At 47.7% G+C, this 72,089-nt stretch overlaps 1 protein-coding gene across 1 annotated transcript; it reads right to left on the reverse strand.

Annotated features, from left to right (window-relative positions):
• Positions 1-3,609: 3,609 nt before the first annotated feature.
• LOC109744239 (putative ataxin-3 homolog) lies at positions 3,610-9,632 on the reverse strand. Its single transcript, XM_020303328.4, has 2 exons — positions 9,188-9,632; positions 3,610-4,618 (listed from the first exon to the last, which is right to left on the reverse strand). Exons 1-2 carry the CDS (start codon positions 9,452-9,454, stop codon positions 3,878-3,880), a joined length of 1,008 nt encoding a protein of 335 aa, XP_020158917.1. The 5' UTR covers positions 9,455-9,632; the 3' UTR covers positions 3,610-3,877.
• Between the last annotated feature and the right edge of the window lie 62,457 nt (positions 9,633-72,089).

Consider the following 72,089-nt stretch of genomic DNA (forward strand, 5'->3'; position numbering starts at 1 on the left):
GACCCAATCCATAATTGGATCACATATCGGACGGCAACCCGGACGCGACAAGCGGCGACGGCGAGTCCCCTGTGGCTGTGGGGTACCCCTCCGGCGGGCACGCCAAAAGCCCCCGGGCGATCGGTCTCGAGTGAGAACCGGCCGAACGGCCGGGCTATGATGGCCGCCGGTAGACGTCGCTCTCGGCCCGTCTCGGGTCTCAGGTTTAGGCTCGACCGGTACACATGCGCCATCTCGTCCTCCCAACAGGAGCTGACACGGCGGCAACAGATCAAATTTTATAGTCAGTTTGGCACTGGATTTCTCCGTCAGTGTGGCACTGGCACACTTGGGTGAACGAGCACTACCGTTTTTCTCTCTCCTTTCTCCCAGTGGAAGAGGACCGTATTCTTCTACGTCCCACGACACGCGATAAAGGATGATGTACCAATTATTCATGGGACCATCTCGTGCCGATGATCCGGCTATATGAGGATAGAGGTTCCTATCTATCTTGTGCACGAGAAATGCCACGCGCGATATATACGGGGGCAGGGCATGTCGACCTGCGACAGTGATCCGGTGAAGAAGATGCTCAAGAGGTCTAGTCATTACAAGCAAATGAAGGCTTGGTTACCTTGAGATAAGGCTAGTAAGACCAGCCGTACAATTTTATTCTCCATTCAATCCACAAGCAGAAGAGGAGGCACCATCGCATCGCATCGCACCGTAGAATTAGTCGACCTACGCGCATGAACGGGGCGGATGCGCGCCATCGCGGCGACGGAACGGGGAAAAGGAGCGCGTATCCTGTGACTCCTCTTTCACGTCAACGTTGTGTATTTTTCTTTTTTGGGAATCGTCAACGTTGCTCTCGATCGAGTCCATTTGGTGCGACAGGGACGGAACCTGGCCGTGCGTCCATCCGGCCATGACCGTGGGTAGAAAGTAGTATAAACCACGTGGAGGTTATCGTGCCATCCTCTGCCGACTTGTCAAAACTCCACTCGATGCTGAATATGTCGTGTTTTCCCCAGGTCATACGTAGGTACGCACCGCTGAACTGGACTCTGCTCTCCAGCGTGCAGAGCGAGGGCTGCACGCCGTGGCAGGCAGAGCACCCGGCACGGCAGCACCCCGTCATCCCGTGACGGAGCAAACGATTCGCACGCGCCGGTGTCCCTTCCTTCCTTCCTTCCCTGCCCGGCACTCCAGAGCCCACCTAGCCGACTGAGCTAGCTCCTGACCGGCCAAGGAAAGCATCTGGTCGCGACTCGCGAGCAGCACGCCTGGCTGGCTCCCGTGACCCGCCTGAGTTAAGTACGTACGGGTTCGAGGCCACATCACGCCACACGGGTCCGTCGTTCCCGACTACGCACGCCGACGCCCAAGCTGCTCATGTGCCCGAGCCCGACAGGTTGGGAGGTCGTCACGCCGCGGCCAAAAAGCAGCCTGTGATGTGCCCTGCGCGGCAGGGCTAGTAGCTGGCTCGTCACGACGGCGTTCTTAAGCTCTCACCAGCGCTGTTTGGGGCACGTACGTACTTCGCACTTTCGCAGGACATGATGCAGTGCGGGCGCTGTGATTGTTGTTTCGCGGTTCGTGCGCATCTCCAGATCTTCAACGAGTACTCCTCAAAATTACTGCACGTCACGATTGCCTCGTCATCTTCGCCGTCGTCTTCTTGGTCCATAGAGTCTCTTTCCCCTGTGGGCAAAACGAACCTGTGCCTGATGTACACCTCCCCGTTCACCATCCAAGCCATACCTGTTTCTGCAGGACACACAAGATAATATATATTCCACTAAATCTTGTTAGTGCGTACATGTAATAACACGACGATACGATCGTCTATGATTCCTTTTAGAAACTTTGATCCACCAGCGCGATGGGGATCAGCATTTCCTCCATGCCCTACAAAAAAAAGTGAGCCTTCATACTATAAACATTTTTTTTGAAACGGAGGCAAAAAATTTGCCTCATCGATTAATTAGGAAGAAGAGAATTGCTCAGTTAATTAACGAAAAACCGGGCAAAAACCAATACATATAGACCACATGCGGACTACTCGCTAATAAACAAACTCCATGACTCTACGGTCAACCCGACAAACATACATAACATGTAACAACTACAGACCCTCAAAGAAACTCTCAACGAAGTCAAGGTTGAATACATCAGGCGCCACAAAATCCTCGAAGATGAGCCAGACGGCGATGGAGGACGGTAGGACTGAGCATCCTCCATTAAGCAACTGCTGACGCCTTACCAATTGCGCCACTCTTCTTGCCTATGGCCCTGAGAGCCTTCTTCACCTTCTTTATTTTGCACGTAGAACCCTCCACTGCTAGGAGGCAAGCAATCGCCTTGCCAGACCCAGGACAAGCTGCATCCAAGGAGGCGAGCAAGCGGCCAAACTTTTTCACAAAGACCACCTCGTCAATACGTGCCAACATAGCATCACGGTCAAAGATGGGCGGCTGGATGGGTTTCGACGCCTTAGAATTAGGTGCCAAAGCACCTACCTCATCATCCTCGGCACCCGCAGACGCCACGTGGCCAACGGCCTCAGGTGAGAGAGGAATAGCAGCATCCAAACCTCCACGGTCCACAAAGTCGAGCGGCTGAATGGGCTCCAACGACGATGGTGAAGTCGCAGTCGGCATCACCAAATACCCTACAAGTGACTCCATCTCCTTAGGAAGCACCATTGAAATAGGCGAAGTAGGCTCCCCACAAATCTTCTGCAGCTCAAGCATAATCTGCAGCACCGAAGCCACAACCTCGGCAACAACTTCACTCTCAGAAGCAACCGACACGACATGCAACGACAACCGACACGATGTATCACGAGGGGAGAGATCTCCATATATGCATGCTTCCTCGTCGGCAAAACCAACCTGGATCTCGGGCAACAGGGACACATCAGGCACAACCCCGATCTGAAGCTCAAGCAGCGAGGACACATCCGACACCACCTCTAGTTTGACGAGAGCGGCCTCCGCCCTCCCCAAAACACTTCCCACTCGCACAAGGCAGTCACGAAGCTCAGTGCGAAGCAGCTCGGTCTCCTCCGCCAACCCGACTTGCTCAGTCGATATAGACTGAAACTGCACATCTGTGATGGAGATGTCACCGGTGGATGTAGGTGATAGAGTAGGACACTGGAGCAGCGAAGCTTGGTGAACAAGCTTCTTAACACGGCAAAAGCGGGCGATGTGGCCGGATCGAAGACAATCTGTGCATCGAATTGGATCCCTACAAGAGTATGCCCGATGACCTCGACAGAGGCGCCGAAAACACCTATCTCTCAGCCACGCCGGAGAAGGACGTCGCACATTGAGAGCAGGGTGACGAAAAGCAGCGGGAGCCGAGCAGCGCCCTCTCGAGACGAGCTGCCAGCCCCCCAACGCATTCCCGCATGGAGCCACAGGAACTGTCGACGCTGCCACCTGATCGAAACATCCTCGCCAATCTCCCCAGCACGGAAGCACCGGAGGCAACAGCGCCATGTGGAGCTGAAGTAGTAGGCACTGCCTCGAGAGAAGCTAATCTGTAAACATGAATTCAAAGAGAAGCTAATCTGTAAAAAAGGAAGTATATCAAAATCAAAACGAAGCAAAACCTCCATTTGTCTCTATGCAGTTTTCATTTCATATATAAAAAAGAAGTCTCTATGCAGTTTTCACAACAACCATCAACAGAAGACAAAGTTCAAAATCCAGGCAGGTTCAGACTCAGGAGTATACGGCACTCCGAAACTACAAGTTCAGAACAACATTGCCCCCCGCGAGGGGCGGTTTAAACGAATCACTGGGGTCCCTTTTTCACTTTCTGTCTGTATAGTCCAACACAGTTCCAGCCCGAATGGAACGACCGACCTAATCATATTTCATCACTATCTTCTCTCCGAAGGGGGAGACCTCTCCCTCGGGTAGCTGCCTGGGGCGGACCCCTCTATGGTATCGCTGCCCGGCTCGCTTGCTTCAGCTTCATTAGCTCCTTGCTCCACCACATAGCTATCTTCCCCCACTGCCACAGAGGTAGTTACATTAGCTCCTTGCTCCACCACATAGCTAGGCTGGGGCCTGGATTCTTGTTGAGGAGCACTCTGGCTGCCAAATGGACCCCCAGCGTCCATCAGGCTGGCAGCTATAGCGGCGTTCAGGTCAGCTTCTTCCTGCTGTGCTGCGATGATGTCCATTTCACTCATGCCTGCTGACTGACCACCGAGCTGAGAGACTGCTCCCTGTTGAGTGGGTGCTGGCACCTGGTTACAAGAGGCTGTTATCTTCCGGGCATCTTCAGGAGTCAGCCACTGCCCGAAACCATTGGAGCCTTCTGTCGCCATGGGACACTCTTTAGGGAAATTGCCCCTAACAGCAAAAATGCTCCAGCCTGCCCCCTTCAGGGTGTCAATGAAAGCTGAGAGGTAGAACTTTGACAGATGCTCAGGAGCAGGGTAGAGACTGTTGAAGTTATACCACTCCTCATTCACCTTCCTGATGCAGAACCAGTGGTCCTGAAGGTGGCAAATGAAAGCAATTTCTAGCTCTGGGTCAAATAGGGATGACCCAGCTGCTGGGGAGTCAAGGGGAAGAACTTGGAGGTCCCAGACTTCCAGTGCCTTCTGCAGAACCTGTAACATGAAATTATCCAGGTGAGAATATGAACTTTGGAGTGCATTGCAACAAATAATAACAAATTTAAAATTCACAATGCATAGAACTTGTAGTAATAAAAAAAGGAATTTCCTATTTACTACCCCAAGCATCAAAACCTACAGCACAACTGTAGCCAGTGAAGCAGATGAACTCTACATACACATGGAAATAAATACTAGATGATTTTGACTATGTAATAATCTTCCTAAATAGACGCTGCTATGGGGAATCCAGATTCAGCACAAAGGTACATGAACAAATGCTCCTCTAAAAGGAAAACTTATTCAAATGAAACCTGATCCTAAAGCCACACAGAAAACCAATATGAAGTCGGACGCCTAACTAAGGTTACCAGAAAATGTTAAAATACAATCTCCTGCAAGAAGTATGTAAACCTATCATCTATAGTAAACTATCAATGGCATACTGGCATATGATGTTCTTAAGACTCAATCAGTACACTGTAAATGCAAGATAACACGCAAACTTACCTATCAGAGAAAATTACAAATAATTGATCACTAGTATGGGAAGAAACTAATTATGTTGAAAACTAATGTATAATGGTAAAATTTTGAAATGAGTATATAATTATTGCTAAATTTTAACTGTACTACTGAGAATGCAAATACCACATGTATGCAAGTGAAAAAAGCGCAAAACGGAGCACATGACCATGCACTGGTCAGCCTTTTGTGCCACTCTGACCCTTCATAGAAAAACGGAGGACTTGTGTAAAATAAATATTTTGTTAGCCAGATGAGGAAAAAGAAGATAATAGGAATTTAGCAAGCAAATTGAACCGTATGGTTAATGTTAGAGCTGTACACTTCAAACCAATGGCAACTTCATAGACATGCATGGAAGATAAATAATGCTGAAAAAATAACAATATCATATGTCAAGTCCCTAAATCCCTTAGTGTTATTACGTACTGTAGAAAAAAGATTACTTAAATAAGGAGTGGTAAAATACTCATATTATTTGTACTTGCATTTTGGATCAAATCATATTCCAGAACAGATACAAAGACTTAAAAATACATATGCACAGTAGCATTCTCTTCCTTCCATGCTTTTATTTTTAATTGTTTGCATTACATGGTGTGGTTCCTAGTAATGGGCACTGAGAATCAAAACACTCAGCTGGTTGTGTTATTGACTAGAAAATGCCTTCTCTAATTGGTATGCTAACAAAAGCAGATCCATATCACACAAGCAAAATGATGTAACTACCAGGCCTGACCAACAAACTAGACCACTGCCAGTTAATTGACTTGGCAAATTGTTAGTATTTTTATTTTGTGTCATCACATATTTGCTGTTGTATATTTACCTGAATTATAAAATAATGTGGATATTGCTAGAATTAGAGATATAACAGAATACAAATGCAAACACATCTCATGTTCTCATTTCCACATATATAGTGATTGCACATTTTAATAATATATAACCGTTTACCTAAGAACTCATATGATCATAAATTAACCTTGCAGGATTGATTCAGGACTTCGAGTCAAAGAACTGACCGTCATAAGGTCAAACCATTTGCCAAGTTTAATACTCCCTCCGTTCCTAAATATAAGTCTTTCTAGAGATTGCACCAAGTGACTACATATGGAGCAAAATGAATGAATCTACACTCTAAAATATGTCTACATACATCCGTATGTTGTATTCCATTTGAAATGTCTAAAAAGACTTATATTTAGGAACGGAGGGAGTACTAGCTAACATAATTGATTTCAGAACTATTCAGGGATAAGGTGAAACCTAGACAGCTATAGGCTTGAATTTGCTCTTATCATGTGGAATAATTATTGAAAAAAAGATCTGCTTTAAGTTATTCTTAACATAAGAAATTCAGTACAACAAAACTTAAATAACAAGGCGTACGGAAAATACAATGGGCAACTGTAGATCAGAGCAAAATTAGTAACTAGGAGTCCACTTGAATTTGTTCTGAAAGCAAGCAAATCAGGACACAAGAAAACTCAAATAACAAAACCGACTAAAAGAATATGGAAAGCACATAAATATGAACACGTGTAATCGCCACATAATTAATTAATAACTACAGATCCGCTTGAAGTTATTCTTAACACAAGCAATTGAGGACATGACAAAACTCCAATAAAAAAAATCGACCAAGAGCATGGAGTACAGAAGGTACATAAATGTGGACAAGTGTAAGCGCAGCAGAATTACTTAATAACTACAAATCCACTTGAATTTATTCTGAACACAAGCAATTCAGGACACGACAAAACTCAAATAACAAAACCGACCAAGGCACGGTGTACGGAAAGTACGTACATGTGGACAAGTGTGATCTCAACAGCATTAATCAATAACTATAAATCCGTTTGAATTGATTCTTAACGCAAGCAATTCAGGACACGACAAAAATCGAATAACAAAACTGATAAAGCTACGCATACGGAAAGTATGTAAATGTGGACACGTGCAAAAAAAGCAGAATTAATTAATAACTAATCCACTTGAGTTTATTCTTAACACAAGCAATTCAGGACACAACAAAAGTCAAATAACATAACCGATTAAGGCATGGCGTACGGAAAGTACATACATGTGGACTGATCTCAACAGCACTAACCAATAACTACAAATCCGTTCGAATCGATTCTTAGCGCAAGCAATTCTGGGCACGACAAAACTCAAATAACAAAACCTATAAAGCTAGGCGTACAGAAAGTATGCAAATGTGGACACGTACAAGAACAGCAGAATTAATTAATAACTACAAATCCACTTGAATTTATTCTTAACACAAGCAATTCAGGACACGACAAAACTCAAATAACAAAACCGACTAAGGCACGGAGTATGGAAAGTACATAGATGTGATCACGTGTGATCTCAACAGCATTAATCAATAACTATAAATCCACTTGAGTTTATTCTTAACACAACAATTCAGGACACGACAAAACTCAAATAACAAAACCGACTAAGGCAAGGCCTGTGGAAAGTACATACATGTGGACTGGTCTCAACAGCATTAATCAATAACTACAAATCTGTTTGAATTGATTCTTAACGCAAAGCAATTCAGGACACGACAAAACTCGAATAACAGAACTGATAAAGCTAGGCGTACAGAAAGTATGCAAATGTGGACACGTGCAAGAACAGCAGAATTAATTAATAACTACAAATCCACTTGAATTTATTCTTAACACAAGCAATTCAGGACAAGGCAAAACTCAAATAACAAAACCGACTAAGGCACGGAGTATGGAAAGTACATAGATGTGATCAAGTGTGATCTCAACAGCATTAATCAATAACGACAAATCCTTTTGAATTGATTCTTAACACAGGCAATTCAGGATACGACAAAACTCAAATAACGAAAATGATAAAGCTAGGCGTACGGAAAGTATGTACATGTGGACACGTGCAAAAACAGCAGAATTAAATAATAACTACAAATCCGCTTGAATTATTCTTGGCGCAAGAAATTCAGGAGACGACAGAAGTCAAATAACAAAACCGACTAAAACCGTCATGTACGGAAGGTACATAAAAGTGGACAAGTGTAATCACAGCAGAATTAATAACTACAGATGTATCATGCAGACCCATGCATTTGCGTAAGCCAAGTACGTAGCCTAGAGAAGTACATACAAATTATCACGAGAACTCTTGCCATTTCCAATACAACTACTTCAGAACCAACTATAGACAGCCTTTTCAAGTAATGCAAAAAGAGCAAGCCTATAGGAAATATCTTGCTTAACACATTGTACTCCAAGCCTAACAAAGTAACTTTGCTAAGTAGCCGATGGCAATGCCAATGGCTACAGATCCATATTGTTCCCACATATGCCTTGGCTTTGGCAAGGATGATATGGCTTCACCTACGTTCATGGATCAATGATCCAACTGTGGTGCCTCCATGTGTGCCAATAAGAACACAATGGATTATGCATTTCCTAGGACACCAACTATTACATATGAATAAACATCACTTCACCGCAGGTAGGATTATGCATTTCCTACAACTCCAACCATCACATATGAATAAACATCACTTCACCGCAGGTAGGATTATGCATTTCCTAGGACTCCAACTATCACATATGAATAAACATCACTTCACCGCAGGTAGGATTATGCATTTCCTAGGACTCCAACTATCACATATGAATAAACATCACTTCACCGCAGGTAGGATTATGCATTTCCTAGGACTACAACGATAACATATGAATAAACATCATTTCACCGTAGGTAGGCTTATGCATTTCAAGACGGCCATCAAAAGAACAATACACATGTCATTAGATTCATTCAAAACAACAGGGCAACAAACAGAATTAACCTAAGGCAAAAGACAGCCCTGTTCTACTGGAGAAAGGAGCCACATCAAGCATCGATCTCAAGGAACCCCCTAAAATTGTATGGCAGGACAGCCGCAGGTCTCGAGCCATGTCGAACATAGGGCGACAGACATAATAATTATTAACCTAGGGCAAAATACCTAGGGAAATAAAGAGGGCCGGGAAAGCAATCTACCTGGATGCTGAAGTCGCCGCCGAGGGAGACGTTGTGGGAGCCCTCGCCCTCGGCGAGGAAGTCCCCCGCGGCGACGGTGGCGGCGCCCTGCAGCATGACCTGGCGCTCGCGCTGGTCGAGGTCGGCGGCGAGCGCGGCGAGGTCGAACTCGGAGAAGAAGGGCCCCTGCAGGGCGGTGTTGACGCAGTGCACGGCGCACAGCTTCCCCTCCTGCACCTCGTGGTACAGCAGGCCCCCGTTGCTCGCGCCGGCGCCGGCGGCGTCCATCTCTCCCCTCCCTGGCTACCTCGCTCGCGGACGGGCGCAGAACCTCTCGGGCGACTCCTCCCTGTCTCCGTGCCGGCCGCGCGCTGCCTCTGCGCTCGCCCCGACAGATTCGAGCGATTCTTGTAAGGGAGGGAGGAGGAAGGGGTAACCGAAACCGATGGGGGAAAGGAAAAGGGGTGGGGGGTCGGGGTGCGGGGGGAGAGAGAGTTTGAGTGCTGTTTGGTGTGGGCCCAGTGGCTGACGCGGAGGCCAGAGGCAGCAAAAGGCGTTCGTTGGTCGCCCACGTGGACCGCGCGGTCCTCCCGGGGGGCCGCAGCCCGGCCGCCACGCGGAATTTCGACGAAAGTTTTCGCGTCACTCGGCTTCGGCTGTCACTCTGCTGCTGCGTCCAGGCTGTCTTGCCGTAAAACGTGCACCGCCCTGCTGCGTTACTCTGTTTCAGTTACCACTGCTCCGGTTTCGATTTTGAAAATTTCGAATTGGTTCTTTCTTAGTCGCTAAGTATTCGTAATTCAAGGGCGTTTCATAGGCAGGACCACCACGGGTAGCATTTGCGAATCATGCGTATCCCCTTTGACTAGGGTTTCATGTTATCTCCGGCGGCGTCTACGTCGGTGCTTAGTAAACTTCCCATTCCGGCATCCGTCCTGCCACTGAGGATCTCGAGCTAGCGAAGGGGTGGTCTAGTAGCACTGCCCCGGCCTTGGATCGACGACGATTGGTTTGGTAGGGTGGGTTTCGGCTTCTCTGCCTAGAGATTGGCCTGCTAGGGTTTTAGCATGGCATGGCAAACATGGCTCCTTGTTCGGCACGGCTGGCAGGAGGACGTCGAGGGATTAATGGCAAGATTGGGGTTTTGAGAAGAAGATCTAGACAATGAAGTTATTGAGGAGGAAACACCTCATACAGAGGAAGAAACTAGATGAATAGATATCGCTCGAGTTCACATAGAGTATGCGTTTCACAGGAATATACGGCCGGGTTGGGACCATGCCCGTGAGGTCAAGATTGAACGATCGAGGACAATCCTTTTGTGATGCAATTCTCGTCCACCTGTCGCTCCCGCGGGCGGCACGGGAGGAACCCTAGCCACCGAGCCTCCCAACCATCCCTCCCACCCTTCCTCCCTTGTCGCTGTCGTCAGGCGCTGAAGGGCAAAGCCCCGTTGGCGCGACGGCGGTGCCTCTTCGTCCTCTCCCCTCGGCTGGTGCGTCGCAGGTCAGTTGCATCAAGTGGAGGCGCTGGCTGTCGTGGGGGCGCAGTGGTGCGGCAGTGGGTAAGCTAGGCGGCGAGGTGGTCGTTCTCGGGCGGCGCAGCAACATCATAGAGCCCGATCGAAATGCGGCGGCTGCCTGTAGGGCTGCAATGGGCGGCCAGATCCGGCGGGATTCCTGCAAGGGTTTGACATACGGTGCGAGGCGTGAGCTGAGGCCCTCTGGGGGTGGCGGCGTGGTTGCTGCGACTTGGGCAGTGGTGGCCTACGTCCAGTGGTGCGGCGACGAGGGTGCGGGCTGGTGGTTGGCCTGGTGGTGCTGTCGTGGCTGTTCGGCCTCTATTGGTGGTGCAGGGGCGTGGGGGTGGCTCTCCTCCGCCTGGATTACAATTCTAGCATGAATAATAAACCTTTATCATGAATAAAGAAATATAATAATAACCAATTTATTATTGCCTTTAGGGTATATTTCCAACAGTCTCCCACTTGCACTAGAGTCAATAATCTAGTTTACATAGTTATGAATCTAATAACCATGGAGTCTTCGTGATGATCATGTTTTGCTCGTGGAAGAGGTTTAGTCAACGGGTCTGCCACATTCAGATTCGTATGTACTTTGCAAAGTTCTATTTCTCCATCCTTAACATGATTACGAATGGAGTTGAAACGACGCTTGATGTGCTTGGTTCTCTTGTACCTGGGCTCCTTGGAAATGGAAATAGCTCCACTATTGTCACAAAAAATAGTCATTGGATCCGATGCACTAGGTATTACACCCAGATCGGATATGAACTCTTTCATCCAAGACTCCTTCTTGCGCTGCTTTCAAAGCAGCTATATACTCCGCTTTACATGTAGATCCCGCCACGATGCTCTATTTGGAACTACACCAACTGATAGCTCCACCATTTGATACAAATACGTGTATCCAGTTTGAGACTTAGAGTCATCCGGAAATGTGCCGAAGCTTGCATTGACGTAACCCTTTATGACGAGCTCTTCGTCACCTCCATAAACGAGAAACATGTCCTTAGTCCTTTTCAGGTACTTCAGGATATTCTCGACCGCTGTCTAGTGATCTACTCCTGGATCACTTTGGTACCTCCCTGCCAGACTTATGGCAAGACACACATCAGGTCTGATACACAACATGGCATACATTATAGAGCCTATGGCTGAGGCATAGGGAATGAATTCCATCCTTTCTCTTTCTTCTGCCATGGTCGGGCTTTGAGCCTTACTCAACTTCACACCTTGCAATACAGGCAAGAACCCTTTCTTTGACTGATCCATTTTGAACTTCTTCAAAACTTTGTCAAGGTATGTGCTTTGTGAAAGTCCTATTAAGCGTCTTGATATATCTCTATAGATTTTGATGCCCAATATGTAAGCATCTTCACCGAGGTCTTTCATTGAAAAACTCTTGTTCAAATATCCTTTTATGCTTTCCAGAGGCAACAAAAGGCATCCGTTGGCTTCCCACGTGGACTGCGCGGTCCTCCCGGGGGGCCGCGGCCCGGCCACCACATGGAATTTCAACGAAAGTTTTCGCGTCACTCAGCTCCGGCTGTCACTCTGCTGCTGTGTCCAGGCTGTCTTGCTGTAAAACGTGCACCGCCTGCTGCGTCACTCCGCTTCAGTTATCGCTGCGATGTATCAGGACTATTTCACTGTGACATACACTGCTCCGGTTTCCATTTTGAAAACTTCGATTTGGTTCTTTTCTTAGTCGCTAAGTATTCGTAATTCAAGGGCGTTTCATAGGCAGGACCACCACGGGTAGCATTTGCGAATCATGTGTATCCCCTCTGACTAGGGTTTTATGTTCTCTCTGGCGTCTACATCGGTGTTTAGAATACTTCCTGTTCCCGCATCCATCTTGCCACCGAAGATGTTGAGCTGACTAAGGGGTGGTCACCTGACCCTACCTTGGATCGACGACAATTGGTTTGGTAGGGTGGGTTTCGGCTTCTCTGACTAGAGATTTAGAGATTGGTCTACTAGGGTTTTAGCAAGGCATCACAACATGGCTCCTCGTTCGGCATGGCTGGGCAGGAGGACACCGAAGGTTTAATGGCAAGATTGGGGATTTGTAAAGAAAACCTAGACGATGTAGTTATTGGGGAGGAAACACCCCCTACAGAGGAAGAAACTACACTAGTACGCGTTACTGCTATACAAACAGTTTTTAACCCCTTTCCGCGACGGCATTTGGAAACATCGCCTAGTGAGCGACGGCGATAGGGGGTCCTTCCCACGCGACCCAGAAACCGTCGGGGATAGGGACCCTACAATACTCCTACTCGTTTCTGCTCGCATTGCCATAGCAGTTGGTATTCTGTGGTGCTACGTTTAAGATGCGCGGCCCATCACAAACGGTTCACAATTATAGAACGTGTATGATGCGCGGCCCATCACAAACGGTTCACTATTAAGAAGATTAGCTAATCGTCGTACGAGTGTCGGACATGATTACAAAATGTCGGACCGTCGTAACATCGTCGTACACGACAACAATTGCACACGCTATTCTGTGGTGCAACGTTTACGATGCATACTTCATCAGAAACAATTTATGGTTGCGAATCGTGTACGATAAGGCAACTAACACAAACATTTAGTTTGCCCGCACCGTTTGTGATATTGTGTGACATCGCACATGCTTTGCAAACGGCAACTGTGCACATGCTTGCACACGTTTCCTCTCTGTGAACCATCTCGGATTATGGTGTATATCGCAAACGTTTGTGTTTTACCACCCGTGTGTGCCGTAACAACCTGGAGAGCGTAATTTCACCATGATTTAATTGCTGGCATTTCAAATTGTACCGGATTTGAATGTATGCTACAACTTTATTCATATCCATCATGTTCAAACAACCAATGCATTATTCCATTCATAGGTACATATGTTCAAGAATTACATAAGAACCAAATAAAGAATGAGGAACCACAGTTGTATACTTGTACTATTAAAGACGGTAAAGAAAGAGGCAAAATACATTCTGGTTGCTGAACAAGGTGAAGCGGAATGCCCATATTGTGCCCTCCTCCATGCAGAAGGCACGCACGCTAGTCCAACCCTTTGTGATGGCCGACCGCCCCTCCTTCACTGTCTTCATGAAAACATCTAGATAATCATCGTGTTCTGGTAGAAATACTTTAACCTTTGCATGCCCACCAATCATGTAGTTTGAGAGGTAATCTTGAGTAAACTGCTTTGGCAACCACTTGAAAGGAAAAAGACTCAGACATTGTCATCTAACACAACTCATTATGGGCATTAAAAAGAAGGTTGCAGAGTTCTTACTTACCATCCTGCAGTTCGTTGTTGTCTTGGATAAAGTGTAAATAAATAGTTTAATTGCCATCTTTGGACCCATTTTACTAACAATCTTTATCAGCTTCCTCACTTGATGATGGTTCATCGATATCTCATTGCCCCATACGCAAAAAGGGTCGAAGCGCGGATCTTTACCAATGACATATGTACCCAAAAGCACCAAGTTAATATTAGAAGCTAAACAACAATTGCACAATGATGTAGTACATCACTCTTTTATAATACTCCCCCCGTTCCTAAATATTTGTCTTTCTAGCGATTTCAACAAGTGACTACATACGGAACAAAATGAGTGAATCCGTACTCTAAAATATGTCTATATAAATCTCTAAAAAGAAAAATATTTAGGAACGGAGGGAGTATCTTATAACATCCAATATACTCACATATTAGATGAATTAACATCTTATATTATGGGCCGGAAGGAGTTTAGTTCATTCTCACAAATTATCGGCTGATTAACTGCTGCTGTATCCATGGGTTACAGTTAGTTTGAGCTAGTTCGGGCTCAAATAGCCCTAAAGTATATCTAAACATGAGGGCTAGTTTGAGCTAGTTGCATCTATAACCCACCCAAAAAAACCATCCAACCCAAGAGGTGCTAATTGGAGCTAGTTCTCCTAGTGCATTTATTGTCAATCTAACCCTGCCATCCAACCAACTCTTTGGATGGAGTTAGTTTAGGGTTAGTAATGAGCTAGAAACTAACTTTAACCTCTAGCTAAGTTGAGTATCCAAACAGGGCTGTGTTGTTGCTGTTGCTGCTGCTGCTCTTCTACGCATATCTAGACATCATTGGAACATTAATGTAACACTCTTCCATGTTGCTATGTAGCCTAGGATTGCATCTTTAGACATCAAGTACAGTGCATGTTGCTATGTAGCCTCAGATATATTACATATGGCCCTAGTTAACCTAACGAAAAATGGTTTGCAGATATATTCAGTTAAAAGTCCGATTCACCGATTAGTCCCTTATCAGCCGCTGGCCTATATGGTACCAGCTACCGATATCCTGAACAGTGAACAGATATGCCATGGGATAAAACTAACCTCAATGGAAAACATCAGTCGTTCCCAAAATTGTCCTGTTTAGGTACATCGAGAAGCATGTTAAGCACAACAGGCTAAACATCAACCAAAATTATACATGGCAGACAAAATAATCTCCAAAAGATAGCTTCAGTGTGCAGGTTTAAGCATGCTAGTAAAGCAAAACAAGTGGAAAGGCGTGTTAACTGCAATAGGCCTAACATTTAACAACAAGCAAACATAGTCATTCAAACTGGTATTGTGTCGGTCTAAGTACACTGGTTATTGTTAAATAAAAATGGAAATGCGTGTTAACTACAAGATGCAGCAACCAAATGTAGTCATTCATAGTGGTATTGTTGAAACTGGTACTGATGAAATTGAACTGCACAGTTCATAATTGCACATATAGAACATCACGTTGTGAATAATTGGAATTAACAAGGCATACTACGAACAACCAAAGATAGCATTTGAAACTGGACATATGCTAACTACAAACAACCGAACAATCAAAAACCTTTAAAAGAGGCATATGCTAGCTATAATAGGCTTAACAGCAAGCAAATATATGCATTCCTATTGGTATGTTTAAAACTAGATTGATGAAATGTACTGCACAGTAAATAATTGCACATATAGAGCATCACATTGTGAACAACTGAAATAAACAAGGCATACTGCAAACAACCAGATATAGCAATTAAAACTAGACATATTCTCACTACACTACAAAGGGACTCGACAAAACAAATCATGGGTTTCCCCCTGTGAAGAGGCACGACAAAACAAATCATGGGGTTCCTCACTTGTCACAGACGGGCTCGTTCCCGTGGGAAGAGCACGGACCCTGGATGTGCTCCATGTTGTCGCAGATGGGCTCCTTCCCCTTGGAAGAGCACGGCTGTAGGGTGCCCTCCCTGATGTCGCAGACGGGCGCTTTCCCCTTGGAAGAGCAGATGGGCTCTTTCCCCTTGGAAGAGCCGGAGAGGGTGCCCTCCTCGTGGTCGCCGTCGATGAGGTCTAACTTGGAAGATGTGGATCCCAAGCCAGCGTCGCAGAACGTGTCCTTCAAAAATGACAAAAGGGGCTCGATGGCGATGTAGAATGGCAAATTGTTGACAGCGAGTGTGATAGCCTAGCTTATTAGGGATGATAGACTACTCATATCAATAAGGAATTCCTTCTTTTCCGGGAGCCCATTCGGACAGAACTCCAAAGTTAAGCGTGCTCAGCTTGGAGTAGTTTCAGGATGGGTGACCGACCGGGAAGTTGCTCCCGGGTGCGCATGAGTGAGGACAAAGTGCGCAGAAAAGACTAGTATTGATCTGTGGGGCCAGTCTAGATCCTGCTAGGAGTAACGACCACCGGCGGGTGTGTCCGGGGCGTTACAAGTTGGTATCAGAGCCGAACCTCGTGGTTACATGGATGTTTGCGGACAAGTGCGCGGTCATGTTGTGCATGACGTTTGTGACCCGTCGTGGCACACGACATGGCACATGTGTCGGACTGGAAGCACGGACGTATGTGCCAAGAGGGAACGTTCCTGTGGCCCGACGAGGACGTCGGTTCCTCTGAGTGGGGGTGTATGTGATAGCCTGGCTTATTAGGGATGATAGACTACTCATATCAATAAGGAATTCCTTCTTTTCCAGGAGCCCATTCGGACATAACTCCAAAGTTAAGCGTGCTCAGCTTGGAGTAGTTTCAGGATGGGTGACCGACCGGGAAGTTGCTTCCGGGTGCGCACGAGTGAGGACAAAGTGCGGAGAAAAGATTAGTATTGATCTATGGGGCCAGTCTAGATCCCGCCAGGAGTAACGACCACCGGCGGGTGTGTCCGGGGCGTTACAGCGAGCCAGAGGAGATCAGCGGCGGGGCCATGGATGAGATCGACGGCGGTTGAACCCGAGGGGTTGGGGGTGGGCCACTTAACCTGTGACATAGCCCGCCTCAGGCCGTCGCTGTCGATGACCTCGATGCCGTAGCCGGCGGCCGAGACATGCCCGCATACTCTAGCCCGCTGCTTGAGTGCCTGCCGCCAATAATGGTCGTCAGCTTCCTCGGCGACGTCGGGCGAAGAGACCGCGATACACCTCTTTTGGGCCAGTCGCTCCTCGAGCTCCACGGGAAGCGTAGCTGGGCTTAGGCTGCGACGCTCTGGAGTGGGGGATGGGGATCTGTGGGAAAGGGGGCGTTTGGCAGGCGTCATCTAAGAAACTCAGGGCGGCCTGGGTATGGAGATCGGTGGGTAAGCTGCACGGGCAAACCGGCAGATGTTGACAATGGAGGCCTTGCGGCGGCTGCGGCGGCGGGGACCTTGCTAGCGTTCCTAGCGAGGGAGGGGTGTGTGTGTGCGCGCGCGCGCACGCCCGAGGAGGTTTTGGTGTGTGTGTGTGTGTGTGGAGGGGGGGTGCTTGAGGAAATGACGCGGGTACTGAAAATTTTACTACACGGGAGTCAAACGCGGGAGTGAAATGCCGGGTCTATTGAAATTTCTGATGATAGTGCATCACACACGGCCCGGAGATAACAATCGTGTGTTATGAAACAGAAAAGCTCTCGAGGCGGGCAGATATTTTCTAGGGATGCAGGCGGGATTGGGAACAAGAAACATCGCACACGGTCCAGAGATAACAACTGTGTGTTGTGAAACAGAAAAACCCTCGAGGCGGGCAGATATTTTCTAGGGATGCAAGCGGGATTGGGAACAAGAAATATCGCACACGGTCCGGAGATAACAACCGTGTGTTATGAAACAGAAAAACCCTCGAGGCGGGCAGATATTTTTGAGAGGGGGAGCCTCGTGGAGCCCAATGTACCGTGCGGATGTGTGCGTGACAGGGGCACCGGCGTGGCACACGGTTAGTTTGAGTGAACCGTGTTTGTTGTGTCATCCGACTTGTCTAATGTTCATAAATTTGGCAAAAAATGATGCGGGAGAGGGTCAGAACACGAACACACTTGCATGTGGACCAAATTTATGTATGAAAAGGGTGGTTCGATTTTCAAATACCAGATGCAACTTCGATGTGGCACCTATCTCGCAAAGCTCACGGTATTGCTTGCCCCCACCCCCCTCGTGTAGGCATGAAGGGAATCCTAAGCTATGAATGCATGCCCCTCCCCCCAACCGAGCTTCACCTAGCAAAGTGCGAAGTAACTAGCAGCCCCCCTCCTCCCTCGTGTCGGCACGAAGGGAATCCTAAGCTATGAATGCATGCCCCCCAACTGAGGTTCACCTAGCAAAGTGCGAACTAGCTAGCAGCCCCCTCCCTCGTGTCGGCACGAAGGGAATCCTAAGCAACGAATGCATGCCCCCCAACCGAGGTTCAACCTAGCAAAGCGCGAAGTAGCTAGGAGCCCCCCTCCCTCGTGTCGGCACGAAGGGAATCCTAAGCTATGAATGCATTGCCCCCCCAACCGAGGTTCACCTAGCAAAGTGCGAAGTAGCTAGCATCCCCCCTCCCTCGTGTCGGCATGAAGGGAATCCTAAGCTATGAATGCATGCCCCCCAACCGAGGTTCACCTAGAAAAGTGCGAAGTAGCTAGCAGCCCCCCTCCCTCGTGTCGGCACGAAGGGAATCCCAAGCTATGAATGCATGCCCCCCAACCGAGGTTCACCTAGCAAAGTGCAAAGTAGCTAGCAGCCCCCCTCGTGTCGCCACGAAGGGAATCCTAAGCTATGAATGCATGCCCCCAACCGAGGTTCACCTAGAAAAGTGCGAAGTAGCAACCCCCCCCCCCCACACACTTTCAGTCGGCGAGCCAGAGAGGCATATCTCACCAAGATGGATCGTAAAACGAACCAAGAATAATCCACCTTGGTCGTACAACCTCTCTCTTGTTGTTGGTCAAAGTGATGGCCGTCCATGCGACCCCGGAGATGGGCTAGCTCGCCAATAATTAATCACGCAAGTAGCTAGTCCCCGAAGATAACCACTGCATGTGTGTGGCCCAAACATATGTATGGAGAGGTGTGTTTGAGTAACAATGGAACAACTTTGATGTGGCACCGTGATTTCGAACTAGAAATCCCCACACTAAGTGAGGGTTAGCTTGACGATGCATATGTATGTTACACCACACTTCAAGCCAACGACGGGTTCATGCATGCATGCGTGCATAGTATATGCGCTCAAACCTAAGTCCTGAATCTCACCATGACCTATACTACGATAACACGAACCAAATGAAGAATCCGCCATGGTAACCTATCTTGTTGTTGGTCAAGGTGATCATGGATGTCCACGCGGGCCCATGAATATATAGGCTTGTCGCCGATAACCACGCGAGGGAGTGTACCGTTCGAAGGCAACCACTACATGCATATGTATGGAGGTGATGCGTGCATGCATGTTTGAATACCATTTCACAACATTGATGTGGCGCGTGCGTCAAAAATCGTACACTAGCTCCCCACACAGAGCGAGATCGGTTCATGACGTGTCATTGTATTAGCCACTTCGACTCGATGGGAGGTATTCATGCGTACACATGCATGTGTGTGTGCTCAAACTGTATCATGCATGTCATCCCAGAGCATGACCTATATATATACAGTATTACAAGCAAAAATAATAATCCCCTCCTAAGTCAAATTAACCTCTCTTGTTGTCAGGCAAAAAGTAGTGATGGAGCAAGCGGGCCCACAGATGGAAAGCATCGATATCGCTGATAATCGCTTAAGTGGGTGTTAGAGGACAACCACCACCGCTTTGCATGTGGTCCAAACATATATATATGTTGAATACCCAAAATGCACAACAACTTTGATGTGCCACATGCCTCAAAAACCGTAAACCATGCACCCACACAGAGCGAGGTTCATGAAGCGTACTAAATATGATGGTCCCGTTCCCCCCTCTTTACTGCATACTATATGCTCCTGCCGTAATATGTACAACCCAAAAGAATCCTCATCGATGGTGAAATTAATTAACCTCTCACGATGTAGGTCAAAGTGATGCATGCATGTATCGACGATGGCCTCGTGGGCCCACATATGGAAGCGTCACATGTGAGTGTCCTAGCTAGGATAACCACCGCGTGCATGCATGTGGCCCAAAAAGGTGTTGTGTGATGTTTTAATAGCCAATATCACAATTTTGATGTGGCACGTGCCTCGGAAACCAAAAAGTCCCGACACTGAGTGAGGTGTACTTGTTCACGGACGCGTACATATAGTATATATGCTAGTCCCCTCCCACCTCTTCGACGCGTACTATATACCACCATAACACAAACAAAAAAGATTCTACCTTGCTGGTCAAATTAACCTCACTGCCGGCTGTTCATCAAAGTGACGGACGACGACCTTGCGGGCCCACAGAAAGCGTCACACGCGAGTATCGAGTGTCGTGTAGGACAACCATCGAGTGCATGTGGCCAAAACATGTATGTATGAAAGGGCTGTGTAATGTTTTAAATAACGATTTCACAACTCTGATGTGGCACCGGCCTGCCTAACAAAACGGCCAACCCACACGGTGGCTCACAACTCGTAGTGTACTGCGCGCCACCTGCCACCCCCAGACGCACACACCCACACCCACACCGCGAATCCACCGCAACTACGATGCATGTTAAATTAATTATCCTACGGTGAACATATGTTACCAAAGGAGGGATGTTTTAGTTTCGAAAAAATCACAGAGATCATTAAGACGTTTTAGTACATTAATTGATTGATTTTCTACGGGTATAATGTGCAAAAATAAAATTTGAGCTACATGCACACGTGACAGTGCACCTAAATGGATTGCAAAAACACATGTGTCTCACTGGGTTGCATGTTTAATCCCCGTGCAACAAATTTCAAACATTGAGAATCTTGATTTTTAAATTCTAGTACATCCAAAAGTTATTTGAAGTTCATGAAACTGTTGGGGAACGTAGTATTTCAAAAAAATTCCTACGATCACGCAAGATCTATCTAGGAGAAGCATAGGAACGAGCGGGGAGAGTGTGTCCACGTACCCTCGTAGACCCAAAGTGGAAGCGTTAAGTAACGCGATTGATGTAGTCGAACGTCTTCACGATCCAACCGATCAAGTACCGAACGCACGACACCTCCGCGATCTGCACACGTACAGCTCGGTGACATCCCTATAAATCTTGATCCAGCTGAGGCTGAGGGAGAGTTTCATCAGCACGACAGCGTGGTGACGGTGATTGTGAAGTTACAGGCGCAGGGCTTTGCCTAAGCACTGCAACGATATGACCAAGGTGTGTTTTTGTGAGGGGGGCACCGCACACGACTAAGAGAAACTTTGGTGTGCCCCCTCCCACGTATATAAAGGGAGGAGGGAGGAGAAGGATGGCCAGGGGAGGAGGCGCGCCATGGGGGGGCAATCCTACTCCAAGTAGGATTCAGCCTCCCTTTCCTATTCCAACAAGGAGAAGGGGGAAGGAGAGGGAGGAGAGAAGGAAAGGGGGCCGCCCCCTAGTCCAATTCGGTTTGGGCTAGGGGGCGCCATACCTTGGACTGCCTCCTCTCTTCCACCAATAGGCCCATGAGGCCCAATAACCCCCCGGGGGGTTCCGGTAACTCCCCGGTACTCTGGAAAATACCCGATACACCTTGGAACTATTCCGGTTTCCGAATATAGTCTTCCAATATATCAATCTTTATGTCTCGACCATTTCGAGACTCCTCATCATGTCCGTGATCTCATCCGGAACTCCGAACTACCTTCGGTACATCAAAACACATAAACTCATAATATCGATCGTCATCGAACGTTAAGCGTGCGGACCCTATGGGTTCGAGAACTATGTAGACATGACCGAGACTCATCTCCGGTCAATAACTAATAGCGGAACCTAGATGCTCATATTGGCTCCCACATATTCTACGAAGATCTTTATCGGTCAAACCGCATAACAACATACGTTGTTCCCTTTGTCATCGGTATGTTACTTGCCCAAGATTCGATCGTCGGTATCACTATACCTAGTTCAATCTCGTTACCGGCAAGTCTCTTTACTCGTTCCGTAATGCATCATCCTTCAACTAACTCATTAGTCACATTGCTTGGAAGGCTTATAGTGATGTGCATTACCGAGAGGGCCCAGAGATACCTCTCCGACAATCGGAGTGACAACTCATAATCTCGATCTATGCCAACTCAACAACCACCATCGGAGACACCTGTAGAGCATCTTTATAATCACCCAGTTACGTTGTGATGTTTGATAGCACACTAAGTGTTCCTCCGGTATTCGGGAGTTGCATAATCTCATAGTCAGAGGAACATGTATAAGTCGTGATGAAAGCAATAGCAACAAACTAAACGATCATAGTGCTAAGCTAACGGATGGGTCTTGTCCATCACATAATTCTCTAATGATGTGATCCCGTTCATCAAATGACAACACATGTCTATGGCTAGGAAACATAACCATCTTTGATAAACAAGCTAGTCAAGTAGAGGCATACTAGGGACACTCTGTTTGTCTATGTATTCACACATGTACTAAGTTTCCGGTTAATACAATTCTAGCATGCATAATAAACATTTATCATGATATAAGGAAATGTAAATAACAACTTTATTATTGCCTCTAGGGCACATTTCCTTCAGAAACTTATCGTGTTGTCATATGGACACCAATACAAAGTGGCATTGTACTTTTTTTTGTCAAACTTGAGACCAGTTTTGATGTAATCTTTATCTAATTACAAATGGGAGATTATTAATAATTGGGAACCAATATCCCAAACGGATTATTTATTAGAACCATGAGCGTTAGACCAACAATGGATACGTGCCATGCTTCGGTTAAGCAATAAAGCGACAACATTAATCATCCAAATAGAAACAATATACGTGCCGCCGCGCGACCTGTTTGCCGTGTGAGCAGGCGTGAGTTGACGGGATGTATGCGAGCAGTCCGCCGTGCAGGCAGATGGGGAGGCGTGCGTGCAAGTGTGTGAATTGACGGAGGCATGCTCGCTGCGCAGTGCCATCAGGAGGCGTGCGAGTAGCTGTGTGAAACTTTGGTAGGCATGCCAGCAGTTCGGTGCGCAGGCTCACCAGGAGGCGAGCCATCGGTTTGACCGCCGCCCGCCTCTCTCCCACAACTCCCACTACTCCATATTAATGGTGCGCTTGAGCGGCCGCACCCCCCATCCTCGCCACACACACAATCCTCTCTCTCCACTTGCATCCTCGACGCCGCTCTTAGTCCTCAAAGCCGTCAGTATATGAGGATGCCGCCAAAGCACCCCATCGGAGGGAGTGGCGATGCCGGGGCTGCTAAAGCACCGGAGCACGGCGTGGAGATGGAGACAGAGGTTGCCGTCACCGCCGGCGAGTTATCGCTGCACCCTGATGTCGTCGACGGCGTCGAGCTTCCTCAGCCGGAGGCGGAGTTCCACACCGACTCTGGTGACGACCCCGGCGACGACTCTGACGACCACTCCGATGACGACTCCGACGACGACGAATAGCTGGTTAGTCATCTATACCCATTTATGTGTCAAATAGATCATAGGGTTTCTCTGGTTACTCCTGCCTCCCCCTTTTTGCAATAGAAATCCTATGGTTATGTTCTCCCAATCCATGAAATCTGAGTAAGTTTCGTTAGATCCGTGTAGTGTATTGATTGTTTGAATGGTACAAGTGATAAGTGATTACTTGTTTCATCTGTGCAAATGATTTCTGCTAGTAATCCGACTAGGGTTAGTGTTCGTGCTAATAATTCCTAGCCAGGACTTGACAATTGATTTTGAATGACCTACATATGTTTGTGCCATTATTTTCTTCAAGATTGGTCTGTACATAGACGACTGTGCTTAAAAATCGAACCATAATCTCTGGATATGTATAAATAAATAGCCATAAATTCCTAATCCTACTTCACGGCATGTAATCATTGATTTGATGCCAAATTTGTTTTACTATTTGTATAGGTGCTGTCTGACGATGTGGACAGCGAGGATGAAGATTGCCAGAGGAGGTACAAGAGGCAAATCCTGAGGGAGCTTTATGCAGGAAAGCATAACAGGCGTATTAGGACCTGGAACAACGGCTATCGATGCCCATTTTGCAACCACAAGCTTCATGACGCGTATCTAAGTGTTCTGGTGCATGCAAGAGGACGGGCCATTGGCTCCTTCAAGCAGAAGTATTCTCGCAAGGTGGCGCACGGCGCATACGCCGAGTACCTGGAGAAGCTTCAGGATCGTGCCGGCATGTGAGATGAGATGTGGGATGGATCGAACTATGTACGCTTGAGTATGCTTAATGGCGGTTGATCTATGTACTTATGGTTGAACTATGCTTATGTACGTGTACGCTTATTATTTATGTCTGAGTATGTTAAATATTTGGTCAACATTTGGTAAAAGTTACAAAGGGGGACCAATAAACCAGGACGGAGGCAGTACGTCAATCACACACGGTTCCCAAAATTGGAACCGTGTGCAATGACTTTCATTTTTCCTGTTGTGTCAATCACACATGGTTCGCTCTAGCAAACCATCGCCTCCAAAATTCTTTGTGGGATAGAAAACCCTCACCTCCCAATTCAAAAAAGAAAAAGAAACCCTCACCATCCCCACGTCACAAAAACCCTCACCCCGCCCGCCACCCCCTCCGGTCCCCATTCACACCTGCACAAGCTCCTCCGCGTCTATGCCATGGCACCGCCTATCGCGGTGGTAAACACTTAGCTCGACGCCTGCCGCCGCCGCGAGGCTGCCGGCAAAGCCCGCCGCATTTCGCCACTTCCGCTTGCCGCCGCCTATCACCATCGACTTTCTCGACGCTGCTCGCGGTTGACCCAGCTTCGCTCGGTTGGGGAATCTGCCGTACTGAGGGTTCTTTCTCATGGACGACAAGGTAAATAATTTAATGAGATATTATCTCATCTCTTATCCCAGTTCATCTGCCTTCTTTAATCACCTAGCGGAAATCGCCGTGAATTCATTTTTATTCGAGCTGATTCGAGGGTTTTCTTTTATTCATAGAATGTACAGTGCGCCGACACATCAGGACTTTGCGACCTCCGCCAGAGATTCCATCTCACCATACCAGATCACTTGAGGACACGCGCGATATGTTCAATCTCACCCTAAATCGGTTGGCATGGCCTAGTTTCCTGGACATATTCTAAATATTGCTACATTTGGATAAAAGGTTCCACATGCACCATATACGTCAAAGGGGATTTTCCACTCTTCTTTCTATATTAGGCAAATTAATGATGTATTGTTCTTTCGACTACTCTCATATTTCCATGACATCATGTTTACCCTATCTGTTTAATTATAGATTTTTGTCCTTCGATTTCAACTGTTGTATAGTTTTTTCAATTTGGGCCCATATTTGCATGTTACCATATTTTCTTTAACAATCCTACCATTTTTTGCAACGCATCCCTTGCTATGCAACAGATTATGTAGTGCACAATCTTTCCCTTTACATAGATCAAGACTGCAGGATGTCATACTGCACACAAACCATGGATTTACAATCGTTGCTACTGTAAGACTTGATGAACGTGGTGACTCCTATTTTGGCACTGGCTTTTGGAAAGAAATTTCTAAGTTTTATGTACTGAAAGGTGGCACTAAAATTGCACTGCACATAAAAGGGCCTGGTCATGAGATTTATGCTCACTTCCCCGACAAAATCATCTGTCCAGACTTTGTTCGAAGTAAGTTTTCTTTTCAACTATCTGCATGTTGACTTACCCAGCAATGTCAAATGAATTGTGTAGTATTTAAGCAACCAATTGTTATTCCCTTTTCTTACTATATTCCTACCTAATAAATTCTAGTTACCAATACACTTTTCTATTGCCCTGTTTTAACTAAATATTCCCTGTACTCCCATTTCTATCAGAAAGCGCCGCTGACAAGGAGACTCCGGAGGTGGGGAACGGGGCTGCCAACAAGCAGATGTGGGGCAAGCTAGAACTGTAAGCGACTCCAGCAGGCCTAGACTTCATCAGCAGCCTCCCCGATGATATGTTGACAGTCATCATCTCCCTCCTCCCAATCAAATATGGGGCTCAGACAACCGTCCTTTCCCGGAGGTGGCGCCCCTATGGAACTCCAGCCCTCTCGACCTCATCGACACCCACGAGCTCTGCCATGGCTATCGCAAAAGCTTGGATGCGTTCTCCAAGATCCTCGGCAGTCACCTTGGCCCAACCAGAGGCCTTAGAATGCGCAAGTTCCGTTCCAATGGCAAGGACCGAGCCAAGCTTGACGACTGGTTCCGATCCCCCGCCCTAGATCAGCTCGAGGAGCTCACTTTTGATGATGGGCATATGTGGTTGCTACCAACGTCCGCACTCCGCCTCGCGCCCACGTTGCGCGTTGCCAAGTTCAGGAACTGCCACCCCCCTTAATGACGCGCCCGCTCTTATTCTACTACGACTGAAGCACCTCGAGCTCGTCGCCGTCTGCCTCTCAAACGGTGATATGGAGCGCCTGCTCCGTGGCTGTACTGCACTCGAGTACCTTCGTCTTCAGGCGATCAATGGGTTGAGTACCTTCCACATCACCTCCATGACTCTCCGGACTATTTATGTGTGTTGCTGGTGTGGCAGGAAGACATCACAAGATGTGTACCACGGTATGGTCACTGAGGACACACCTGCACTTGAGAGATTGCTTGTAGTTGATTAAGAAGGTCCAACAAGAATCAATGTCATTTCTGCGCCAAAATTGACAGTGGTGGGCTACTCGTCTCACAAATACTCCGAACTTGTTATTGGATCCACACCCATTGAGGTACAACAGCCGCCTTCTAGCTCTCCTTCTACAAATTAACATTATTTCTAATTTTGAAGATGTTTGTTCGTCTGTCATTCAGAAAATGATTCCGACAAGCTTGACCCCAAAACTGCGCACAGTGAAGGTCTTGGTACTAGAATCTATCGGCCCCAACCTGGAGCAAGTTGTCAGTTTCCTGAGATGCTTTCCGTGCCTGGAGAAGCTATATATCGAGGTGATGTTCCTTTCCTATTAAATGTTAACCATAAGGGAGTTCAATTTGTGACACCTTTTTCCAAGTTTACAATGACAATGCACTACGATTTCTGAAGGTTCTTTTGGAGGATTTCAGTACATACATGTTCCCCCCATATTGGTTGCTTGATCCATATGGTTACAATCAATAAGCATTTCTCCTTTGGATTCATATGTACTAGTTTTCTTAGGGAACTTTTCATCCACTCCAACCTCTTGTGAAGAAGGCTACATTTTTCTAGAATGTAATCAAATGCCCATGTTAATCACGTCAGATCGAAGATAGCAAGTTAGTGCATTTTACAAATCCTGCAAACCAAATAGGCCTGTAGCAATGTTCAAAACTACATGTAGGCACTAACACGTTTTCTTCTTTTGTAGTAAGATTAGGCCCAGTGGTGGATAATGTGATACAATATAACAATCACGTCGAATGCCTAGACCTGCATCTCTCAGAAATTACTTTGAACTCCTACGGAGGGACCTTACCGGAGATTATATTCGCCAGGTTCTTTGTTCTCAGGGCAAGGGTGCTGAAGGAAATGAGGTTTGCCCTACATTAATTTCGCAAAAATGAATGGTTTGTTGATCAGCGCCGGCGCCTGCGGCAGAATGGAATCACTACAAAAAAAGACACATCCGTGACATTTTGGGCCGAACGAATTTTTTTGTCATACTTATGACACTTCTATGGCGATAATTGTGACAAAACCCGGTATCATCATAGATGTGGTGGGGTCCTACTTCTATGACAAAAAATCATGACAGAAAATGTGCTTTTCGTCCTGGACGGGCCGGAGACGCAGCTGCATGACATTCTTTGGGCCGTCCATGACGGAAAAAAGCATGGTAGAAGCGAGGGCGAGGAAAATATCGGGGTGTTCCTGGTTAGGGTGGGTGGTCAGGGCCGAGCGATGCACGTTTCTCTCATACACGCACGCGCGTGGGTGCGAGGCGTTGGGCTCTAACTGAACCCGTGCGAGGCGTTGGGCTCTAACTGAACCCGAGCGATTGCACTATAGGCTACGCGTTACTGAACCCGAGCAATCGATCGATGGCTATTAACTGAACCCGATCGAGCGATTCCTTCGCTACTGCTGCTAACTGAAGCCGATCGATGCTGCCTCTGGATGAACAGTGAGCGTTGCTGGGGGGGTTTGGATGAACAGTTCCCGGTGGGGGTGGATGAACAGGACCCCGTGGTGTTGCCTCTGGATGAACAGGACCCCGATCGATCGAGCCGGTTGGGGCTTTATAAACATGACCCCGTGGAGGGCTGGATAAATAGGACCACCCCGTGGAGGGCAGGATGAACAGTAGACGGTGGAGGGCTGGATGAACAGTAGCCCGTGGAGGGGTGGTTGAACAGGAGCCCGTGGAGAGGGCTGGTTGAACAGTAGCCGGTGGAGTAGCGCGCGGTGGAGGCTGGACGAACAGGAGCCCGTGGATGAAAAGTCGCAGGTGGAGGCTAGAGGAGGTCGACGGTGGATGAACTGTAGCCCGTGGAGGCTGGAGGGGGTCGATAGTGGAGATGAACAGTATCCCATGGAGTCTCGTTTTGCGGTATGCCACACCCCTCCCGATGAACAGGACCCCCGTTTTGACCGTAGCGCTCAAACACAAGTCCGTTTCCTTCGTTTTGCGGTACGCCACACCCCTCCGGATCAACAGGACCCCCGTTTCGACCGTAGGATGTCCGTTTCCTCCGTTTTGCGGTATGCCAGACCCCTCCCGATGAACAGGATCCCGTTTCGAACGTGGCCGTTCGAACACAAGGCCGTTTCCTCTGTTCTGCGGTACGCCATGCCTCGTTTCCATTGGCTGTTCCGTCCAAGCCCTCCCGATGAACACAACGACGCATTCCGTTCCGACCCAGTCGGTTGGCTCCCCATGAACACGACGACGATGTTGTTTCTCCGTTCCGACCCAGCCATGTACACGAGCCCTGGCCGTATGTACGCGCGAGTAGGCGTTCGAGACCCCGCCCATATGTACGTATGTGGCCGTATTTACTTTCTTGCACCCTGGCCGCAGTACGTACGTGTACATGCTATGTGCACGCCTCTACTACGACACGTGCACGCCTCTACATCGACCAGCATGTACGTACACGTTTGCGACCAGGATGACAACGCTACATACACTTCGACTAGGTGGGTCCCGACTGTCAGGCACTTCCTTGCGTGCGAAGATGTAGCTGGTGGGTCCCAGCAGTCAGGGGGGCGAATCGTTTTTTTTGCCCGGAAGCACTTCCTTGCGTGCGAAGATGTAGCTGGTGGGTCCCAGCAGTCAGGGGAAACATTTTTTTCACGAAATACGGTGGCCCGTCAGGTGGAGGAATAATTATTTTGCGCGTAATAAGGAGGCACTTCCTTGCTGTGGCCATGGACCCAGCCGTCAGCCTCTCCACGTACAGTACTCTTCCGATGGAAGCCGTTCCTTGACCACGTTGACCACGCCGCGCCGAAAGCACCAGGGCGGTGGACGACGGCGAGGCCTAGGAAGGGGACGACGTGGAGCCGGGGAAGACGCGGCAGTGGAAGCCCGCGCGGAGAGGAGTACGAGGGTTCACAGGTTCGGCTGCGGTGTGAGGCTACCGTCGCCGTAGGGCTTGGCCGGCGGTGGGAATAGTAGGGGGCGGTGAGGCCTTCGCGGCATCACAGCCGACAACGGGAGGCAGGAGCATGCGGCACGACCGACGCTGCTTTGGGTGGCTGGAGCAAGAAGACCAGAGGTTGAAGAAGCACTATGGCCGTTGGATGGACATCGTGCGGTCACTGGAGCTAGAATCGTTCATATTGACTAAGTTGACAAAGCATTCCGTCCCCGTCAACTTAGTAGGCCCACAAGTCAGCCACCCACCAAGGTGGGTCCAACCTAGCAGGGGGAGTATTCATTTTTGTGTGCGTAATAAGGAGGCACTTCCGGTGGGTCTGAGCTGACAGCGGGGGGAACGTTTTTTTCGCGAAATACGGTGGCCCGTCCGGTGGGTCCCAACAGTCAGGGGGGAAACATTTTTTCGCCAAATACGGTGGCCCGTCCGGTGGGTCCCTGCTGTCAGGTGGAGGAATAATTATTTTCCGCGTAATAAGGAGGCACTTCCTTGCGGCTGCCGTGGACCCAGCTGTCAACCTCTCCACGTACAGTACTTTTCTGATGGAAGTCGTTCCTTGACAACGTTGACCACACCGCGCCGAGAGCACCAGGGCGGTGGACGACGGCGAGGCCTAGGAAGCGGACGACGCGGAGCCGGGGAAGACGCGGCGGTGGATGCCCACGCGTAGAGGAGTATGAGGGTTCACTAGTTCGCTGCGGTGTGAGGCTGCCGTCGCCGCAGAATAACAGGGGGTGTGGGTTAGTAGAGGGGTCACTACAAAAAAAGACACATCCGTGACATTTTGGGCAGAACAAATTTTTTTCCTGTCATAGTTATGACACTTCTATGACGATAATTGTGACAAAACCCGGTATCATCATAGATGTGGTGGGGTCCTACTTCCATGACAAAAAGTCATGACAGAAAATGGGCTTTTCATCCTGGGCGGGCCAGAGACGCAGCTGCATGACATTCTTTGGGCCGTCCAAGATGGAAAAAAACCGTGGTAGAAGCGAGGGCGGGGAAAATATCAGGGTGTTCCCGGTTAGGGTGGGTGGTCGGGGCCTAGCGATGCGCGTTTCTCTCGTACACGCACGCGCGTGGGTGCGAGGCGTTGGGCTCTAACTGAACCCGAGCGAGGCGTTGGGCTCTAACTGAACCCGAGCGATTGCACTGCAGGCTACGCGTTACTGAACCAGAGCGATCGATCGATGGCTGTTAACTGAAACCGATCGAGCGATTCCTTCGCTACTGCTGCTAACTCAAGCCGATCCATGCTGCCTCTGGATGAACAGTGAGCATTGCTGGGGGGGTTTGGATGAATAGTTCCCGGTGGGGGTGGATGAACAGGATCCCGTGGTGTTGCCTCTGGATGAACAGGACCCCGATCGATCGAGCCGGTTGGGGCTGGATGAACAGGACCCCGTGGAGGGCTGGATGAACAGGAACATCCCGTGGAGGGCAGGATGAACAGTAGACGATGGAGGGCTAGATGAACAGTCGCCCGTGGAGGGTGGTTGAACAGTCGCCCGTGGAGAGGGCTGGTTGAACAGTAGCCGGTGGAGTAGCGCGCGGTGGAGGCTAGATGAACAAGAGTTCGTGGATGAACAGTCGCAGGTGGAGGCTGGAGGAGGTCGACGGTGGATGAACAGTAGCCCGTGGAGGCTGGAGGGTGTCGATGGTGGAGATGAACAGTATCCCGTGGAGTCCCGTTTTATGGTACGCCACACCCCTCCCGATGAACAGGACCCCCGTTTCGACCGTAGCGCTCCAACACAAGTCCGTTTCCTCCGTTTTGCGGTACGCCACACCCCTCCCGATCAACAGGACCCCCGTTTCGACTGTAGGAGGTCCGTTTCCTCCGTTTTGTGGTACGCCAGACCCCTCCCGATGAACAGGATCCCGTTTCGAACGTGGCCGGTTGAATACAAGGCCGTTTCCTCCGTTCTGCGGTATGCCAGGCCTCGTTTCCATTGGCTGTTCCGTCCAAGCCGGTTGGCTCCCACGCGTTCCGTTGCCTCCCGATGAACACGACGCATTCTGTTGCCTCCCCATGAACACGATGATGATGCAGTTTCTCCGTTCCGACCCAGCCATGTAAACGAGCCCTGGCCATACGTACGCGCGAGTAGGCGTTCGAGACCCCGCCCGTATGTACGTACGTGGCCGTATTTACTTTCTTGCACCCTGGCCGTTGTACGTACGTGTACATGCTACGTGCGCACCTCTACTACGACACGTGCGCGCCTCTACATCGACCAGTATGTACGTACACGTTCGCGACCAGAATGAAAACGCTACATATGCTTCGACCAAGTGGGTCCCGACTGTCAGGCACTTCCTTGCATGCGAAGATGTAGCTGGTGAGTCCCAGCAGTCAGGGCGAATCATTTTTTTGCCCGGATGCACTTCCTTGCGTGCGAAGATGTAGCTGGTGGGTCCCAGCAGTCAGGGGAAACATTTTTTTCGCTAAATACGGTGGCCCGTCCGGTGGGTCCCCGCTGTCAGGTGGAGGCATAATTATTTTGCGCGTAATAAGGAGGCACTTCCTTGCTGCGGCCGTGGACCCAGCTATCAGCCTCTCCACGTACAGTCCACGTCTGATGGAAGCCATTCCTAGACCACGTTGACCACGCCGCGCCGAGATCACCAGGGCGGTGGACGACGGCGAGGCCTAGGAAGGGGACGACGCGGAGCCGGGGAAGACGCGGCAGTGGAAGCCCGCGCGGAGAGGAGTACGAGGGTTCACTGGTTCGGCTGCGGTGTGAGGCTGCCATCGCTGCAGGGCCTGGCCAGCGGTGGGAATAGCAGGGGGCGGTGTGGCCTCCGCGGTAGCACAGCCGGCCACAGGAGGCAGGAGCATGCCGCATGACCGGCGCTGCTTTGGGCGGCTGGAGCAAGAAGACCAGAGGTTGAAGAAGCACTACGGCCGTTGGATGGACATCGTACGGTCACTGGAGCTAGAATCGTTCATATTGACTAAGTTGACAAAGCACTCCGTCCCCGTCAACTTAGTAGGCCCACAAGTTAGCCACCAAGGTGGGTCCCAACTAGCAGGGGGAGTATTCATTTTTTGTGCGTAATAAGGAGGCACTTCCGGTGGGTCCGAGCTGACAGCGGGGGGAACGTTTTTTTCACGAAATACGGTGGCCCGTCCGGTGGGTCCCAGCAGTCAGGGGGGAAACATTTTTTTCACCAAATACGGTGGCCCGTCCGGTGGGTCCCTGCTGTCAGGTGGAGGAATAATTATTTTCCGCGTAATAAGGAGGCACTTCCTTGCGGCTGCCGTGGACCCAGGTGTCCACCTCTCCACGTACTGTACTCTTCTGATGGAAGTCGTTCCTTGACCATGTTGACCACGCCGCACCGAGAGCACCAGGGCGGTGGATGACGGCGAGGCCTAGGAAGGGGACGATGCTGAGCCGGGGAAGACACGGCAATGGATGCCCACGCGTAGAGGAGTATGAGGGTTCACTGGTTCGCTGCGGTGTGAGGCTGCCGTCGCCGCAGAATAATAGGGGGTGTGGGTGAGTAGAGGGATGGCCTGGCCAGCGGTGGGAGTAGTAGGGGGCGGTGAGGCCTCCGCCGCATCGCAGCCAGCCACGGGAGGCAGGAGCACGAGGCACGACCGGCGCTGGTTTGGGCGGCTAGAGCAAGAAGACCAGAGGTTGAAGAAGCACTACGGCCGTTGGATGGACATCGTACGGTCACTGGAGCTAGAATCGTGCATATTGACTAAGTTGACAAAGCCCTCCGTCCCCGTCAACTTAGTAGGCCCACAAGTCAGCCTGCCACTATACTGGGTCCCAGCTGGCAGGGGGAGTATTCATTTTTTTTGTGCGTAATAAGGAGGCACTTCCTTGCGTGCGAACATATAGCTGGTGGGTCCAAGCTGTCAGCGACGGTAACGTTTTTTTCGCGAAATACATAGGCCCTTTTGGTGGGTCCCAGATGTCAGGTGGAGGAATCATTATTTTGCGCGTAAGGAGGCATTTCCTTGCGTGCGGCCGTGGACCCAGCTGTTAGCCTCTCCACGTACAGTCCACTTCAGATGCATGTCGGTCGTTGACCACGTTGACCAGGCCGCGCCGAGAGCACCAGGGCGGTGGACGACGGCGAGGCCTAGGAATGGAACGACACGGAGGCAGGGAAGACTCGGCAGTTGTTTCCCACGCGGAGGGGAGTACGACTGTATGAGGGTTTACTGGTTCGTCTGCCGTCGCCGGAGAATAACAACAGGTGTGGGTGAGTAGAGGGATAGCTAGGCCAGCGATGGGAGTACGGTGGGGCGGTGAGGCCTGTGCGGCAGCACAGCCGGCCGCGGGGAGGAGAGAGCAGGCAGTCTCGCCGGCGCTTGTTTGAGCGGCTGGAGCAGGAAGAGCACAGATTGAAGAAGCACGACGGCCGTTGGATGGACATCCAACAGTCACTGCTTGTGCGTCAACCTTTTTTTAGGAAAGCCTCAAATCTGTGGAAAACATCATATAGCCCATCTGCCATTATTTCTAATAATTTATAGCCCATTTGCTAATTCTTAAGGTTTTTTTGCAGCCCATATTCTTTTTGTTAGCATTACAGCCCATATTGTGGCCACAGTTAAAAAATTATACGAAATTTTGCATATTTCGGTGCGGTCCGAACTGTTTTTAATCCCGAAATTTCGAGTCACATTCAAACTGATTTTAAAAATAAATGCATATCAATATAAAATCCAACAAATTGTCCACGCATAAAAATCAATGCAATTTAAAATCTCGAAATGAAAAAAAGAATTTTGAAACTAATTGCTTGTTTGATGTGTTTTAAAAATGTACAGCCCATTTCTCATTACTGATAGGCCATTTTCTCGGCCAGCCGAATGAAGCTCTCCTCGTCTTGAAAGATTTGTAGCCCAACAGGCCTAACAAAGCAACTTACTTGGCAAATCACTAAAAAACTAGGCTGTGGCCGTGGACCCAGCTGTCAGCCTCTCCACGTACAGTACTCTTCCGATGGAAGTCGGTCCTTGACCACATTGACTACGCCGCGCTGAGAGCACCAAGGCGGTGGACGACGGTGAGGCCTAGGAAGGGGATGACGCGGAGCCAGGGAAGACGCGACAGTGGATGCCCACGCGGAGAGGAGTACAAGGGTTCACTGGTTCGGCTGCGGTGTGAGGCTGCCGTCGCCACAGAATAACAGGGGGTGTGGGTGAGTAGAGGGATGCCCTGGCCAGCGGTGGGAGTAGTAGGCGGTGGTGAGGCCTCCGCTGCATCCCAGCCGGCCACGGGAGGCAGGAACACGCGGCACGACCGGCGTTGGTTTGGGCGGCTGGAGCAAGAAGACCAGAGGTTGAAGAAGCACTACAACCGTTGGATGAACATCGTACGGTAACTGGAGCTAGAATCGTTCATATTGACTAAGTTGACAAAGCCCTCCATCCCCGTCAACTTGGTAGGCCCACAAGTCAGCCTCCCACGATGCTGGGTTCCAGCTGGCAGGGGGAGTATTCATTTTTGTGTGCGTAATAAGGAGGCACTTCCTTGCGTGCGAAGATAGCTGGTGGGTACGACCTGTGAGCGGGGGGCACATTTTTTTCGTGAAATACAGAGGCCCTTCCGGTGGGTCCCAGATGTCAGGTGGAGGAATCAAAGACTTGAGAAGGCGTACAGAACAAGCTAGTGTACCAGTAAAGAGACGTTGCTGAGTTTTAGAAAAAAGAGAGACGTGCTCCTGTAGCTGGTTCGAATCCAAACCTAGACTATGACTATATATGGTGCTATGCTACTCTACAAGTAATGAAACTGACATATCCAACATTCGCTTCTCCTCTTCTCTACTTACTCTGCCTAGCATCAGAAGCTATGGCCGCAGCAACCATGTCCGCTGGCTGCTCGTCCACCTGCTCTTCAGCAGGCAACAACCAAATACGCGCCAAGTCGCCACCCGTACCATCACCTGTCGGTCTCATCACACCCCCGCCGGCACGCGCACCGCAGCCGGTTGCTCATCGCAACCCGCTGCCGTTGGTGTGGTGCCACTGCTGCAAATCACGCAGAGTCATCCGTCGCGTCTCAACCACAATCCTCAACCCTGGCCGAGTCTTCTACAAATGCCCGAATCATGGGGTAATAATACGTTTAAGTGTTGTTCTGCTGCTTTCAGTTGCTGATTTTTTAATAGTTTGGTTGATGATCTTCCAATTTGATTCGTGCAGAAAAGGGAAGATTCGTGTGATTTGTATTTCTGGGAAGTTGCTGATGTGGGGAAGTGCAACTATGCTGATTATTTGGTTAGCCGAGGAATCCCAATACCAGCAGGTTGGGGTGTTGGACAAGTAACTGAAGGAACGGCAGAAGAGGAAGATGCAGAGTAGAAGGTTAAAGATGCAGTTCCTCTGATCATGGCCAAGCAACACCTGTTGAACGGCCTTGACAGCAATGAGGAGATGAAAGAGCTTGTGAAGATAATGGGCAAAATCGATGTGCTCTGTAGGATGATTGTCTCTTTATTTCCAGTGTATGTAGCACTAGTGATGTATTCAGTGGCTATGACATGAGCACTTTGCTGAAACTAGTAATGAATGAAACCTGTGTAGCAGGCTGGGCGTAGTGTTGTGAACATCTAAAGATTTCTATTAACGAAAATCAGGGGGTATCCCCTTTTGCTCATAAATAAATAAATAGCAGTGACCCTTTTGGTAATAAATAAATAAATTAGCAGAGGACCTGTCGGGTCAACTTTGTTCTCATTCGAAGACGTTGAGCAAATTACAGTCCAACAACAAACTATGTCATCAAATTCAAGTTTCACAGCCAAATATGAGTACAACTAAACAACAATGTCATCATGTTTTAGTTGTCATACAATCACTAAACACAAATCAGCATACATAACAAGTGATGTTCTGACAGGAAAATACTAAACAACATGTTCATCAGGTTTCGGTTGTCATAGCAAACACAATTTCACATAGTAGATAAAAAAACGTCTTCTGACAGGCAAATACGACAAAAGCAATGTAATCATCATCCGCAGCAGCAGCGTCAACATCTTCGCCATATGTATCAGTATGAATCGTAATTCCCCATAGTGTCATCTTCTTCTTCGTCCTCAACGTCCTCGAACGTTGGCTTCTTCTTGATCAACTCTTGTATGTCCACAACACGACAGGCAATCTTTTCGTCGGCGTCATTGACGTGATGGTTCTCAAAGATATTAGGAACATCTATGTTATCTTGTACATCAGGAGCAGTGTAAGCATCATCTTGTTGTGCAACTTCATTAAACGAATTCCTCTGCTCAAACCTTTGCACTACTCTCCAGTCATCGCTACGTGCAAATGTGTCTTCCAAGAAAAATATCTGTGTTGCTTGATTTGCCAAAATAAAAGGCTCATTGGTCTAGTACGCCGCCTTGACATTGATGGATTTGAAATAATCATCAGCTCTGGGTTTTGCGATCCTGGAAAACAGGTTATACCAACGACAGCACAACAGAACCACACACCGATGATCCTGGAAACTGGAGATATACTGCAACTGAACAATGTCTGTTATGTGAATAGCTTGTTACTTGACCATGAAAAGTTCTATGAGTTGAGCTACTGTTATGACATATAATGATGCTAGAAAAGGTGATTGAAATTATCATTGATCAAACTTATGCACCTGCTATCATTCACACTTCATAAATTCTTTCTTTTATCATTTACCTACTCAAGGACGAACAGGAATTAAGCTTGGGGATGCTGATACGTCTCCAACGTATCTATAATTTATGAAGTATTCATGCTATTATATTATCCATCTTGGATGTTTATGGGCTTTATTTTACACTTTTATATTATTTTTGGGACTAACCTATTGACCCAGAGCCCAGTGCCAGTTCCTGTTTTTTCCCTTGTTTCAGTGTTTCGAAGAAAAGGAATATCAAACGGAGTTGAAACGGAATGAAACCTTCTGGAGAAGTTATTTTTGGAAGGAAAGCAACCTGGGAGAGTTGGAGTGCACGCCAGGGAAGCAACTAGGGAGGCACGAGGTAGGAGGGCGCGCCCACCCCCCTGGGCGCGCCCTCCACCCTCGTGGCTCCCCTGACGTACTTCTTTCACCTATATATTCCCATATACCCTAAAAACTTCGGGGAACAGAATAGATCGGGAGTTTCGCCGCCGCAAACCTCCAGAGCCACGAAAAACCAATCGGGACCCTGTTTCGGCACCCTGCTGAAGGGGGGATCCATCACCGGTGGCCATCTTCATCATCCCGACGCTCTCCATGACGAGGAGGGAGTAGTTCACCCTCAGGGCTGAGGGTATGTACCAGTAGATATGTGTTTGATCTCTCTCTCTCTCTCTCTCTCTCTCTCTCGTGTTCTTGATTTGGCACGATCTTGATGTATCGCGAGCTTTGCTATTATAGTTGGATCTTATGATGTTTCTCCCCCTCTACTCTCTTGTAATGGATTGAGTTTTCCCTTTGAAGTTATCTTATCGGATTGAGTCCTTAATGATTTGAGAACACTTGATGTATGTCTTGCGTGGGATAACCGTGGTGACAATGGGTTATTCTATTGATTCACTTGATGTATGTTTTGGTGATCAACTTGCGGGTTCCGCCCATGAACCTATGCGTAGGGGTTGGCACACGTTTTCGTCTTGACTCTCCGGTAGAAACTTTGGGGCACTCTTTGAGGTTCTATGTGTTGGTTGAATAGATGAATCTGAGATTGTGTGATGCATATCGTATAATAATACCCACGGATACTTGAGGTGACATTGGAGTATCTAGGTGACATTAGGGTTTTGGTTGATTGTGTGTCTTAAGGTGTTATTTTACTACGAACTCTAGGGCTGTTTGGGACACTTATAGGAATAGCCCAATGGATTGATCGGAAAGAATAACTTTGAGGTGGTTTCGTACCCTACCATAATCCCTTCGTTTGTTCTTCGCTATTAGTGACTTTGGAGTGACTCTTTGTTGCATGTTGAGGGATAGTTATATGATCCAATTATGTTATTATTGTTGAGAAAACTTGCACTAGTGAAAGTATGAACCCTAGGCCTTGTTTCCTAGCATTGCAATACCGTTTACGCTCACTTTTATCATTAGTTACCTTGCTGTTTTTATATTTTCAGATTACAAAAACCTATATCTACCATCCATATTGCACTTGTATCACCATCTCTTCGCCGAACTAGTGCACCTATACAATTTACCATTGTATTGGGTGTGTTGGGGACACAAGACTCTTTGTTATTTGGTTGCAGGGTTGGTTGACAGAGACCATCTTCATCCTACGCCTCCCACAGATTGATAAACCTTAGGTCATCCACTTCAGGGAAATTTGCTACTGTCCTACAAACCTCTGCACTTGGAGGCCCAACAACGTCTACAAGAAGAAGGTTGTGTAGTAGACATCACTAGTGAGTAAAGGGCATCATCAACAGCCTGCCCATCCTCCCGCATCTTCTTAACCTATGGTTAGAAAATAGACAAGCTGATCATCTTATGTACTCAATATATTAAAAAACTGATAGTGCAATTCAAAAGCTTACATAGCTCTTGAACCATTTTGCAAATCCTGCCATAACCAGTTTGTCAATGTTTCTTGGATTTTGCGGCAGTAACTCCTTTTTGTAGATGCTGCACAGCATAGTGATCGCGTCAAACATCTAAATATATAAGAATGTGCTGCAAGTTTAGTAGATTATGATGTATAAGCTGCAGTACTTAGCACTTACTTGATATAAGGTAGTATCTCAGGACAGTTATTCAACACATACCAAACCATTTTGTCCAAATCTTTATGTTTGTCCTCTTGTCGACTCTTCCCTGTAACTCGAGCAGAATAATCGAAAATATTGAGCCTGGGATTGTCTTCATCCACGTCTTTGCTAAGCTGATCAGTTGTTTCAATGTATTTTGAGCAGAATGTCAACGCTTCTGTAGCAATGTAGGCCTCTGCAATGGAACCCTCGGGTCTAGCTCTGTTCCTAACATAGCCCTTGAAAGTGCCTAGCCGCCTTTCAATAGGATACATCCAGCCATACTGTACTGGACCTCTAAGTAGTGCCTCATCAGGTAGATGAACAACCAAATGCACCATCACATCAAAGAAGGCTGGAGGATATATCTTCTCAAGGTCGCATAGGATAGTTGGTATCTTGTCTCTAAGACGCTCCAAAGCATCTATCCTGATATTTCTACTACAGAGTTCCCTGAAGAATTGTCCCAACTCTGCAACTGCTCTGTATAAGTCAGGGCGGCCCAATCCTCTAAGGATAACAGGTAAAACCCTTTGAAGTAGGACGTGGCAGTCATGAGTTTTCAACCCTTGTACCTTGTTTCCATCTGCACTGGCTCTCCTTTCAGGGTTGGAAGCAAATCCATGTGGGAATCTCAAACATGACAGGACCTCGTAGAATTCTTTTCTTTTTACCTTGTCCAAGACGTACACAGCTGGTGCCATATCCCGTGGTTTACCTTCATCTTGCACCTTTGGCAGAGCGAATGGAGCGGAGGGGGACGGGGGGAGGGGGGTTTAGGGAATATTATTGGCTAGTTGGCCGAAGGGCGGTTGAATCTTGGATTTGGGGGGAATTTTTGGGTGGGGGGGAGGATTTTCGCGCGGTGGGCGGGGGGAGTTTGGCGCATGGTCGGTTTCTCCAAGTGCAGTCCCACGTGTCAGTGAAGAGGCAAGCCGAAGCGCGTTCCGTTTGCGTGAGCCGTGTGCAGGACCGAATGTGTGTGGGGTGCAATGCGACCGCGACAGGGGTGCTGTGAGTGTACCGCCTTTTTCCTTTTAAACTAGGTGCGTTGCTCCCTAAAAAAAGCTTGTTGCTTCGCGCGATCCATCGATACTACTACTAGTAATCCGGTAATCCCGACTAAAATGGCGCGGCCGGGTCTTTTCCCGCGCGATATGCTGGGAGGTTGGCTTAGTTGGGTTTTTAGGATGAGTAATGCTACACCTACGTAGTCCTAGTTACGTAATTAACATAATGTGAAACGTGTGAGCTGTTGATTGTAGATTGGGGGGAGGGAGGGGCCCACCACTATGAAAATCAGGGGAGGAGAGAGAGAGGCAATTTACGTTAACCCTTTCGTAGGTTCCCGTAGATGTGAAATGCGTGAATATGCATTTGCAGATAAGGCCTTCCCTCGTTCATCCTTTTCTCCCACAAGATCTTGATCTTCCATGCAACACACGGGCATCTTGCTAGTACTCCTACAATATACTATATTATTGTAAAAGTTCATATACACCGGCCGATATTAATGCAAACACGGCATATTTTCATTACATTTCGAACTTTTATAGGACAGAAAAATAAAAGAAACCCGACCCTAAACCTATTCTACGGCGGCGACCGACGTCCTCCATCTATGATCTCCATGTACGGGGGCGGGGTTCAAGACCCGTCAAGTGAAGGTGCGGTCTCCGACGAGGAAAAGTAGAACACGGGAGACGGACCGGCCAGTTGGCACACCATGCTCTGCCGCCTCCCATGCCCTACTCATCCTCGGAGGAGTCCCCGACCTCGGCGGTGCCGGATGTTGGACGGCGGCAAGTAGGACGCGTGGCTGACAGTGCTCCCGTCGTCGGCCGCCAGCGTGGCCACCGCTTGTGCGGCGACTTGAGCGAGGCGGGGACCTCGAGCTCCATCCCCGAAGACAAGCTCTCCCGCAGAGCGTTCGCGCTTGCGTTCATGGCGGATGTTGTGCCAGGTAGGAGGACGATGCGCTATGGTGTGAAGGTTAGATGGCCGTTGCCGCTTTAAGTAGCGCATTCTGGTGAGGCCAGGCTGGTGCGTCATTAAGTCGTCGGAGTTGGTTCCTCGGGCACCGAGCCTCTTAACGATGGCATACGGACGGACGACATGAATGCAGGCAGCTGGCACCAGCTGGGAATGCATGGCGCGACGGTGCGAGGGACAAGGGTTTTTGGTGTGTTAGCTGTGGTCGTGGCAACGTTGGGGATGCCCTTTGCTCACATGCGATCGACACATGTCATTGAAAAAGCAAGATGACCCGGCATGGTCTCAGGTCCTGAGGATGCAGTTGGTCGTGCTACACCACTCCGCGGATGCGTCCCGACGCCCCGTGCATCCTCGACGAATCGGGTGTTGGGTTGTGTTTGGATTGGGGCCAAAGTGCACCTTACCAAAATTTTGGTCATGACCCAAAGATTGGTCTTTGTTTGGATGGTTGCCATTTTTTTGGCATGCCAATGAACTCTAGCCAACTCTAGTTCATTTTTCTTGCCGATGTCGGCCAAATCATGGGCAACCAAAACCTCAACCAAAATTGAGGCTACTCAATGCTTTGATGGGGCAACCTTGGGCACAAACCAAACATACTGTTGGTCGTGCCACAGCACTAACGCCACCCTCGGCACACTGAAACCGACCGTGTCTAGCGACGATGAGCGTGTCGCTCACCGCGGTCGCCGTGTCCAGAGGCGGTGCTGGAGCTGCGCCATGTTGTTGGACCCCACGACCCACATGAACGGTTGCCGGTGGCGAGGAGGTCGTGGGCCAGCTCGTCCATTGGACTAGTTTGCGCTACGTCGTCCCGACAGGTGTGCCCCACATGTCGGTTTCCTTGTTTTCCCAGCCATATTCGAGCGTCAGTGCTCCGCGTTGTGCATTAGGCCTTTCACTATGTAGGCCAAGCGAGACAACTTATTGTTTATTTGAGTCGTTCAAGTATAATCATGTGGCGTTTGCTTATTTCTCATTCCTCTCCAACCCTCTTCTCCATCGATCATGTCGCCCTCCGGTCGAGCCCATCCTCCCGCATGCCTCATTTGAACATTCCGCCGAGTAATTTGTCCGACATGCATACAAACAAATGGTTCGTTTGAAGTTTCACTTTGCCTCCACTACGTGTCGCTTCACGTCTTATTTTTGACATCCCATTCGGTTCATGCCCCGACACTTGTTGACGAGATCGATTGATGTTCAGAGATCAATTGCGTGTCGTGCAAGGAGATAAAGGTTTGGTCTGTTTCTATGATAGAAATGACCTGCGGGGGGGGGGGGGGGGTCTGTGGGGATCAGAGGGAGTATATTGGAAGCTCCTTTCACATACGTATCCCTGCCTTACCCTCCCTTTCGGTCACTTACTGGCGGACCCCATGCTTGCTAGGCCCCGCATGTCAGTTACTCAATGGGTTCGGCCACGTCAGGGGATCCTCATCCGTAGTATACTCCCTCTGTTTTTATTTACTCCACATAAAATGACGCGGGCGGGGGAGGGGGGACGTCGGTTTGCTCTCAACTGTGGTCCCACAAGCGAGCAAAAACGCAAGACGAAGCGCGTTCCATTCGGTGAGCGACGTGGAGGGTCCAGCGTGCCGGGCTGCAACGCGAACACGACAAGTGCGATGTACAGTCAAAACCGATTGACCGGTCGTCACCGGAACCACTATTCACACCAGAACCTTTGCTGCTCGGTCTACGCCAGCCACTGCCCTAAAACCACACCTAATCTCCAGCCCCTTCCCCCACCTTTTGATCCCCTAGCCCGCATCAAGCGTCCCCTAGTTCGCCGGAAAGCCATGGTGCGCCGCAAGATCACGTACTACAAGATGCTGACGCCGGAGCGCCGCGCAGAAATCGCGGCGGCGGTCTGCGCTAGAGACCTCCGTTCCCAAGCTCGCTTTGCGGCGGGCCAATCCCCGAGTTCTCTGGAGCCAAGCTATGAGGAGGAGGAAGCCGATCCAATGTTCATGGTGGAGGTCGCGGCGCAGAAGGCCCCCGATGGGTATGAGATGATGGACATCGACTTCATGCCGGCGTCCGAGTCCCCCATGGTGCAGGCGGACCAGCGGTTCAACCTGATGATACTAAAGGAGGACCGGGAGGCAGAGGCTCAACTCGACGCGGAGCGCGCGCATGCCGCTGCCATCGAGGCTCTCCTGCAGGTGGAACCGGATGTCGTGGATGTGAACCGGGCGGCGGAGGATCAACTTGAGGCGGAGCGTGCGGATGCCGCTGCCATCGAGGCCCTCCTGCAGGCGGAACCGGACATCTTGGACTTGAACTGGGCGGCAGAGGCTCAACTCGACGCGGAGCGCGTGGATGCCGCTCTCAGCGAGGCCCTCCTGCAGGCGGAACCGGACATCCTTGACTTGAACTGGGCGGTGGAGGCTCGACTCGACGCGGAGCGCGCGGATGCTGCTGCCATCGAGGCCCTCCTGCAGGCGGAACCGGACGTCCTCGACTTTAACCGGGTGGTGCTCTCGTCCATCCAGAGCGCCCGCACACTCCGCGTGAACGAGTAGCTGGAGGCCGAGGACAACCACGGTGCGGAGACACACGTCGGCAGCTACGGCTGGTTCGCGCCGGCAGCCAAAGACGACGAGGCCATCTCGTTCCGCGAGCAGTGATAGTTTTTCTTTATGTTGTTGTTTTGGTTCTTTTGCTGTGTAAAAACATATATTATTATGCAAGTCGCCTGACTTGGGTCAGTCTACCATTTCTGGCGGTTCGATGAATATCCTACATCTCCTAACCCTTCTTCCTCACCTCTTCTTCTTCCCCAACAGACCACCGCACGGGTCGTACGGATTCTCCCCAACATGCGGTTGGATAAACATACTCTATGAATGAAAATTATGTCTCAGCGGTAGGATGGCTGAGTTTGGTTTGTTCACATGCGACAACACATGTCAGTGAGGGTGCGTTCCCTTGGTTGGGTTTGCGGCGTACAGGAGCGACTGTGCATGTGAGGGTGCGGTGCGACCGCGGCGTGCAGGAGCGACCGTGTGAGGGTGCGGTGTGACCGCGACAGCCGTGCGCAAGTGTACCTCCTTTTCATTTTGAAAACTTTAGGCAAGCTTGGCAAAAATGTGTGGCGAAGTATGGCAATGCAAGGCCTAGACCCAAACAGGATAAGTACGTAGTACTACGTACTAGGAGTACTAGTGTTAAAAAAAGGCGGGGTTTTCCTTCGTGGGATTAATCGATACAAATCCTCGTTTCATATGTCAATTAATGCGTATTTTTTTCTCCAAAGCCCAAAGAGCTAACCATCTCACTCGTCATCGCTTGATTAATGCAGCACCATGCAAACCAACCTTCTCACTTTCGCATGCATGCAGGGGATATTAATGTCCTTGGTTGCTAGTACGAGGCAAACCCCATCAATTTTGCCTCGATTAGTGTTAGTGGCCTTTTGCAAATTGTAATTTTGATATACTGGCCTTGTGTACAAAAAATGGAGGTAGTAACTATATTTGACTTCCTTCCCCATTGCGGTGACGTCGACGATATCTCAAACGTTGTGGTTTGGCGAAGTGCGTTCGACGGAGAACACCATTGAGGGAGACCACAGTAAGTCGTTCGCAAGTGCCGCCTGCAAGCCGAGACAACCGCCTTATTTGCATCCAGGAAGTCCGTTGAACCAAAGGACACGTAAATGTACTAGTACTACTCGTACACAATAGCGTCGTCCGTCCAGCTTAGTGCGGTGAGATGGTTTCTCGAAGAAGACGATGGAGAAGCGGAGTCAGCGAAGAGTGAAATGATGGTTGCTTCGTCCGTGCTTTGTGATTTGACGCCTCACTGCTTTGTGATTTGTGATAGAAGGGACAGTGGAGTAGACTCTGTCCTCTATACTGTACATGCGTCCAAGCACAGGAGAAGGAGGAGAGACGTTGCATTTTTATATTCCTTCAATCAATCAATCAGGGAGCTTCGGTTCCATCCTTTTGGCTTTGGCAACACCGTCCACAATGGTTCCCACGATGCCAAAAGCTATTTTCACATTTGGCTACACATTGTGGATGCCCTTAACCGTACCACTTGCTTTTGCTCCTGTATGCTATCTATACAAATCTCAATTATATTGATCTAAAAAATTATAGAATCAAGATTAGTAAAAAAGAGGTGATTTTGCCGCGCGGATGGCGGGAGGTTTCTTATTTTGAGAGGACGTTGTCCTGGCGGTTTGCTAACATGTGCTCCCACGTGTCAGTGCTTTAACAAGCCGATCCGCTTCCCACATGAGGCAGAACAACGACAGAAGCAACACGTGGTTAACTTGAAGAAGATGAGGGAGAAGCAGATTCACCAACGAGTGAAATGATGGTTGCTTCATCCCTCCACCTTCTTTTTTTAGCATTATTACTTCATCCCTCCAACTTAGCTACGGGAAAGGTGCAACTTTGTGATTTGACACCTCATTGCTCATTACTACGCCGGCGCCATGACTGGGTGCTTCACCCCAGCTGCTCTGCACTGTATTCCGGTATGGCATGTGGACCCGGTAGCTTGATGCCCCACATGTCCGCGAAAGGGACTAGAAGATTTATGAAAGTGAGCGCTCCACTCTTACGACGGAGGAGTACACGACACGACGGCCCAGTGAACTATCACTTGTACTGTATACAGTACTACAGTTTTGCTGTTTCGCACGATCCATTGATACAAACCCGATTAAATAGGAAAGGGCGGGATTTTTCCCGCGCGGTATATGATACTGGCCATACATTTCAAAGGCAATTTTAATGTATGCAAACTGAATAATTAAGTAACAATATGATATCTAGTAAAACTAAAAACACATATGATTTATTGTGTTAGAGTGTAGTAGTAGTGCTGTATTGCATAGTTGTTAGATGTAACATGCGAGAACGTGTAGAGTTGTAGTTTTGGAGGGCCTACAGAGAGAAAAGCGTAATACGTTCACCGAACTTCAGAATAAGCTGATTACGGTCACTATATACGTTTTGCGGTGATTATACGGTCACTTGCTCACGGTTCAACATCGGATTGCACTCTGTTGACCGGCCAAATAGTCTGCGTGGCACCATGTTGACTAGTTAAATTGACCACGTTCCTTGTGGGTCCCACCTGTCAGTTCGCATAGGAAAAAGGTCAGATAAACACAAATTTACGCAGGCGCGACAAGACTCCACCCCGTGCGCGGGAATAACCTGGTTGTGTATGTGTCTGTCAGGGCCTGATGTGTGCGCATGCACGTGTAGGTTGAGCACTTGAGTGTCAGAGTGTGTGTTGGTCGTGTGGTGTACTGGTGTGTGCATGCATGCGTGCGTGTGTGCGTGCGTGGCTGCGTGTGTACGTGTGAGTGTTGTGTGCGTGCATGGGTGCATGTGTTCGTGTGAGTGTTGCGTGCATGCAGTTCGTGTGCATGCGTGCATGTGTGTATAATCACCACACCAGCTCCTGTGTATTAAAACAGACGGCTCAGCATACCAATACAAGGCCACCTTGTCTGCTATGCCCGGGTCATGACTTCGAACCACCGTCCAATATTTTTTTGTCGTTTGTTTTCATTCTTACTAGCAAGATGCCCGTGCGTTGCACGTAACATCAAGATGCATTTGTATGACTAGTTTATCTTGTGAGAGAAAAGGATGAACGAGGGGAGGCCTTATTTGCAAATGTGGAGAGGTGTGTGGGTACCTTTTTGCAAAATTGTCATAGTTTCTTTGCTATCCGTCAGATATAAATCGGACGGCCTATATTGCAGGATGGTAGGCACACCATCATCACCAACTCTGTTTTTTTATAAGAGTGTATTTTATCCCTACTCTTATAAAAAGCATAGTCGGTGATGATCGTGTGCCTGCCATCCTGCAATATAGGCCATCAGATCTATATCTGACGGATAGGAAGGAAACTATGGCAATTTTGCAAAAAGATACCCACACCCCTCTCCACACTTGCAAATAAGGCCTTCCCTTGTTCATCCTTTTCTCCCACAAGATAAAATACTCATACAAATGCATCTTGATGTTCCGTGCAACGCATGGCCATCTTGCTAGTATTTTATAAGAGTGTAGATGTAGAGTAGATACAAGCCGACAGGTGGCCCCGATGGTAGTGAGATAATGTGATGCAACACTAGAGGTGCCACGTGGAGCGTTTAACTGGTCAACTAGTCGTGTCTTGAGCAAATACAGAGTTGTACGGTGAGCCCGTGACTGTATAATAACCACAAAACGTAAATGGTGACCGTAACGAGTGGATTCTGAAGTCCAATGTACGTATCGTGCTTTCGCTTCAAATACAATGATCGTCACTGTATATATCGCGAGAGAAAGATGAAACATGCGTGAATGTGCTGGGGGCTTACTTTTAGAGGACCTGGAGATAGTTTGTGTGCGTATGTGAAAGGGGCGTAGAGGGGGGGGGTATGCGATGGAGAGAGAGATGCTCTTCGTTTATCTTTATTATGACCAACTTTATATATAGTATAAAAATATACAAATTCACAGTGCGGAATAAATATCATTGTGGGCACCATGCAATGTAAGCGTTCATACTCCTCCATATAACTTTGTAATGTTGTATATATGTACAAATTCTAAAATATTTTTTTGGCCACACTTTATGCAAAAGGAATGTTGTATGCGAAATAAACATGAAGAGAGGGCTTTTTAGATCAATGGGGTACGTGATGTAACATGTGTGAATGTGTAGTTGATGCATTTGGCAGGGCCTAAAGAGGTATGTGTGTGTATTACGTATTCGAGAGAGGCATGGATAGAGGGGCCGACGGGGGGGGGGGGGCGTGGGAGAGATAGCACGAGAAATGAGAGTGGTCTAGAGAGAGAGAGACGAATATGACGTCACGGCGAGAGATTCCCTTGAGTGTGTATATGCAAGGGGGGAGTGGATAGAGACACTAGGAGAATATTTTTGTGTGTGTGGTGTCTGTGTTGGTACGTGTGGGTGTGAGAAGATAACGAGACATGGGGGCAGAGGGTGTGTCGCCGCATGAGGTCTGGTGGGTCGAGGTGAGGCCCTTTGTTCGGTTCCGTCCTGCGCCACATTGGTCGGCCCGTGACGCATTTAGGGAGACCCATGGATGACTAGTCGTACAAGACAAAGATAGCATAATTGTGAAGGACTCTATGTCCATTGACAAAGCCGGCTAGGATTTGTAACCCTAGGTTCTCGGACTAAGGTAACCCCTTTATCTCTGATATTACTATTAATCCATCTTACTTTAAGGGGCATCCTACAGAATGCTCTGCTAGAATCATACTCATCGATTAGGAAGAGAGGTGTGAGACAATGCGTGAGAGACAGGCCTAAAGATAATGTGCATACAGGAGACACGTAGGCAGGTCTATGTATATAGAAAGGGTCGATGGGGATTGTGCGTGTGTATGCTTGCGAGAGGAAGAGTGCTTGTGATAAAGGTTAGTGAAAACAGTCGTAAATGGTTACGAGAGGGAGGAAGGGTTATATCGAGAGCATGTGTGCGAGAAAGACACCTCGGGAGAGAGTGTGTGAGCATGTGTGAGAGACCACCGATGGAGAGCGAAACTACACGTACAAGACTGTTGTACACATTGATTAAAGATATAAATTGTATCCAAATATTAGGATGGGATCATGATATTTGCAATTCGCGTAAGGAACGGTCATTGATCCATCAGGTATCTAGATTCTACCGAATTTGATCATGTCTATGTTATTATTCGACACAATTGATCCACATAGTTAGTATTTTGAACTCCAGACAATGCATCGCTTTAGCAATCGAATATAAACATGAGTATAGTTCATGTTGTGTGTGTAAAGCACATTATACATACGAAAGTTACACAATGAACATTATAAATAGCTACCTATGAACTAGCATACATTTGAATTCAACTTGGTGGTTTTAAAAAATCAAATCCGACATGAAGTCCATTCAATTATTTGAATTTGATATCATGGCATTTGCAAATAATACCTAAATTATGGGGGCACCAATCATTGCTCTGATTTTGTACATAATAGCATATGTAGTCGTGTACAAAATAGATTCTAATTTAGCTCCTCCATTCCAAAATAATCGTAGTTATAGGATTTTCAAGTGTCAAAATTTCAAAAAGGAGTGGATAATTTAATGAGGTTTTCAAACATACAAGGTCAAATTTAACGTTGTCTATTTAGGTCAATCCTCAAAGTTCAAGAGTACTCTAAACGTGAATGCTTGTGTTTCAAAATTTCGAACGAAGCGCCAAAAGAGCCTCTACTCGCCCGAAACCGCGTGAGACCATTGTTTGGTAGTACAGGGAAATTACTTTTCTAATAACTCCGACCCGTGAAACCTACCGGCCCGACGTCCAAAGGTCTAAACCGGGGTAGGTTTGTAGCTTCATCTAGACGCCACGCAACCGCCTCCGAAAAACATTCATACACAATGGCCGCCTAAGCACACATGCACGCGGCCGAAATCGCTCCCGCCCACTATTTGGGACACCTGGGATTACCATCCTACCCCCGACCCACAGTAGGTCTGAAATTTAAGAGGGGGGCAAAGTTTGTACTTTCCCCAAATTTCAAACAAGCGCGTCCCATCTTCTGTTCAAAAAGGCCAAAAACAAGCGCGTCCCAGACCGAAACATGGTTCTCCCCCTTCCCCCCGCCCACCCGTCCGATACCCCATTCGTACTCCGTGGGCGCAAAAAGTACCTCTCCACCAGCCGCGAAACCCCGGCGTCCTCCGTCCGCCACCCCATTCCACCCATCAACCGCCGCCCTCCTCCATCACGCCGGAGCCAATACCCCGACGTCGTCGTCCAACGCAACCTTAACCGCAACGCCCTCCATGGCTAGTAGTTGAAGCCGAGGCCGAGTCGTTCGTACCCGAGCCAGTTCAACCATGCCGTCCTGTGCCTCACCGCCGCCGCTCCAACTTCGCCACCCTCCACCGCACCGGAGCTGTTCCTGCTACGCCGTCCTTCGCCGCCTCGGATCTGCTTCCCCTCCGCCGACATACGGCCACGGCAACACAGTCTACAATTTGGCCATGGGTTCGTCCAAGCCTGCACCCTCCAGAACATCGGTTTCCCCAGCAAAAGGAAGAAGATCGGCGCGACATGTGGAGGCGACCACACCGGCAACCGAAAATGGTACTCCTCTTCCCTTATTCGTGCAAATCTTACATGTCTGCTTGCACGGTATTCATCCCACAGAAGACACTAGTTGACCGCTTCTTCTTGATACTAGATGTTCCTAGTAACTCGCAATGCACAAGGTTTCTCCTCATATACTATTTCACCTTAGCTAGAGGTCCGTCGCCCCCCTGAATTTCAATTCTTGGTCAGTTGATTCCCAATTAACGGAAGCATTCCCCGGCGTAACAGGCGCTAGTCTGCCTATTACGCTGGGGAAGCAGCGCCTCGGTGTTTATCTTAGGGGCGTGTGGGGCCTAGAGCTACTGGCGCCCGATCTGGAGGTCGGCCAGGATTAAAGGGATGGCCTGGGGGCACTGCCAAGCATGGCGGTGGTGTGAGGTCGAGGGGAGGGCGGCGCGGCGGAGGCAGGGGTCTGGGCCGGTGTTCGCTGGCGGTTCGAGAAAGATCGTCAACAGTGACTGGCGGGAGGTAGACGAAGGCCATCTGCCCGTTCCTTATAGATCGGACGGTTCATAAAAAAAATTGACTGACCTATTTATTTTCAGTCGACTGTTATCTTGATATGACCACATGTGGTGGTGTGCTGGAGGAGTACCTGCATTTCCTGTGCTCATATATTACAAAATCTTACGGAGTAGAATGTAATTTTGTTTGCCATGCAATGTTGTAGAGCTATCATATGTCTCCTGTCATTTATTTTTCAGCCACCTGCTATCTGCTACTTTTACAGTGCACCAGTTCTACACACACTTCACCCATACTCTCACTATTGTGTTTTTATGCAAGGGTATTTCAGACTCTGATGCTATGAGAGAAGCAAAAAAGAAAAGAGAGAAGTCGCTCCAGCGTCGTACGCGGATAGGCCAGACACGTTTCAGCCTTATAATACGTGCAGTGTCAGTAGATGGAGACGATAAACGTAGCTCTGGAGTTGATGACCTCGCTCGCAATGAAGCACCATCCCAGGTGCTTGTTTTAACTTCACGGTGTCATATGTGGTTGCATGTTCTATATGGTGTCTAGCTTGTATTCGAAAGGCCGAAGTCGGTCTTTATTAAGATAAGGAAAGATATTCTTTACATGAACCACCATCCTGTGAGCACCAGAAGACAAATAGCTAGTCAGGGCACTGGCCGAGCCAGTGACAAGCCCAGCAAAGAGAGGCATCACCTGGAAGCCAACTAAAAAGTCGCGATGGTGGCGAAGCAGCCCGTCTCCCACCAGGCTCTCAGGTCTCAACCTGGCAATGGTTAACCGTTCCCCATGTCCCCGCGGGTAATTAATCTATCAGGGGACGGGGATATACCAATATTAATATCCATGGGGAAGCATTTGGGTGAAATACCTTACCCAGTGGGACCAAACATCTTCATTACCACTTAGGCATTTGTGTTTTGAGAAAGATCAAGACCAAGGGAAATAAAACCCTTAGTCAATCTTCTCTGAGGTTTGGTTCTGCTAGCCAAGGAAAAACACCCGTGGAGAATTACACATTTGATCAGGCTTGTGCTAGAAAGGAGTTGGCATCCATGATAGTGTTGCATGAGTATCCCTTGTCTATAGTCGATCATGCAGGTTTCCGAAGATTCGTTAGTGCCCTTCAACCATTATATAAAATGGTGACAAGAAACACTATTAGGTAGATTTTTTGCATTGTTTATTTGGTATGCATTGCAATATTGTATTCCTTCACTATCTGACTAGTATATAATTCATTCATAGGAAGGATATTGTGGATGCATACAAAGTTGAAACGAAGAAGGCTATTGAGTATATGGCTAGAAATAAATCAAGAGTGGCTATTACTACTGATATGTGGGCGGCTGACAACCAAAAGAAAGGTTACATGGCAATCATAGGCCATTTCATTGATGATTCTTGGAAGCTTAGGAGTGTTATCATGAGGTATATGTTGCTGCTTGTTTACATATGCTGCTTTCTTGTTTACATATGGTGCTCTTTTATTACTATAGTGCATTTTCTTGTGAGTATAAGATGTTGTTTTTCAATATATGTTCTATATGGTGCTCTTTTATTACTATAGTGCATTTTCTTGTGAATATAAGATGTTGCTACTCAATATATACTGCTGGTTATGTAGGTTTATTTATGTTCCTGCTCCTCTCACCGGAGAGGTTATAGCTGAAGAACTGCATGAAACTTTGATATCTTGGAATCTTGATGAGAAGCTAGCAGCTGTGACGGTTGACAATTGCTCCACTAATGACAAGACAGTTGATCTGTTGGTGTCCAAGATAGGAACAAGTAAGCTCATGCTGAAAGGTACCTTGCTTCACATGCGTTGTTGTGCACATATTTTGAATCTGATTGTCAAAGATGGGTTAGATGCTATGAAACCAGCCATAGAAAATATTAGAGATAGTGTGGCCTTTTGGACTGCTTCACCAAAAAGAGTAGAAAAGTTTGAAGAAATTGCAAAGTATCAAAAGGTCAAAATTACAAGAAGCTTAACACTTGATTGCAAAACTAGGTGGAATTCAACTTTCACAATGCTTAGTATCGCTCTCCTGTATAGATCTGTTTTCATGAGATTAAAGAAAGTTGAAAAACAATATGACAGTCTCCCTAGTGAGGAACAATGGGATTTTGCCATTCATGTTATGGAGAGGCTCCGGTTGTTCTTTGACATCACCGAACTATTTTCTGGAACTAATTATGTAACAGCCAACATATATTTTCCCAAGATTTGTGAGATCAAAATGAACATGAGAAAATGGTCAACGTGTGGCAATGCTGTGATAGAAGCCATGTCTGCTAGCATGACAGAGAAGTTTAACAAGTATTGGACCGATATTCAAAGTCTAATGGGCATGGCTACAATTCTTGATCCTCGTTACAAAGGTGAAATGTTGCTTGTTTGCTTTGCAATGTTGCATGGTGTCAACCCTTCTTCTGTAGAATGTGAGGGGTATGTGGCAGATTTAGTTAGCAAGTTATGCCAAGTGTTAGAGGAATACAATCTTGAGGAGGAGGAGGCGGATGAAGCAGGACCTTCTTCCTCTGTTTCTTCAATGCAAGCCCCAACCCTTATGTCACTATTTATTGAACGTGTTGCTCAGAAAAGGCCAACTGGTTTTAGGATGAAATCTGAGTTAGACCGCTACTTGGAAGATGAGTTAGTTCCACTTTCCAAAGAAAATTTTGGTGTTTTAGATTGGTGGAAAGTGGCTGGAACACGCTATCCCACTTTGCGGATGCTAGCACGTGACATATTTGCAATTCCGGTCAGCACCATTGCTTCAGAATCAACATTCAACACAAGTGGTAAAGTTATAAGCGACCATCGTTGTAGTCTTACTCCAGAGATGTTAGAAGCTCTAATGTGCTCACAAGATAGGATAAGAAACAAATATAAAGGTGTGTGTTCTTAACACTTTGGTTCTTATTACAATCATGGTTTTCCTGCATTCGTCTTGCCTTCTTTCTTTATATGTTCACTCATACATTCATACTAAATGTTTTCTTGTAGATGGAAACAATGGTAGTGCAACAAGCTTCTGGACTTGTCTCCAAGACAGTCAAGAGGTGAAGTACCTCCTCATTGCTACAATTGGCTAGTGCGCAATTTCGAAGTTTTTAATTCTGTGTGCTCTCTTGTCATGTAGGTGCTGCCCCCACTTGATCTAGAAAGTTGTGCTTGAGTATTCATGAAGAATCAAGATGAAGCTGCCATGTGCCCATGTTAAAGTGTTAAACCATTTGGCTTGATGCACTTCTTTTGCTCGCATAGACATTTGTTTAAATTCATGTGTGAACTTTGAATTGTAATGTTCTTCTCCTAAGTTTATGAACTGCTATGTACCTTGAGTTTTAAGACTTATCATGTGGCTGAACCTTGAGACCTTGAGGTTTGAGACTTTATTATGTGGCTGAAACTTGACATTTGAGACTTGTTAAGGTGCTGAAATGTTGTTGTTTTAGATGAAATGTTGTTGTTTTAGAAGAATACTATTGTTATGTTGAATTGTTGTGTAATTATACTGAAATGCAGCTGTTTCTATTGAAATGCTGCCTGTTTTTTGGGCAGAATCATGCTATAATTTTTGTGAAATGCATGTCACTTTATGTTGTGGGTTTCCCCGTGGGGATGAAAAGCCCGATGGGGACGGGGATGGGAAAGTTTCTCTCCCCGCGCGCGGGGATGGGGATGGGGATGGCCATTAAGTTGGTTTCACGAGCACGGGTATGGGGCGGGGCAATGCCCGCATGGGTATTCCCCATTGCCAGGCCGAGTCAGGTCCTAGATGATCATGCTCACCACTCCAGCCGGATGTCTAGCTTGTATTGCTTCCAATTTGGTTAAATTGCATCTGCTTAGCTTACACATTATACCTTTGAATATGACATGCCTTTCTGTTTTTGGTACATACTAGTACATCTGTGTATTAACCATGTTCTTACATCAAACTAATGTTCTTGTGTATCCCTCATCAATCACTTATGACGAGGCAGTCAGGCAAGTTGATTACTCCTCATTAAAGAATGCAGCGTCAGCCTCCCGACATGATTCTCAAGAAATAGCAAGGCTAGATGAAGATAGTGAACGTAGCTCTGTAGTTAATTATCGCATTTCCCCTACACTAGCATCGCAGGTGCTTGCTCTAACTTGGCAGCGTGATATGTGGTTGCATGTTGCATATGGTGTCTAGATTGTAATTCTTCCAATCTGGTTAAACTGCGTGTGCTATTCTGCTTAGCTTATACATTATACCTGTTAATGTGACATGACTTCCTGTGTTTAGTACATAGTACATCTGTCTATTAAGCATGTCCTCACATAAAATATATTTTTTTGTATCCCGCATAAATCAATATGACGAGACACCATTAGTATATGCAGTGTGATATTAGTTGCATCTTTGATATGATTTATAGCATGCGCTGCTTCTAATTTGTTGAAATTCCATTTATGATGGGACACTTTTAACTTGGCAGAGTCATATTGGTTGCATCTTTCACGTGGTGTCTAGCTTGCATTGCTTCTTATTTGGTGAAATGGTTTCTGCTTAGTTTACACAAACAGTTGTGAATATGCCATGCCGTCCTGTTTTTCGTATTATTCCATCCTGGAATCATGTGTTTGCCTTACATCAAAGTAGTGATTGTCAGTATCATGCACGAATGAGTTCTGAAGAGTGAATTTTATTGCTTTTTCTTGTTGGTTTTACTTGACAATTCAAAATCAATAAAGCGGAAGGAAGTTAGCAAGGCAGCGGATGAAGGTGCTCCTTCAAAATGGAGGGCCTCTACAGATTCTACTCCTCCATCCCCCCAAGATGATTTCCAAGACAACACATGAATAGACACTCAACGTAGCTGTGTTGGTGATGAGCACGTCTCCCCTAGTGCACCATCACAGGTGCTCCCTCTAACTTGGCACTGTTATATGCGGTTGCATGTTATGTATGACGTCTAGCTTGTATTGCTTCTAATTTTGTTGAATTTCATCTGCTTACTTTACACATTATACTTGTGACTAAGACACGTGTTCCTGTTTCTAGAACATACAATATCTGTCTATCACACCATGTTCTTACATGAAAGTACATTTGTTCTGAAGAACTAAATTGTTATTCATTTTTCTTGTCGGCTTGACTTAACATGGCACAGAGAAAGAGGAAGCAAGACAGAACGACAAGGAAAGGGAAGCAGAACATTCCTGCAGATTCTGCTGGTACTGATGGTGCAATAGAAGGTCAAAGTCCAGCAGAAAATTGTACCGACAGGGTATCCCGTGCTACACGAGCTGCAGAACAAGCCAAACAGAAACAAATAGCTGCCACCAAACAGGCAGAGACAACCCTAGTTGTTGCAACACCTTCCACAGTACCACCAGCTGCACGATTTACTCGTTGGTCAACTCAGCTAGCAGCATGTTCCCAAGCTCCCTTGCCACCTGACACTACTTCCGAAGCACTCTTGACACAAGATGAGTTGGCAAGATCAGATGAACTTTGTGAGCTTCAACAACAAGAAGGTAGTTGCTGGAGTCAAGTTACAGTTGCATGCTTCTTTATATGTAGTCTCACAGTTTGATGTACACTAACACTTCCTATGTTTGTTGTTGGACTAGCACCTAGGCGCAAGAGGAAACAAACATCAGGGATAATGCTCGATAGGTTAACTAAATCTAGAGGAGAAAGAATGGAGATCCGTTTTGAGGCAGGTTTAAAAAGGCCATGTGATGCTACAGAGTCAGCCAAGTTAATATCAGAGGCAGCAGTTGCTGTTAGGTGTCATGTACGTATCCTCCCAACATGGATTCAGTACAGGAATGACAAAGACGAAACCCAGTTCAACACCTTCCTCGACCATTTATCTGTAAGTATGGTTATGTATGGAAACTAGTAATATTGTCTTGCTCTGTCCAATACTTTCTAGGTTGCTGATAATGAGACTCCCATAATTTTCAACAGATGAGGTTCAAGTTGGATAGCCAAGATGATGCAACCAGACAAGCTTGCACCCATGTTTTCAAGTCTGCTCTGCGATAGTATCGGTATAACTTGAGGAAAACTCACTTTGAAGGCAAGGCTAATAGTGAACTTGCCCAAACATCTCCAGTGGAAAATATATCTGATGAAGACTGGAGAGGCCTCGTTAAACACTGGTCCGATCCGAAGTATCAGGTACATTATATATATGTCATCAGATCACATGTTGAAGTCCTATTTACGCATGTGCCACACAAATCTATCTTCTTGTAGGTGAACTGTTCAAAGAACAAGGCCAACCGTACGAAAGTGAAATTCCAACAGACGACAGGATCTTGTAGCTATATTGCACACTGCGAGGCTCTTGTAATTAGCTGCTGTTTCACTCTTTTCGCTATACCATATTATCAGATCTATATTGTCTTTTTCCAAATGTAGAGGAAGCCCGCAAGGACCAAAAAGTACCTGAACCAAATGCTGTGGAAATCTTCAAGGACTGTCACACCGGCAAGAAGAAGGGCATGACTACACCAGTCAAAGCCGCTGTTGTAAGTCCTTAATCCTCATGCCTTTTAACTACTACTTACTCTGACTTGTGCCTTGAACTGCATGGTTTGCAGCCAATGTCTATTACTCTTTTCAATTTTATACACAATTGTCTTAGCGTATCATTGCACCTTACAAGGTTTAAAAGAGAGGAGTGATGTTCCTTTGATCTTGACCTGTAATCTAGTTCCGTGCTGGACTTGCCCACACAACATTACAATTGCCTGTTTGTCTGTTCTCAGTTGTTTTGTGATATGAATGATGTCATACTATGCTTACCGTATTATAAACTTTGTCTCTTTATCCTTAGCTCTCAATACAATGTGAAGAAATAGACAATACATTAGCGATGGTACATGGTCATATGTTTGGAACCTGGTTTTATTATGTACTTTGCAATAAAATACAACTATTATTTTACATGGGTTCACCAGGATAAGTTCTGTATATAGACCAAAGCTATTTTTTTTGGTTTTGCTGCCTCCTTAATATCTTCTGTTCTGGCACTACTAATGTAAAACCACAACTTTTCAGCGAGCTATGGAAAAAATGGTGGAACCGCCACCTTCTGAAGGTGGCGAGGGAACTATAACCGCAATGTCAGCTCTTGCTGCAGTGGGTCAGTACCTGTCCACTAACAGTGCCAAAAGCACGTTCCTACGTAATACTGGCTTGGTTGTTAAGGAAATCTCGTCCAAACTGCCTCATGATCAAGATATGCAAGCTCAAAACAATGTTGTATCTGCGCTCCAGACACAAGTCCATTCCCTAACAGAGACCCTTTGTGAAACAAGGAGATACATTGTTCGAAGTTGTCAAGATATGCATGGTTTTGAAACCAGACTATCAGACATTTTCTATGTTGTTCAGGAGCCTAGGAGAACTGAAGGCGAAGGTTATGGTGCTCCATCGGACAATACAACATGAAAACGTAATAGTCAGGTCAAATGAACTGAGCTTCTGAACTTCTGGTGGTGCATTTATCTACTAGACTGTTAACTTTTATGCCAACCTTCCTTTTGTTTTATAGTTGTAATTTGTTTTGGTGCGATACAAAATTTGTTCTTAACGTGCAGCCACCGGCTGAAGAAAACACAAGCCATTTTTTATAGTGTAGGGTGTTCCCTATATTTGCACTAGTGGTGAACTTTGATGCCCACCGGCCGTAGTTAACATGGGCCTCCTAAGGGCCGTAGAAACAATGGGCCTTCTAAGGGCCGTAGAAACAATGGGCCTTCTACGTGGCGTGGAAACAATGGGCCTTATACAGGCCGTATCCACAATGGGCCTTCTATGGGCCGTATCATCAATGGGCCTTCTACGGGCTTATGATCGGTTGGCCAAACATGGGCCAATAACAGACCACATTATGGCCGTAAACGGGCTAGAGTTGAAATCGTCCGTTCATGGGCCGACCATAATGGGCCGCCGTTAATCGGCCGTATTTTGAGGACGCTATGAAAACGGCCCAACGTATTAACGGGCCACAAACGGGCCGACTGTAACCATGGGCTGAATTTGGCCCACAAGCAGAAAATGACAGTAACGGGCCGTAAGTAAACGAATGTGGAAATGAGCCCAAGAATAAATGGGCCCGAGAAGGCCGAAAGATAACATGTGCTGGAAACGGCCCAACGGAATAATGGGCCATTAATGGGTATAAAGTGATACACTGTTCATTACGGGCCAGTTTCACCACGTGCCGTTAATGGGTATAAAGTGATACACTGTTCATTACGGGCTAGTTTTACCACGGGCCGTCAATGGGCCGAGAGTAATAAGGGCCTCATATGGGCCGAAAGACGTCATGGGCAATACATGGGCCGGAAGTTAAAACGGGTTGGATTATATTGGATGGCCCAGATGACGCTACTGGGCCTAATTCGGATAGGCCATAAACGTGCCATGGGTTAGCGGGCTGTAAATGGGCTATATGCGAACATGTCGTTAACAAGCTTGCGTGGGCCGGCCCGCCACCTTTTGACCAAGTCAAACGGGCCGGCCTTTTCACAGGAATGGGCCTCTGTTGGGCCGTGCCACGTGTCGACGTATCATAGGCGCTTTGGGTCCAATGAGTGGATGACATCTGTCCCAACAGTGAGCCGACACGTGTTTCCTCCAGCCAATGATGATTTTACACGTGGAAAATCCCCATCGGTCGGGGCTGTTAACGGGTTATCGGATCCAAAACCGGACCCGATAGCTTAACGGCGTTCCGTTACGGTGGATGCCACGTGTCGGTCACCCTTGACAAAAGCACTTCTGTGACGCGCAATTTATCGTCATGGAAGTGGACACTTCCGTGATGATAATTTTGGTAATGTCATGGAACACTTCTACGACAGCACAGGTATGACTATCTTGATTCTGTCATAAATTTGTCATGGATGTACATGCATGACAGAAAACGTGACCTACTGTGACAAACACGTATCATCACGGAAGTGTATCTTTTTTGTAGTGGATGGTCTGGCCAGCGGTGGGAGTAGTAGGAGGCGGTGAGGCCTCCGCCGCATCGCAGCCGGCCACGGGAGGCAGGAGCATGAGGCACGACCGGCGCTGGTTTGGGCGGCTGGAGCAAGAATACTAGAGGTTGAAGAAGCACTACGGCCGTTGGATGGACATCGTACGGTCACTGGAGCTAGAATCGTGCATATTGACTAAGTTGACAAAGCCCTCCGTCCCCGTCAACTTAGTAGACCCACAAGTCAGCCTGCCACTATACTGGGTCCCAGCTAGCAGGGGGAGTATTCATTTTTTTGTGCGTAATAAGGAGGCACTTCCTTGCGTGCGAAGATATAGCTGGTGGGTCCAAGCTGTCAGCGGCGGTAACGTTTTTTTCGCGAAATACAGAGGCCCTTTCGGTGGGTCCCAGATGTCAGGTGGAGGAATCATTATTTTGCGCATAATAAGGAGGCATTTCCTTGCGTGCGGCCGTGGACCCAGCTGTCAGCCTCTCCACGTACAGTCCACTTCAGATGCATGTCGATCGTTGACCATGTTGACCAGGCCGCGCGGAGAGTACCAGGGCGGTGGACGACAGCAAAGCCTAGGAAGGGAACGACATGGAGGCAGGGATGACTCGGCAGTTGTTTCCCACACGGAGGGGAGTACGACTGTACGAGGGTTTACTGGTTCATCTGCTGTCGCCGGAGAATAACAGCAGGTGTGGGTGAGTAGAGGGATGTCTAGGCCAGCGATGGGAGTATGGTGGGGCGGTGAGGCCTGCGCGGCAGCACAGCCGGCCGCGGGGAGGACAGAGCAGGCAGTCCCGCCGGCGCTTGTTTGAGCGGCTGGAGCAGGAAGAGATTGAAGAAGCACGACGGCCGTTGGATGGACATCCAACAGTCACTGCTTGTGCGTCAACCTTTTTTTAGGAAAGCCTCAAATTTGTGGAAAACATCATACAGCCCATCTGCCATTATTTATAATAATTTACAGCCCATTTGCTAATTCTTAAGGTTTTTTGGAGCCCATATTCTTTTTGTTAGCATTACAGCCCATATTGTGGCCACGGTTAAAAAATTATACGAAATTTTGCATATTTCGGTGCGGTCCGAACTGTTTTTAATCCCGAAATTTCGAGTCACATTCAAACTTATTTTTAAAATAAATGTAATCAATATAAAATCCAACAAATTGTCCACGCGTAAAAATCAATGCAATTTAAAATCTCAAAATGAAAAAAAAAGAAATTTGAAACTAATTGCCGGTTTGATGTGTTTTGAAAATGTGCAGCCCATCTCATTACTGATAGGCCATTTTCTCGGCCAGCCGAATGAAGCTCTCCTCATCTTGAAAGGTTTGCAGCCCAACAGGCCTGACAAAGCGACTTACTTGGCAAATCACAAAAAAACTGGGCTATGGCCGTGGACCCAGCTGCGGCCGTGGACCCGGCTGTCAGCCTCTCCACGTACAGTACTCTTCCGATGGAAGTCGGTTGTTGACCACATTGACCACCCCGCGCCGAGAGCACCAAGGCGGTGGAAGACGGTGAGGCCTAGGAAGGGGACGACGCGGAGCCGGGGAAGACGCGGCAGTGGATGCCCACGCGGAGAGGAGTACGAGGGTTCACTTGTTCGGCGGGGGGGGGGGGGGCATGTTTTTTTCGCGAAATATAGAGGCCCTTCCGGTGGATCCCAGATGTCAGGTGGAGGAATCAAAGACTTGAGAAGGCATACAGAACAAGCTAGTGTACCAGTAAAGAGACGTTGCTGAGTTTTAGAAAAAAGAGAGATGTGCTCCTGTAGCTGGTTCGAATCCAAACCTAGACTATGACTGTATATGGTGCTATGCTACTCTACAAGTAATGAAACTGACATATCCAACGTTCGCTTCTCCTCTTCTCTACTTACTCTGCCTAGAATCAGAAGCTCTGGCCGCAGCAACCATGTCTGCTGGCTGCTCGTCCACCTGCTCTTCAGCAGGCAACAACCAAATATGCGCCAAGTCGCCACCCGTACCATCGCTTGTGGGTCTCATCACACCCCCGCTGGCACGCGCACCGCAGCCGGTTGCTCATTGCAACCCGCTGCCGTTGGTGTGGTGCCACTGCTGCAAATCACGCAGAGTCATCCGTCGCGTCTCAACCACAATCCTCAACCCTGGCCGAGTCTTCTACAAATGCCCGAATCATGGCGTAATAATATGTTTAAGTGTTGTTCTGCTGCTTTCAGTTGCTGATTTTTTAACAGTTTGGTCGATGATCTTCCAATTTGATTCGTGCAGAAAAGGGAAGATTCGTGTGATTTGTATTTCTGGAAAGTTGCTGATGTGGGGGAGTGCAACTACGCTGATTATTTGGTTAGCCGAGGAATCCCAATACCAGCAGGTTGGGGTGTTGGACAAGTAACTGAAGGAACGGCAGAAGAGGAAGATGCAGAGCAGAAGGTTAAAGATGCATTTCCTCTGATCATGGCCAAGCAACAGCTGCTGAACGGCCTTGACAGCAATGAGGAGATGAAAGAGCTTGTGAAGATAATGGGCAAAATTGATGTGCTCTGTAGGATGATTGTCTCTTTATTTCCAGTGTATGTAGCACTCGTGATGTATTCAGTGGCTATGACATGAGCACTTTGCTGAAACTAGTAATGAATGAAACCTGTGTAGCAGGCTAGGCGTAGTGTTGTGAACATCGAATGATTTCTATTAACAGAAATCAGGGGGTATCCCCTTTTGCTCATAAATAAATAAATAGCAGAGGCCCTTTTGGTAATAAATAAATAAATTAGCAGAGGACCTGTCGGGTCAGCTTTGTTCTCATTCGAAGACGCCGAGCAAATTGCAGTCCAACAGCAAACTATGTCATCAAATTCAAGTTTCACAGCCAAATATGAGTACAACTAAACAACAATGTCATCATGTTTTAGTCGTCATACAATCACCAAACACAAATCATCATACATAACAAGTGTTGTTCTCACGGGAAAATACTAAACAACATGTTCATCAGGTTTTAGTTGTCATAGCAAACACAATTTCACATAGTAGATAAAAAAATGTCTTCTGACAGGCAAATACGACAAAAGTAAAGTAATCATCATCCGCAGCAGCAACGTCAACATCTTCGCCATATGTATCAGTCTGAATCGTAATTCCCCACGGTGTCATCTTCTTCTTCGTCCTCAACGTCCTCGAACGTTGGCTTCTTCTTGATCAACTCTTGTATGTCCACAGCACGACAAGCAATCTTTTCGCCGGCGTCATTGACGTGATGGTTCTCAAACCTTTGCACTACTCTCCAGTGTAAGCATCATCTTGTTGTGCAACTTCATTAAACGAATTCCTCTGCTCAAACCTTTGCACTACTCTCCAGTCATCGCTATGTGCAAATGTGTCTTCCAAGAAAAATATCTGTGTTGCTTGATTTGCCAAAATAAAAGGCTCGCTGGTCTAGTACGCCGCCTTGACATTGATGGATTTGAAATAATCATCAGCTCTGGGTTTTGTGATCCTGGAAAACAGGTTATACCAACGACAGCACAACAGAACCACACACCGATGATCCTCGAAACTGGAGATATACTGCAACTGAACAATGTCTGTTATGTTAGCATACATTTCAGTTGCCTCTTTGTCATACGTATCCGTGCTCATGATGGCCTTGTTTTGTGTCTTCCTGCCTTCGTCTCGTGCAAGGGTGTTGTAGCGCACATCTCCAACAATGCAAGATTCATAATGTCTTACCTGAGTATCAGGACCCATTGTTAGTGAGTAAAGGGCATCATCAACTGCCTGCCCATCCTCCCGCATCTTCTTAACCTATGGTTAGAAAATAGACAAGCTGATCATCTTATGTACTCAATATAATAAAAAAACTGACAGTGCAATTCAAAAGCTTACATGGCTCTTGAACCATTTCGCAAATCCTGCCATAACCAGTTTGTCAATGTTTCTTGGATTTTGCGGCAGTAACTCCTTTTTGTAGATGCTGCACAAGATAGTGATCGCGTCAAACATCTAAATATATAAGAATGTGCTGCAAGTTTAGTAGTTTATGATGTATAAGCTGCAGTACTTAGCACTTACTTGATATAAGGTAGTATCTCAGGACAGTTATTCAACACATACCAAATCATTTTGTCCAAATCTTTAGGTTTGTCCTCTTGTCGACTCTTCCCTGTAAGTCGAACAGAATAATCGAAAACATTGAGCCCGGGATTGTCTTCATCCACGTCTTTGCTAAGCTGATCAGCTGTTTCAATGTATTTTGAGCAAAATGTCAACGCTTCTGTAGCAATGTAGGCCTCTGCAATGGAACCCTCGGGTCTAGCTCTTCATCCACGTCTTTGCTAAGCTGATCAGCTGTTTCAATGTATTTTGAGCAGAATGTCAACGCTTCTGTAGCAATGTAGGCCTCTGCAATGGAACCCTCGGGTCTAGCTCTGTTCCTAACATAGCCCTTGAAAGTGCCTAGCCGCCTTTCAATAGGGTACATCCAGCCATACTGTACTGGACCTCTAAGTAGTGCCTCATCAGGTAGATGAACAGCCAAATGCACCATCACATCAAAGAAGGCTGGAGGATATATCTTCTCAAGGTCACATAGGATAGTTGGTATCTTGTCTCTAAGATGCTCCAAAGTATCTATCCTGATATTTGTACTGCAGAGTTCCCTAAAGAATTGTCCCAACTCTGCAACTGCTCTGTATAAGTTAGGGCGGCCCAATCCTCTAAGGATAACAGGTAAAACCCTTTGAAGTAGGACGTGGCATGTTGGGGATATCCAGTCGGTTTATCCAGAACTTCAAGGATACGTGTAAGCAGCCCATGTCAATTGTGGACCTAGTTGCCTGTGTCCAGGAGGAAGGAGAATCAACGACCCATTGGGTGCGCTGGGTTTCGAAGATTTTGCATTCATCGGACCGCATTAACGCTGATACAACAGTTTTAACATTGGAAGGCAATTGCCGGTTTGCACCTCTGAAGCTGAAGTTGGGACGGCTCAAACGCCACTGCAATGATATGGGGACTCTCATGGCTGCTCTAGTGAAATATGCCGACTCTGATGGTACCAAGGACCCCGAGTCTGATGATGACAAGACAGGGAAGGGAAAGAAGAGCGGGCATACCAAAGGGCAGCAACACAACCCAGCAGGCCATGGAAATAACGGTAAACGTAAAGCAGATAATAGCTTGGATTTTGTGGCTAATACCAACGCGCAGGACAAAGGTCAGCGGCGTAAAGGTGAACCGCCCCAGCGCGGTGGAGGGCCAAGTCCTAATCTGGACCGCATGTCTTATCTGTTGAACCAACCCTGCCCAAAGCATGGGACGAAGGAGAACCCGTCCACGCACCTTTGGAAAGATTGTTACATCATGCAAGAGTTCAAAAATTCTGATTCTTTTTGGTATGATCATGGACTGGGCGGCGATTCAGGCCCCGGATCTCATGGGCCGGGTTATGGCGGAGGAAGTTCCGGTTCAGGCTTCCATGGTAATCATGGTGGACATAACAATCAAAGCAATCAGGGCAACCAAGGTGGTTATAACAATTAGGGGAATCAGCAACAGCAGCAGCAGCAGTCGGGTTACCAGAGCAACCCGAAGTAGTTGAATAGCGGGCAGTATCATGTCTTCACCACTAGCCTGGACAAGCGCGATCAGAAGCTTCATAAAAGTGCAGTGAATTCCGTTGAACCAGCGGTCCCCATATACTTACGCTGGTCTGAACAGCCTATTGTGTGGAGTCGAGAGGATCATCCGCCCCGGGTTGATAATCCGGGTCATCTGGCGTTGGTGGTGGCACCTCAGGTGGGAGGTTATAAGTTCACCAAGGTACTCATGGACGGAGGGAGTAGTATCAATATCCTTTATTATGAAACTTTTCGTCGCATGGGGTTAACCGATAAAAATCTTAAACCGTCCAATACGGTGTTCCATGGCGTGGTGCCTGGTAAATCGGCATACCCTGTTGGTAAAATAGCTCTGGAGGTGGCTTTTGGAGATGAGCATAATTCGAGATCAGAAACTTTGACCTTTGAAGTGGTGAAAATCAGAAGCCCGTATCATGCCCTGTTTGGACGGCCAGCTTATGCTAAGTTTATGGCACGACCTTGTTATGTCTATCTGCAGCTCAAGATGCTGGGTCACAAGGGAATTATAACAGTGCATGGGAGCCGCAAGATCGCTCTGGAGTGTGAAGAAGGTGATGCGGCTTATGCTGAGTCGGTTTGTGCGACAGAAGAGTTGAAGTTTTACAAAGACAATGTTGATCCGGCAGATATGACTTCATTGAAGAAACCAACTACAGAGCACGATCCGGCCCTGAAGTTTAAATCGGCTGATGAGACTAAACTTGTTGACTTCGTGCCCGGCGATTCGTCCAAGCAGTTTAGCATCAGCGCTAACTTGGATCCGAAATAGGAAAGCGCGCTCATCGAGTTCATCTGTGAGAATCGGGACATTTTTGGGTGGAAGCCTTCTGACATGCCAGGTGTACCGAGAGAACTCGCTGAGCACACTCTCAATGTTGATCCCAAGTATAAACCGGTCAAGCAATTTCTTCATCGGTTCAATGAAGAAAGACGCAAGGCTATTGGTGAAGAAGTAGCCAGGCTCTTGGCAGCTGGATTTATCATTGAAGTATTTCATCCCAAGTGGTTGCCTAATCCGGTGCAGGTCCTTAAGAAGAATGGCACTTGGCGTATGTGTGTGGATTACACAGATCTCAACAAAGCTTGTCCAGCAGATCCTTTTGCCCTCCCCCGTATTGATCAAATTATTGATGCTACGGCGGGTTGCGAGCGTTTAAGTTTTTTGGATGCATATTCTGGTTATCATCAGATCAAAATGGCAGTCGAGGACCAGGAGAAGACAGCCTTCATAACTCCCTTTGGAGCCTTTTGCTATGTGTCCATGCCTTTTGGGCTCAAGAGCGCCCAAGCGACTTATCAGCGATGTGTGCAGAATTGTCTTCATAAACAGATCGGCCGCAATGTTCATGCCTATGTGGATGATATTGTGGTAAAATCAAGGAAGAAGGAGACATTGATTGATGACTTGAAGGAGACCTTTGATAACCTGCGTATTTATAAAATGATGCTTAATCCGGCCAAGTGCGTCTTTGGTGTACCTGCAGGCAAGCTCTTGGGCTTTTTGGTGTCTAACAGGGGCATTGAAGCTAATCCGGAAAAGATCAAAGCCATCACCTCCTTGGCCAAACCGAAGTGTATCAATGATGTTCAACGCCCGGCAGGCCGGATTGCCGTGTTGAGCCAGTTTATCAGTCGCCTTGGCGAGGAGGCCATCCCTTTATATCAGATGCTGAAGAAAACGGATAACTTCGTCTGGAGTGACGCCGCTAATGAAGCGTTTGAGGACTTAAAGCGGCAGCTGGCTAATCCGCCGGTTCTTGCTGCTCCGGTTGACAAAGAGCCATTGTTGCTATATGTGGCAGCTAACGCTCGGGCTGTTAGTGTGGCTATTATGGTGGAGCGCAAGGAGGCAGGAAAGGAATATCCGGTTCAACGGCCGGTTTATTATATGAGTGAGGTGCTTATTGAGTCCAAGCAGAGGTACCCGCATTGGCAAAAATTGGTGTATGGGGTTTTCATGGCAAGCCGGAAGCTTAAGCAATATTTCCAAGGTCATCCCATCACGATGGTCAGCTCTGCTCCTTTGGGAGATATAATCTAGAACAGGGAAGCAACTGGCCGGATTGCTAAGTGGGCTATCGAGCTTGGGCCTCACGGGTTGAAATATATACCCCGAACATCAATCAAATCTCAGGTACTTGTGGATTTCATCAATGATTGGACAGAACTGCAAGCGCCCGAAGAGAAGCCGGATTATACTTATTGGACTATTAATTTTGATGGGTCCAAGCAATTGGAGGGCTCGGGGGCTGGAGTCGTATTAACTTCCCCATGAGGTGATAAGTTTTGTTATGTTCTCCGTTTAATGTTCCCTTGCACTAACAATGCAGCTGAATATGAGGCTTTACTCCATGGTCTTCGGATGGCTAAGGAGATGAACCTAAGTCGAGTTAAGTGCTTTGGTGACTCGGATCTGGTGGCTCAACAAGTGTCCGACACTTGGGATTCCAAGGACCCGCTCATGGTAGCATATCGTCGTGAGGTGGATATTGTTGCAGGTCATTTTAAAGGTTATCAGGTGGATCATGTGGACCGGCGGAAGAATGAAGCGGCGGACACTTTAAGCCGACTGGGTTCCCAACGTAAACCGGTTCCACCTAATGTCTTCCTGGATGTTCTGCATAATCCGTCCGTCAAGCTCCCTGGTGAAGAGGATTTGGCTATTCCTGATCCGGAAGCTCAGTTGGTGGCAGCTCTTCATGTTATCCCGGATTGGACGGTTCCATATCTGGCGTATATGAATCGGGGTGAGTTACCAGAGGATGAAACTTTGGCCAGGCAGATAATCCGGCGGTCCAAGTCCATGACTATTATCAAGGGAGAGTTACATCATTGCAGTGTGACAGGGGCGTTTCAACGCTGTGTGTCTCCTGAAGAAGGCCGTGAAATTTTGCGTGAGATCCACGAAGGAGATTGTGGTCACCACGCCAGTTCAAAGTCTTTGGTGGCCAAGGCATTTCGTCAAGGTTTCTATTGGTTGACAGCTCATGCTGATGCCGAGGACTTGGTCAAAAGATGTGATGGTTGCCAGAAATTCTCAAGGCGCGCTCATGTACCAGCTCAAGAATTGAGGATGATTCTGATCACCTGGCCGTTTGCAACTTGGGGGCTGGATATGGTTGGGCCTTTCAAGAGATCCAAGGACAAGAAGACCCACCTCTTGGTGGCGGTTGATAAGTTCACGAAGTGGGTGGACGCAGAGCCAGTTAGTAAGTGTGATGCAGCTACGGCGGTTCAATTTATCAAAAAGGTGATTTTCCGGTTTGGCTTTCCACACAGCATTATAACAGACAATGGTACCAATCTATCAAAGGGTGCCATGAAGGAGTTCTGTCAACGTGAGCACATCCGGCTTGCCGTGTCATCAGTGGCTCACCCCCAGTGCAATGGTCAAGTGGAGAGGGCCAATCAAGAGATCTTGAGAGGCATCAAACCCCGGCTTATGGTTCCTTTGCAATGGACGCCGGGTTGTTGGGTTGAGGAGTTACCTTCTGTGTTATGGAGCATCAATACCACACCCAACAGATCGACAGGATACACACCATTCTTCATGGTTTATGGAGCAGAAGCAGTTCTTCCTAGTGACATACGTCATGACTCACCTCGTGTAGCGGCATATGTTGAAGCTGACAACGAGAAGGCACGGCAGGAAGCTCTTGACCTGTTAGATGAGGAGCGTGACATGGCGGCAGCCCGTTCGGCGATTTATCAGCAAGATTTACGTCGTTATCATAGCCGCCGGGTTAGAACCAGAACCTTTCAAGAAGGCGATTTGGTGCTTCGACTCATCCAGGATCAGACGGATATGCACAAGTTATCCCCTCCTTGGGAAGGACCCTTTGTGGTCAGCAAGAATCTACACAACGGGTTGTTGGAAATATGCCCTAGAGGCAATAATAAATTGGTTATTATTATATTTCCTTGTTCATGATAATCGTTTATTATCCATGCTAGAATTGTATTGATAGGAAACTCAGATACATGTGTGGATACATAGACAACACCATGTCCCTAGTAAGCCTCTAGTTGACTAGCTCGTTGATCAATAGATGGTTACGGTTTCCTGACCATGGACATTGGATGTCGTTGATAACGGGATCACATCATTAGGAGAATGATGTGATGGACAAGACCCAATCCTAAGCCTAGCACAAGATCGTGTAGTTCGTTTGCTAAGAGCTTTTCTAATGTTAAGTATCATTTCCTTAGACCATGAGATTGTGCAACTCCAGAATACCGTAGGAATGCTTTGGGTGCACCAAACGTCACAACGTAACTGGGTGGCTATAAAGGTGCACTACAGGTATCTCCGAAAGTGTCTGTTGGGTTGGCACGAATCGAGACTGGGATTTGTCACTTCATGTAAACGGAGAGGTATCTCTGGGCCCACTCGGTAATGCATCATCATAATGAGCTCAATGTGACTAAGGCGTTAGTCACGGGATCATGCATTGCGGTACGAGTAAAGAGACTTGCCGGTAACGAGATTGAACAAGGTATTGGGATACTGACGATCGAATCTCGGGCAAGTAACATACCGATTGACAAAGGGAATTGTATACGGGATTGATTGAATCCTCGACATCGTGGTTCATCCGATGAGATCATCGAGGAGCATGTGGGAGCCAACATGGGTATCCAGATCCCGCTGTTGGTTATTGACCGGAGAGTCGTCTCGGTCATGTCTGCATGTCTCCCGAACCCGTAGGGTCTACACACTTAAGGTTCGGTGACGCTAGGGTTATAGAGATATTAGTATGCGGTAACCTGAAAGTTGTTCGGAGTCCCGGATGAGATCCTGGACGTCACGAGGAGTTCCGGAATGGTCCGGAGGTAAGATTTATATATGGGAAGTCTTATTTTGGTCGCCGGAAAAGTTTCGCACTTTATCGGTATTGTATCGGGAGTGCCGAAAGGGGTCCGGGGGTCCACCAAGGGGGTCCACCAGCCCCGGGGGGCCACATGGGCTGTAGGGGTGTGCGCCTTGGCCTATATGGGCCAAGGGCACCAGCCCCAAGAGGCCCATGCGCCAAGAGATAAGGGAAAGGGAGAGTCCTAAAGGGGGAAGGCACCTCCGAGGTGCCTTGGGGAGGATGGACTCCTCCCTGGCCGCACCCTTCCTTGGAGGAAGGGCCAAGGCTGCGCCCCCCTCTCCCTTGGCCATATATATAGTGGGGGGGGGAGGGAGGGCAGCAATATCTAAGCCCTGGCGCCTCCCTCTCCCTCCCGTGACACATCTCCTCTCCCGCAGCGCTTGACGAAGCCCTGTTGGAATCCCGCTACTTCCACCACCACGCCGTCGTGCTGCTGGATCTCCATCAACCTCTCCTCCCCCTTGCTGGATTAAGAAGGAGGAGACGTCGCTGCTCCGTACGTGTGTTGAACGCGGAGGTGCCATCCGTTCGGCGCTAGGATCATCGGTGATTTGGATCACGACGAGTACGACTCCGTCAACCCCGTTCTCTTGAACGCTTCCGCTCGCGGTCTACAAGGGTATGTAGATGCACTCCCCTTCCCCTCGTTGCTAGGTTACTCCATAGATTGATCTTGGTGATGCGTAGAAAATTTTGAATTTCTGCTACGTTCACCTTCACGGGTCATACTACCTCATAGATGTTCGAGAGCGCAAAGACTCACGTAAATCGGAGGAGGAGACCCACCGTCCGTGGAATATCGCTCATCTTCGGCCCTACTATACTTAAGCCATAGGCTCTGCTTATGTACATATTATGACAATGTATATATTATGATCAATATAATAAACCGGAACCTCAGCTAAAGCGGGGTATCTGTTGTTTTCCTTACATCATGTGTGGTTACATGGAGCTTCTGTTCATGAAGCGGCGTCCGGTTTACCGCTTGATTTAGCTTCTCAAAGCTTTATATTACATCACTTGGGGGCTTGGTCGTATCCGAACCATAGCTACACCTCTTGATTGGCGCAATGCCACAACATCGCTTGGGAGCTTGGTCGTATCCGAACCATAGTCACACCTCTTGATCGGCTCAAAGCCAAATCAATCCGGGGCCAAAGAGAGTGTTGTAAAACAACAACTCAAACATAGGCACCCACTGAGCACAGCTCAAAATGTTACTTGGGGATTCTTTGCTGTCGAAATGAACTAAGAATCTACACTTGTAATAGGCTATCAAGCCATGGCTTGGAAGCCTGGTGTATAGACCTAAAACCCTGGGTTAACCTGCCTATTTAAGTAAGTCACTCCGCCCAGGTAAACCTGGTATGACCCTTCGAACTTTGACAAGTTACTCTAAAATAAAGACCCTGAACTTGTCAAGTTAAAACGATGATTGGTTAAGGATTGAGGACCATCTTAAAAGGCTTTGCAAAAATGGTTTAACTTAGTGGCCTGGCAGCCCATGAAAAGCCTCGAATTTGGGGCCTGGCAGCCCGTGAAAAGCCTCGACTACAACGGTTTTTATTTGCCTTTTGCTAAGTTTTTCTTTGTTTTGTTAAGATTTGTGGTGTTTTCAAACCG

Source organism: Aegilops tauschii, chromosome 3, assembly GCF_002575655.3.
Source record: "Aegilops tauschii subsp. strangulata cultivar AL8/78 chromosome 3, Aet v6.0, whole genome shotgun sequence".
Lineage (NCBI taxonomy): Eukaryota > Viridiplantae > Streptophyta > Magnoliopsida > Poales > Poaceae > Aegilops > Aegilops tauschii.

What these genes read in the sequence shown, in the direction of transcription:
- LOC109744239 (XM_020303328.4), bottom strand. Translation starts at nt 9,454, where the DNA reads ATGGACGCCGCCGGCGCCGGCGCGAGCAACGGGGGCCTGCTGTACCAC. An exon ending in GCGGCGACTTCAGCATCCAG is followed by an intron (nt 4,619 to 9,187) that starts GTAGATTGCTTT and finishes TTCATGTTACAG; the next exon opens with GTTCTGCAGAAGGCACTGGA.